This window comes from Aythya ferina, assembly GCF_964211825.1.
Source record: "Aythya ferina genome assembly, chromosome: 3".
Classification (NCBI taxonomy): Eukaryota; Metazoa; Chordata; class Aves; order Anseriformes; family Anatidae; genus Aythya; species Aythya ferina.
Genome location: NC_140298.1, coordinates 43,874,000 through 43,946,088, shown reverse-complemented (window position 1 = coordinate 43,946,088; position 72,089 = coordinate 43,874,000).

The following is a 72,089-nucleotide window of genomic DNA, read 5'->3' as shown; positions in this document are numbered from 1 at the left end:
GAGTCCTCACACAGTTTTATGTCGTGGAGCCTTTGGTGTCTTTGTGACTGTGGCATTTGTTGCAGCTAAAGGATAAGGAACTGCCCAGTGGGAGCAATGCTGGGGATGAGTTTTCTGTTGTTGCCTTTGCCTGAAGCATTTAGCGGGAGGCACTGTGGGAGGTGGGATGTCAGATGTGATTTGATCTGGCACAGGTTTTACTGATATAAATTCTCTTGGCTGTTGCCTTTCAGAGGCTACACCAGCAAAAACATAAAGCAAAATAAAGATCAGAGGCAACTCTACTTGCACATCCTTAGCAGTAAAGAGAGAATATCTTCACTATCCTTTGTCTGCGAGGTTAATCATACAGGACTGTCATCCTTTCTAACTACCTATGAATTTTAACTAGTGTTGTCTGGTGGAATATGATTCAAAGGAGAACATTTCATGTTGCCCTACCTGGAGGTGCTTGTGGCTTTGTCCTCTACATGGTGCAACTCCCTGCTTTCTGGCAACATGGCAACAGGATGGGTTGTGCCTCAGATATACATAACACACAGATTAGCCCATAGTGCCAGACCCATGCCTCACCGGCACAAATTTTTAGTGTTTCTCAGGTGTAAATTCATTTTACAACATATTTCCTCCAGTGGGAGACTCAGACTAGGCTAATTCTCAATTAACATTAAAAAAAAAAAAAAAAAAAAAAAATCAGCAAGAAAAAAAAACTCAGTGTCTTTGAAGTGAAGGATGCTATTCAAGTAACTTACCATAGAGAGTTAATGGTTACAGTGCAGTGGGTGGAAGTAAAGCCACTGCAGGTGTGTTTCTTAATGAGGTGCTAATTGGGCAGGTGCACATAAATAGGGGGACAGGGAGGGCTCCCAGCTATGGGGCCAAAGAGGATTCTGTGCTGGGGAGGGCATTGCTGCAGCTGGAAGAAAGATTTATTTGTTTGATCTGTGACATTATCTGTGTGTAATCAGCAGAACAGGAGGTTGTTGGTGCTGGTAATAAGGAGAGGGCTGTGTACTGGAGGAGTGATGTGGGTAATGAAGGCTTGAAGAGATAAGATGGGAGGGCAGGGGATGGGACTGCTGCTTGCATGCTTGCTCGGGAATAGAGCTGAGTTATTTGTAGGGATACTAGGAGAAAAAAAAAGTGAGGCTTAAAGGAGAAGTTGTCTGAGTGTTAGAAGGTGCTTTGGGGATGTGCAGTGGCAACTTTGTTGACAGGGATAGTTCTGAGCTCATTGAATCAGCTATCTTTGTCTACCAACTGCCACTGCACACGTTTTGCCTGAAAAGAAAAAGTACATATGATAAAAGAAATACAGAGGAAAATAAGGTGTACTTATAAAACATAAAAAGAGAGAACAGAGTGATGTTCTCCCTGGAGCTTGCAGGTAATCGGTACTCTCTTCCATTTCCAGAGAAGGTGAGCCCTCATAGTAACCTCTGTTCAGCCATGTACTTCTTGAGTTTTCTCTCTGCTTAGGGAAGAACAGAGAGATATTATTCACTTAGCTTCTGGAGTACCTATATTAACAGGTTACAAGCATGAACAGTATACAGCACAAAGATTTTCTGTGCTTACGTACTAAAGCCATCCCCTTCCCATCCACTATTTCTTGCTAGAAGGCTCACTGGTGGACTCTGGTGGCTTTTTTTTTTTTTTTTTTTTTTTTCATTTTGGCTTAAAAAGCAATTTGTAATTAGCTTTCTTCTACCATGCTCCCTCCCTGCCAAAACAAACTTGTCAATAAAAGTCTGGTGTTTAGATGCAAAAAAGATGTACATTTAATTAAATGTGAAGCTGGTTTGTGAGAAAGGAACGTATGGAGAAGCCACTAAAGAGTGTCACGCAGAGTGTAAAGAGCTGGAAGCAAATGTTTGAAAAAAAGGAACAGCGTGGATATTACGACCTCAAGCCGCAAACATTGCAGCAGGGAAGCAAATGGTAGAGCCAGCAGTTTCTGGGTACTTGGGGAAAAAAAAAAAAAAAAAAATCTGCCAGTCACACTGAATTAAGGCCTGAGAAAAAAAACATCATGAGACTTGAGAGAGCTGTGTTTGCAATGTATGTGTAGAGAAGCAGATCTGGTGGGCGACTGTGCATGCTATGAGAGGACTCCATTTCCACATCTTCACCAGCTCTGCTAAACAAACATACGTTCTTGTTAAACATTTCTCCTGAGATGACAACTATTGACAATACATCTTCTTGAAGCATATGACAGCTATCAAACAGAAATAGCTGGTGGTTTACAAAGTTTCCATTATTCTCTAATTGCTGAAGGAGCTGAAGGGTGTGACTGGCAGCCTGACATTGGGAATGCTTTAGCAGTTACTGTTTTCACAGTGAGTTTCTGCACAAAATTTGTCAAGTGCAGAAGTTGTGCTCTGACATCAGAAGTGTTGATTCAAGGGAAGCATCAGTTTGGAGCCTTCTGTTCAACAGCAGTCTGAGAGGATACACACTCTTTAGGAAAAACGTGTGCGTCAGCAGTGATCCACTGCTATAAAAACTTATGCTGGGAGTCAATTCATTCGAGCTTGTTGGGTGTTTCATGCGCTTCTCATCTCATGTTACTGAAGACAGACAACGCTGACTGAGGAGAAGAAAAGATTTCTCTACAATCTTCAAATGTGCAAACAACACGAGGCTCTAGTTTGATCTCTGTGTGAAGGATGCTGTTGTTGTGAAACACTTGCATGCTGTCCAAGAGCTGCTATGACATGCTGTTGCATTAAGCTGAAATCAGCACAATATGCACACAACAATGAGGATAATAAAGTTTATTTTCTTACATTGGGAGAATCATATAAAACTTCCGAAAAGTGATGAAGCTTAATATCCTCCTTGAAAATGAGGGAAATTATAAAACAGTTGTTAAAAATTCATTTTTTACTGTTTGTTAATGGACATATTCCAAGCATCAAATACAAAAGAGTAGACACTGCATTAATCTGCAGGTGAAACACCTTAGCAAAACTGCAGTTGATAGTGTGTGAAAATAAGCTTCCCTGATGCTGAGACAAACTTGTTTTCCAAGGAAAGTAGAGTGCAAAGAGAGGGATTGGAATTATTTCCTTTGGTGGCATTTGTTAAAAATGCACCTATTAGAACCAAGAAACAAAAAAAGGAGTTCCGAATCCTACATAACAATTCAGGTATTTCAATATCAGACATAGGGTTCCAGTTCTAACTGGCAAAATACTGTGGGGGACAGGGAATGCATGGACAATCATTGCCTGAAAACAGACACACAGCACTCCAATGATTTTGGGGTCAAGAGAAGAACTAGGACTTCTCAATAGTGTTTTGGACCTTCGAAGGTATTTCACTTCACCAAAACCATTACTGGCACCTGGGAAAATTGTCCCAGACAAAGTAGTCCAACACTGTTCAGTGATCACAAGGTTGTGATTGTAGTTGATCATTCTGATTCTTGGACTATGCGAGTTACAAGAAGCATTACTTTTCTGCAAACATTTAGTTAACTTTTTTTTTTTTTTTTTTTAATTATTCTCAACTATCTGAGCTAATGTAAAGTCATGGAAAAGCTTGCTTCTTGTTTCTTTTCAGGCTGCAGATGAGAGCTGAAGATAAACAGCCTTCAAATTGCCTCTTGCTAAACACAAACAAATACAGGAAGACAGACAAATATCAGCAGCATATGCATGAAAGTTGTTTAATAAATGGTGGTGTATATATAATATGTCATAGATGGCTGTCTCAACACCATTTCCACCTCCCCTGCCATGCCAACTTTGGCTGTCAGTCTTCAATAAATTTGTTAACAACTGCCACCATTCCTACCTGGTGCTTTCTTAACCAGGAGGAAAATAAGCATCTTGTGGTAAACAGCCAAACAAACAAGCAAACAAACAAACGAAAAAATCAGACTTCCTATTTGTATCTAGGTATCTTATGCAGAGAATGACAGGAGTAGGTGGCTGGAAGGAGCCAAGGTGTCTAGCCATGCTGCTCCTGCTGCACTGAGACCATGGTTTTGCCCAACTCAGTGCTTAAACACCCACGAGGAGGATTTTGATCTCACAAGCTAATCTGCTCCAATGTTGTAAGTAGTGAATATACCAAGACAAGCAGTCTATAGTACCTTTCTAATTATTATGTTTTCCCTATGCTTTAGTTATATCTCCTTTGTCCCTTCATAAAGCAGCTATTCTTGGCCTGCGCTCAGTGGAGATGCGGATTAACAGGCCATATTTCTCATTAAAGCAGCATCCTTTTGTGTACCGGGAGGTTCTGCATGTCGTGTGTTTTACTCTTCCTCCTCCCTGCCAAGGCAGATCCCGTCTGCCAGCCTCTCCCTGTAGTCCTTCCTGCTTTCTGAACTTCAGATTTTTGGGATTCAGAGCCTAAAGCCAGGCTCGCTGCCCCAGGTGAAACTTCAGGGCCATTTGAAACAATCGTTCTCAATGGCTGTCACAGAACAGGCACATTCACCAGCTGAATGAACAGTTCAGTGAACAGTTTTCACTTTCTGTGAAAAAAAAAAAATATCTGAAAGGCAACATTGCACTGCTTGCTCAGCTTGAAGTGCACCACGGCCACCACATCTTTTCAGCAGTGTCACTGTTCAGCTAGTCTGTGCACTGTTTTTTTTTTTTTTTTTTCCTTTTCTATTTACAACCAAAAACACAGCAAGAGAAAGGCTATCACGGGGGATCTGCTTTTTAATTGTGTGAGTCCTAGCACAAATGGGCTCTCACCTCCTCTCAATCCCCACAGTGAGGGATTCACACTCTGATTTGCGGGGACATCAGTCCCCCAGGCAATGTCCTCCAGGACCTGGTGTTAACCATGAATTAAGGGCTGCCTTTTGGGAGGAGATGTGTGGGCTGCATACCTGGCTTCATGGTTCATGGTACCTGATGATGTTCAACGTCAGAGAAGCTGTAGCTGAAATGCTAATCTCATGGCCAGTTTCAGTCAGAAAGTGATTACAGATAACGTTACATCTCTTGTCGAGTTTGTTATTTTTCAGAGCTGTTAACATTTCCCTGCAAAATGAATCCCAGACCACAAATGGTGCTTGAGGTGTCAGTATCAACCACCAGCTTGGGATTCACCTGCTTCCTTCAGGAGACTGCTCAACAGCTTGTGCTCTTTTTTAAGGAGTTATTTATTTCCAGAAACAGCACAAATATTTTCTATGCTTGTCTTCAGGAGTTGGGCATCGTGTGGTCCCTGAATTCCTGTCACTAATGAGGCACTCTTAACTAACGCAGTTCCTCAGGGAATGTCAGTGTCTAGTCCGAGATGTGGTGTTTATCCTCTCAGATTGACTTGCACCCAAACAACCAGGCAAACACTGCGTTAAAGTGGCAAAATTATTCTAAAAGAGAGTCTATTTCACTGGATATCAAACTAAAACAGAATAGGTTTTTTATGTCATTCATTACCAAAGGTGTTAGTGCCCACTTGCAGCAAAAGGAACAGAGAAATCTTTCTTCACTTTCTGCACAACCATAGCATAAAACTATTTTGCTTATTTAACACCCTGTTTTCCACAAGTTTCAGGCACAAGCATCAGGATTGTTGCCTTCTTCATTCCTGCCTAAATCAGAATAAGATGTCTTGCTTGGCTTGATAGCAGTTGTGGTGTTGCTACCACTCCAGAGCACCCATGGGAGGAATTGGCATCAAAGTCCTGACAGCAGCCAAGGTAAGATGCAAGGAGCACAGCCACATGCTGTTGGCCTGTCACTGAGGTGGTACCAAGCACCCTGGGCAGCAGCACCTGCCCCAGAGCAAATCCTGCAGCACTGAGCAGCCAGAAGATGCTGATGTGTCAACTCAGGACCTCATCCCTTTTACAGACCTTGAACACAACGTCTAGGAAACAGCAGCTTACAGGTATAGACAGACAAGGGTCAACGGTGGGCCAGGTTCTCCTCCCTGCCTCCCCACCTCTGCCTCCACCTAAAAACCTTGTTGAATAATGTTACGGCATGAGGCTGGGGGCCAGGGGAGGAATAGCTCCTCAGGGTCTCTAGCAGCCCTTGGTGTGGCAGTTTTTATAATGAAATTAGTTGATGCTAAAAAGCAAACAAAAAAGCCAAAAATATGTCTCTCTTTCAGAATTTCGTAATTAAAACCTTAAACATTAAGAGCACAAGATTTGCCAAACACGGGTCTCAGATTTAGTAGTTTTTGTTCATGGTCTTCAGAGTTAAATGCCTGGAATCTGGTAATCTTGCATTATGAACTAATTTTAAAGACTGTATTATAAAATTAGTTTCAAATCCCTTCATTCCATTTAAAAACATAAATATATATAATGTCATTTTAGACCAAAAATTGAGCAAAGCATCAGCAGGAGATGTAGTCTGATTACTGTGCATGTTTAAAAGGAAATGCTGTGCATGTTTAAAAGAAAAATACACTTAAACGCTGTGACATTCGGTTTTTAAGAAACCCAATTTAATTATATTTTCCCTAATTAAGGATTTCATTATAAGGGATCACATGATTTAATTATATCAATACCCTAAAGACCTGATTGTGAACATAAAATGTGGATTAAAAAGATGCCTCATCACTTAATTACCTGCTAGATTGGAACAGATCCATGTTGTAGGTCAAAAGGGACATAAAATGCAGGCTTCTGCCTCCCTCTTTGTTGTGTGTGAAGGGCTCTGTGCACGGGGAGAGTGAGGGGGGAAGAGCTCTTGTGCATGTAATGGGAGTGATAATTACCTGTGAACAGCTTTATAAGCATATATTGAGAAATTCAACATAGATTTATTTATTTATTTATTTAAAGGTTTTGGTACGCTGGTAGTAGAGGTGAGCTGCGTTGTCCATCCAGCAGCCTGGTGAACGCCTGCGTATCTCTTCTTCCCAATACACAAGCTCTTGTACTTTCAAAAGGAAGATGTCAAGCAGTGGGAAACCTTCGGCTGGGGGTGCAGCTCCTCCCAAAGTGAGCAGATGGGTACCCAGCACCGCCACGTGTAGCAGGGGCTGGGGCTGTCTCTCTGAGAGCCTCCAGCACCAGACCCCTGCGGTGGCCACATGTCTGGAGACTCCCAGCCTCCAAACAGCTTGAGCCAGAGCGGGGGAAAGAGGAGAGGAAATCTTCTGGGACATCAGTGCAAAGCTGGTTGCTGCAATAAATTTTAACCTGCTCAAGCTTTGCTTTCCACACTTTCCTCCCTTTCCTACCCTCTAAACAGCTTTTTCCCTTTCCAACTTCCTTCCATATCCCTTACAAGCTCCTATCTTGTAAAATTAGAAATCTGACCTTTCCACATGATGATCCCACACTACAGAGCATCATCACTCAGCAAGAAAAGATCTTGTGGAGGCTAGGTGCAGGTTTGTCAGTGCCTAGGGCAGCGTTGCGTGAAGCGGGCTGAGCTTGTGGAAAATCACCATAACAAAGATCGCCATAACTTTTTGAAGGAACCGAAGGGATGAAGCATATCCACATCAGGTTTGTTTTTTCCTCTTCCTGTCCCAAAAGCCAGCTTTGCCCTTACCCAGACCCTGTCCTGATGTGGAAAATGGCTCCTGAAGGAAATATTGCACAGCCACTGGGAGGGAGGGTCTGGGAAGAGGCGCTCTGTTTTCTAGGGAATAAACCCCCAGGCACATGAGGGTGGGTGCTCCCTTAAGAAAGAGGACAGCCTTCAAAGTGTCCCTTTGCTTTCTGGGGAATGCCTGGTGGCATCCTCAGACATCACCCTGCTGTGTCCCTGCCTGGCATAAGCTAGGAGAACAATTCCTGAGAGCAGCTTGTGGAGCAAAGCTACGTGAGATCGAGGTCTCCTGGCTGTAAGGCAATTCCTTAAAAAGTACTGCTGAAAGGTGATACATCCCAGATAATTTCTATGGCCTTACCAAGGGCACCAAGTGGAGCTGGAGGGTTTGTGAAGCTGCGAGTTTTTTAGGGCTCTTCCCAACAAACCTAGACAAATCATCATGTATCACCCTGTTCCTCCTGCCCTGGAGTCATGAACACCCCATCCCTCCTGCCCTGGGGGCATGGCTACCCCATCCCTCCTGCTCCAGCACAACGAGAGCAAGGAGGCGGCTTTGTGCCTGCTGTGCACAATGGGGCAGTGTGCCTGAGTGATGTGAAGCAAGGGAATACACTTGACTGCTAAATTAACATCTGCAAGTGGCACAGTGCTATGGGATGAAGACCCATTCCTTTTACTTTGATTTGATCTTATTTTTCTAAGCAGGGAAATGCCCCAGTGACAGAATCACTGCAGATGGCATCACAAAGCCCCGGCTGGCACCAGCTGAGTTGGCACAGTAAGATTATCATGTTCGAGTTTGTGTCTGTCTTTTCTTTTTTCCCTGCTTTGCTGTGCTAATAACATTTCTGTTACCACATAAGCTTCAGTCAGCTCTCAAAAGGAGAGATACCAACATAAAAAGTAAATTTCATAATCACTGGCAAAAAAAAAAAAAAAAAAAAAAAAAACAGATTGCAGAAAAAAACTAAGTGGTGCTAGTCTATTTTTTGTTCTTATTCTTTCTGTTTCCCTTCCAATCTCTCTCTCTCACACTCAGGCTTAAATAGGGGCTGGAATTGAAGTCGTGGGGTCTCCAGGGCAGTACTGCAGAGCAGCACTGCTTAATGGGGCAGCTGCTGGAGAGAGCCCAGCACATGTTTCCTTTGCAGTTTTCATCTTCATACTTCACAAGGCCCAGGGACTGATTGATGGAATTCTTTTTTCTTTCTTTTTTTTAAACATAGCTTTCTCGAGGCCTAGAGCCTGCTTCTCTCAGCCACACTGAACATATGTCCACATATTCCCTTGGGCAGTATTTAAATGTGTGCATCCATGTGGCTGTATTTGTTTAGTGTGTGCTCCCACTGATCTAATGGGACCTTTCCCATGACCCATTGCTTCCCTAAGTTTGCCACTTGCTGCTGTCAGGCGAGAGAGGCTTTAACTTGGATGGCTGTAGCTGTAAATGAATGGGATTTTTTTTTTTTTTTTCCCCTTTCAGTCCTTTCGACTGAACCCTCTTGCTGATGGATCATCTAACACAGTTCGGTTGAGAACCCTTCCTCGTGCTGTTAAAAAAACAGCCAAACCTAAACAGACCCCATCTGTTATAATCCCGTGTCGATTTTTGTGAATGCAAAATTGGTAGGGCTTCTCTCTGCTTGTTAATATACCATCCTCTGAGAGCAACACTCTCTCCTTGCAAATGCCCAGTGAGATGTACGTTGTATAATGTATGTCGTTTGCTACAGTGGTAGCTCTGACACTGAACTTTTTGGTAAGAGGGAAAGCAGTGGCTATGCATGGTGATGACTTCTCTTTGAGGAGGCACTGTGTGATTTTGCATGGCATTTAGTTTTCCCAAGGTAAACAGCTCAGGGAGCCCAGAAACAGAATAAAGCAGAATAAAAGCAGTTTAGGTGTGTCTCTAAAGACATTTCTAGCATATACAATCTGCTCAAATAATACCAATATGGCTCAGAAGATGAGATTCAAAGCACACTATTTACATTTCCAATTAATGCAGTTTCATGGAGGGACCTGATCATATCATACCTTCTCTCTGTCTTCCTTTTGCAGCTAAAGGCTTGAAGAATCCCACAAGACACAGGTAAAAGAGGTGTTTGAATGGGTATAGGAACCATGGCTGGCTTGATGTAGTTCACAAGGGGAAAAGCTATACAAATATTCCTTAATCAGCATATGCACACACTTGATGCTGTGCCAGGAAATACCATAGTAAATGTAAATATATATATGCAGGGTAAAATAAAAAATATCCTAAAGTTCTTGATTAAGAATCGGTCTCTCCTGTGCACACCGATGCAGTGAGACCATCCCTGCCCCAGTGAGCATCAGTGAAAGTGTGGTGGGCTGAGAGCTGAGGCCAGCTGCCCTCATAGCATCGCCAAGCTGTGCGTGGGACATTTCTCCTCCTCCCTTCTGGCAAATGCCTTCAGCCTTGTACCGTGCCACCTCCCCCTGATGCCACACTGTGCCAAGTCGTGCTCAAGGTGGGGCTGACAGCAAACCTTCCATTCCTGTGTCCTGGGCAAAGGTTTGGACTCCCTCGTGGAGCCCCTCTGCATGGATCATGCTGGCAGCCAGGAAGAGCATATGGGAGTTCACTTTGGAAATCCAAATGTCAGCTGCAAACCTAGGTTCAGCTATCTGTTTTAAATTGACATAGGCTGAGGATGAAATTGCTGAAGAACAGGAATGAATATACAAAATACAGAGTGTTTGTAAAACTGTATTTTCAATCAAGTAAAGGACAACTATGCTAGGAATATCAGTAGGACACGTGTTATGGACTGAGAAACAACACAAGAGAACTCAGTCATCCTGAGACTAAACTGACTTTTCATTAGAGAATTATTTACTAAACAAGGGGACAGCCGCTGTAGTCCCACACACGGGACTGACTTCCCAGGGCTGACTTTCCAGCACTGCCTTGTATCTCTTCCCTCCTTCAGCCTCCTCTCATGTTTCTCCTTGGAGCTCAGAGAAATGACAGTCTGGCCAAAAAAAGGTGATGTGAGAGAATGCTGAAAGTTGAAGTGAGCAAAACCTTTGCCCAAAGACCATAGAAAGTAATGACAGTTCCTCTCTGGAGCAGGTATCAGAACCTTGAAGACCCTTGGCCTCTAGCTGTGTATTCGTTACTTGTCCTCCTTGCTCCAGTTTCCTCTTCATCATCATGGGATGGTTCATCAGGATGTCCCCTGCTTGGGGCCCCAGCACTTTTGGGTTACCATCATGGTGCCACTGTTGTAGTTCACCGAATCCTGAGGCTCCCAGACCCACAAAGCTCGTGTTAGAGCACAACCTGCACATAGAGCAGTGATAACACACACATACGCAGTTCCTAAAGGTTCTCCCCAAAGCTCTCGCTCAGTCCTCCCCCATGTGGATCAATCCTCACCAGTGTGACAGTGTGGTCATGATGCCTCCCACGGGAAGGTTTTAAACAGTTTTGCACAGCAAGCCACCACTGAGCAAATGCTGAACACAGATGCTACATCCAAGATGCTTTTAATATTTAGGATGATAAACACAATTAAAATATTGTAACATCCATTTCTAACATACTTCTATATTTTTAAGGTCACATCCTGTTTTTTATTTTTGTGTTTCTCTCTCCTTACTGGTGGCAAAAATTCAGAGGAAACACATTCACTGCCAAAAGCATGAGTAACAAAAGCCATCAGGTTACCTCTGGGCTGAAAAATTACAACATGTTATTATACATATGGTAAGTCCCGCCATGTGATCTTTTCTTGGGATATTAATCATCGGTGTTTGTGTCACTCTCAAGAGGAAGCTTAAGGTGAGGGAAAAGCTTATTTACCCCTTTCAAGGAAATACTTATTTTCAAGATGATTTTTAACATTATTTTATTTAACCTACTGAACAGTGCACTTGCTGGAAAATAATCTGGGAATGAGTGACCAGTGCAGCATCCTGATTTCGCTAGAGTTTTTGGGGACTTTTTTTTATTGATTATTTTCATTTCTAGGTTAAGGGCCTCAAGAGCATGGCAGGCACTGTTGTATGCACCAGGTACCCATCACCAGCCATCTGCACCACTGCCTTTGAGTATTTAAGGATGGTTGGAGGCACCAGTTTGTACACACACTTTGAGACTGACAGAAAACTCCAGAGGCATGTACCAAATACATATGATGTAGACATTTAATATTGGTGGAGCATGAGGATCTTTCCCAATACTCTAGTACCACTCTAGTCCATCAAGATTTATTTTACAAAAGTCAGAATTAATGATGTAAAATGTTTCTGGGCTACTCCTTTGACAACCTGTGAATCAATCTGGGCTTCTCACTGCAGTAGACACTGCTGAACATCCTTACAACGGAAAGCAGTTCTGTTTTTTACCTTCACATAAAGATGGCATCTGGCTTTTTACCAAAACAGTTTGCTTCCTAGTAACATAAGTTGGTGAAAATACGATGAAAGAAAGTTACAAATTTTGATAAGGTACATTCTCAATCACTTGCATCATGAAGAAGAAAATGTGGTAGCTACTTTTCGTGATTGAACTAATGTTGCTCATCTTTGCACTAAAGTACTTTGGGTGCCTTTTAGCTTGTTAAACAAACAGCACTGTTAGAATGAAACACTACAATACACACCAGGCATACAGTAATGCTGGGGGTGCTGAGGTATTCCTCACAGATGAGGAACTGGCCTTGCAATGGGACCCTGCATCCCAGGCCCTGCATCACCAGCTGTTATTCACCAGGGATATCCTGGTCTAACTTCCCCTGTGGTGTCTTTGTCTTTCACACAGAGCATGCTTACTCTAATATATATATATATATATTTTAGTATCACATGTCAATCATTTATTTTTGCACATCTTTACCAATCCATTAAATATGTGTTTCAATCCTTGGCTATCCTGCATGCATTTCATTCAGACACTCAAATTCATCCAGACCAAGTATATTTTCCTGTGCTGATGACCTGAAATCTGTTCTGTGCAAGAGGACACAACTGGGATGTGGAAGCATGGCAATACATCAGTGCTGCCAGACTATACATCAGTTTCTGGTGGGGGCTTCTATAAGTTTACCAGGTGTATTTCCTGTGATCACTTTTGTGCAGTGATCATTTTTGTGCAAGATCAGAACATTTTTTAGGCATTTATTCTGATACTGAGTGAAATTCCTCATTCCTTGAGTCTGTTTCTTTCTGGTCCATCTCAGGAATAGGATGTCCTTTGCCAGTAGCTGCTCTGACCCCACCATTTACCTCCCACAGCCACCTCCCTCCTCTCTGCTGAGATTACCAGTCATTTTGGCAGCTTTGATTTTTCTTCTCAGTTTTACCCCTTGTGCCTGTCTATACTGGGATTCAAGTTACTCTGGAGCAGGATGAGATCCAAAAGTCAATCTCACATTCTGGTTTCATCAGAAATTGGCTTGATAAGAGTTCTGAAGTGCTTACGGCCCTAATGTGAGCCGTAGTAGAGGACTACAGATGCTACTATTGTCATCTTCTGTCCTTTTATAATGAAATGGCCATGTCCCTTTGTAATGGGTTATTTTGGTGTGTTCTTGCAATGTGACATATAAGCTATAAGAGGAGTGCTGAACATAGAGCAAGCAAAATAATTTCTCCCCACTTGAAGGTCTCAGCTGGAGTGCTGTGTCCAGCTTGGGGCACCATGCTGCAAGAGATGTGTGGACCAATTGGAAATGGTCCAGGGAAAAGTGATGAGAGAGCTCAAAAATATAACCTATGGGGAAAAGCTGAAAAGACTGAGGTTGTTTAGAATAAAGACAGGACTAAGAGGAGACCAATAACATAAATTCAGCTATGTAAGTGGTTGCTGCAAAGAGGAAGGAAATAAACTCTTCTCTATATCGATGGTGGATGGGACAAGAAAAATGGGCTGCAGTGGAGAACTGCAGATGGGTGCAGCGTTGGCTTTCTGATTAGGTGGAGCAGCAGGCTGAATCTGTGCAAGATGATCTGAGAAGTGGAGAAAGAGGGAAATCCAGAGCTCAGATTGTCCCTCCCCAGTGCAGTCCACACCTGTAAAAGTAACGTGTTCGAGAGCAGAACAGAGAAGGAGCCTGAGGCTGGAAGGAATGATGACAATCAGGCCAGCTGTGGGGAGAAACAAAATGTTTGTTTGGACAATTTGCATCTGTTGCTTTTCTTAACCGGATAAGAGAGTACACTATGTAATATACACACACCAGCCTCACTTACCGACAGAGACTTAAAATATTTATATCATAGACAAACAATGCCAAGGAACTCCCCTACAAATGCAGTGATTTAATAAACACAGTACTGCAATGTAGCATTTATCTTTATTATATATAATCAGCTGTTGCTTTTACTTGGGTAGAAGCAATGTCAAACTGAGCCAAGGTAAGACGAGAGGGTTGGAAGGTTCCCATTTCCCCATTCCCAGACATACGCACCTTTTTGGCATTTGCGAGCACATATGGGACTTAAGACTGTGTGAGGCACAGCTCAGCACATCCTGCTGCATGAGTCCATGAAGCAACTGGCAAGCCCAGAGACCTAATGTGCTCTCCCCTAGCAGACAGTTTCCTTCCTGTGCCTTCAGCAGGCAGTAAGTATAAGTATCTTCCATACCTCCACTGATAAAGCATATATGTATTTATCTAGGATAAAGATGCACATTTTTTCCCAAGCAATGGTCTTACTGAAAACACGGGTTACCTCTTATGTGAAGATCTTTATTCTGGACACTTGGCACCAGGCCTCAGACAAACCCAACTCAGTGCTAGCAATTCAGCTGTTATCAGTACAACAGTGAAGAAAATAGTGAAGGTGTGACTTTAAAGGCACTCTCTAATTCAATGCTAATACTATATAAATCATTTAGGGAATGATTGGCAGAACAAACTATCTCAGGTGCTTTTTCTCCTTCAAGAAAACACTGTTAGTACTTGCATGCACACATGAAAAAAGAGCAAACGAGAGCTGAAGTAATGGGTATTTGTCAAAGGTACTCATAATCTTTATAAAGCTAGGCATTTTTTTAATTTGTTTCTGAATGTGATCTAGTCTGAAGCTTTATCTTTTTCTCTAGCAACACATTTCTTCTACATTCATGTAAAATAGGGAATTGCCCCCAAAAGCACTTCTTTAACAAACCACAGTTTTTAAATAAAGCTTTGCTTCCAAGGAAAGAACTTCAGAAATTGTTCCAAAGTCAGAGTGGAAGCTGGCCCATTCTGCTCAGACTTGTGAAAACATGATGCCAGCAGCTCAGAGAGTGGTGTGAACAATTTTTGTACAGTTTGAAGATGCAAATGGATATAAATGCACAAATATTACACTGAAGGAAAACTTACTCCCCAGTCAGTGTGATGCCAGAACTGTGTCCCTTAGCAGATTCTTTTCCACATGACTTTATCTCAGCTCACAATAACCCCAGTGGCCCCTCCCCACCAGGTTTCTGACATGTCCAGACCCACCCCACTTGAGCCTTATATTGATCTACCCAAATAACACTGGCCTACATGCCCATAGTGCTTTTCTAGACAGGGTTATTTCCCTCCCCACCTCCTTCTGACTGAATGTTTATTTAGAAAACAACTTGTTTCATGTCAAAGCAGGGATAAAGTTGCCTAAGATGGACATCACTAGAAAAAGCATCTGCTAAATAATGCTGAACGCTTCGTGAGTATAGGCGCCAGTGTAATCTGATCACAAATTAACTTAATTGAAAGCAGAATAACCTCCTCCTGAAGATATGTTTACTTGCTCTTACCTGATCTCTTGGGAAAGTACCTGGCTGTGGTGTCTCCCAGTGCCAAGACAATGAGATCCCTGGAGTGAAGGAAGGAATATTTTGAACAGTACGTGGATAACCTGAAGTTACAAAACAGTCATGTGTAGGTGAAGTTCTCAAGGATACCACTAACAGGTGCTGTCACTGGCTCCCAGATGACAGGATTCTCATCTGGCAGTGAGAGGTAGATGGACAAAGGTGACCAGTGGTGTTTCCACTAGCATCTAATGATATTCTGTTACAGTGCATATATACCTGTGAGATTTTGACATGCAAAATATCAAACATGACAAATGCTGTCATCTGACTGTGGAGGTGGTGTGGCCATGGGATAGGAAATATGTCCTAAGTAAAACCAGTGGCAAAGTGTCAGGATGGGCTATCTTCCACCATGCAGGATGTAGTGTATGCCCAAATTCCTTCCTTGTTACACGCAGTGACAAGAACAAGAGTGTACTGCATGTGGCACCCTGGATGGGGGGTCAGTGCAGTCTCCTCTGGCTAAGGATGCATTTGAGATGCTCCTCAGTGAGGCTGCTTGCTGTAACATGAAAGCGTTATCAGAAAGATAAAGGATAGTAGTCATCTGTGTGGCAAACCTACAGCACAAAGCCTCCTGCAACACCCAGGTGCTGTTCAGCAGCAGAGAAGGTACAGAAGGGCCTGTTCAAGGATTTCTCCTTCTTTCCCAGCATCCTGCAAAATCCCTCCTAATTTCTGCCTGATGCTCAAAGGGGTTTGGGACATCTCCTGCTATACGACAACAGGGAAGACAGAAAGGGGTCCTTTTCTCTACTAGGTTTAAGAGCAGAGCTGGGTCCCTCACCCCTGGCTACCCTAGCAAAGCAAGCAGGGACACCAGATGGGAAAGGCTTACTGGTAGGGTGGCTGAGGAGCACCTCCATGACCACCACCCTCCGTCATGGGAATGATACAGGGAGTCAGTAGGACAACCCTGGGGGCATGTCCTCACTGAAAAGGGGCTGTCAGTCCCCACTAGCAGCCATCGGTACCCAGTTCCTCCACTGCCCGGTCAGGTGGGCATAATTGCCTAAGAGACACTGCTGTACTTGTGCCACAAGGGTGAACATGCAGTGAGAAGGGCCATTGCTTAATGGAGCATTTGCTCCATAAAGGAGGTCACATCAAGGCCTGGACACTGTAAAGGTCCTCCAGGATGCTGGGGTATTCCTGAAGACTAAGAAGCAAGTCACCTTCTGTCCAGCTTTATGCCTACAGGCATTGAAATGATAGTGCAACAGTGGGGCTGCAGCTCCTAGAACTGAAGTTTTGATTATAGATATCAAAGACACCTAGAATACGGCATGGAGAAGTGAGTGCTGCCAGAGAACTGTGGGATAGAGGAAAAGGATGTGAGGCAACCAGGGGTGCAACCTAAGCAGAGACAGTGTCCCAAAGCTTGGTGCCCCCAAGGCACATTCACATCATGGTGGAGCAGAGGCTGGCAATTACCCCCAGAAAAATATTCATCTGCTGCTTCGTGTTTTCACTACAAGTCCATTGTCATGTCTCAGCAAAATGTGGGCTGTGCCTCATCAAGGCAGAAATGTGTTTCTTCCTCCTTTCCTATTTTGATGTATTTCACTTCCATATAATCTCCAGAGGGATCATTTAGCCTGTTCAAACACCTTATTAAGGAAGGAGGGCATTGTTCTTTGAGCCTTTGCGCAGTACTGGAATGTGTCCCTTCCTGAGAGCCCCGTGCATGGCCAGGCCTTGATAAAGCAGCGCCTGCTTTTCTCTCATTGTTTCACATTGCCTTCGCCTTTCTTTTTCTAGCTCCATTTATCCGAATACTAATTTCTGTTTATAACAAGAAGCGGTTCCCGCACCTCCCCTTTGTCGCTTAATTGAAGGGAAACTGAGCAACAGGTGGATCTCAGGAAATATCATTAGTCCCTTTTGATTGTTTTTGGCACTTCTTTGAAAGAAAAGTTCGGCTCAATGCAACTGGCTATTTGCTGTTTCCAGGCTAATTGCTGCAGGACTCAAATGAGGAGCACATTCAAACATGTCTAATTTAAAGAAGGTGAGCTCTTCATCTGACTTCAGTGGAATTATTCAAAGACTCAGATTTACATGTGTGCTTAAGGACTTTGATGACGCTGAGCCATATATCCAAAGCCATAAAGGAAAATGAATCCCTTGAGTAGCACAGAAATACAGTTCATGTACAGAAACACAGCCAGCCATAAACTAGCATGTTCATGTTTATGTAAGGACTTCCTTTTAACCTACTCTTTTGTTCAGAGAGAATAGAAACAATGTGGAAGGACAAAAGTGTTGTTGTGTGTTTTGTTTTGAGAGGTGCTTGTAAAGGAAGCCTGCAACTGGAAAAGAAAAGCTAACCTGGGAGACTGCTACATTGGCTCCTTGGCTAGCAAATCTGAGAAGTCCCCAAGAAGGGGGAGAGATGCTAAAGAAAACAAGCGTGATCCTTCAGCATGTGGTTTTATCCCAGTAATTCCCAGTAGGACTGAAAAGGCAGAAGCTCATACTGTGTTCCTTCTATCATTTTGTAGACAACAGTCTGATTTTTGCTATTTTTAAAACTAGAACCCCAGGGGAATATTGCACCATTGAAAATCAGCCAAATGCATTAAAGAAGCTCTCCACCTGTTACAAGAATGCAGGCAAAGGGCTGGATGATGGCAGCTCCCAGTTAATGGTCAGCAGTCAGGATATTCCTTACATGTGATATACAGCAATTACAGACCAGCTGAAAATCCAATCTTGGGATGTGTTTTATAGTTCAGGGCTTGAATAACTAGGTAAATCAGATGAAGAGAGGTGGGAGTATCTTTTTTAATTTCAAGGGTGGAACAATAGAGACACAAAACCTGAGAAGGTCCTCTAAATTTTACTTGTCTAGTGATACTGAGCTCTCACCATTGTCATCTGAAATTTAGACTCGTCTTGTTCCTCTCTGCTGAGAAACTGCTTTGAAACTGCTCAGCACAGAAATTCTCTGACATGCAATGTGTCTCATGCTGTTTGGAGCAGGAGTAATCACAGGGCGTTGACAACAGCAGGGCAAGAGGTGGTACAGCAAAAACACACACACACTCAACTACAAAAGCTAGGAAAGCCAAGGATAAGGAAATCATGACTAAACAAGCAGTTCTTCCCTTGACATGGCTACAGGGGTGGGAAGTAGAAAAGCCCTGACTTTTCAGAGATGTCTTTATGGGTTTATAATTGTAAATACCCCCTTTTTAAAGGATGTATTTAGGAAGCAAAACTGTTCCCTTTTCATGAATGATCTGTTTTACAGGGCTTAAAAATATGTCAAGGTTTGCTGCAGTAAATCCTCCTCATGCTGTAACTGAGTAATGTAAGCAACTTGGGTTGCCGTTTAAACAATTCCCAGTGTGTGGCATGGCCAGTGCAGTTTGAAATGCCTCTGTCTATCTAAACAGAAACAGATGTTTGAACAGCAGAGCTGTGCATAAGTCATTCTTCAAACAGTAGATTAAAACATCTGTCAGGGCCATTGGATGGGACCCGACGAGCAGCAGCAATATCAGCTGGGCCTGCCAGTCACGTCTGCCTCTCCCTGGAGGTGGAAGGGAAAGGATGGGGGTGTTTCTTCTGGTCTGAGCATCTCACAGCCTATTATTTTGCCTTATTTCTACAGTCATGCAAGTTATTAAGGACCTGGCTGTATAGACTTGTGGATTAACACCTCTCTCAGCCCTGCCTCCTGCAACTGGGGTATTTTTCTAGATTTCCACTGTCCCTGTTAATGCCTGTTTCTGCTACTGCTGGCAGTCTGTAAGAAAGCTGTGAAGTGTTGGGGACGTGCCAGGTTACAGCATTTTGCAGTTATTTCCATCTGTCCTTCATGTTTCAGCATTTGACCAGTTCATCAGCATTGCAACCAAATTCTTCAGGCCTCATTGGGTCAAAAATATGACAGCCGACTAATCTTCTGCCACTTGTCTGCAGGAACTGTGCCACAGGCAGGGCATTCATTTCCAGCTAAGCAAGAGTCCAAACCAAACCCTTGGATTAACACCTCTTTCGCACAAACCCCCACCCCAAAATGTGAGCCAAGAAACAGAGTCAAGAAATGGTTCCATTTTTTTTGGTGAATCAAGTTAAAGCTCTGGATCCAAACAGCCCCTGAAGGATGACCATTTTAAGTCTGAGTCTGAAATCTGAGCCTTGACACCATCCTGTGTTTCCAGGTCAGATTTATTCTCGCTTCTACTTTCAATGTCCAGCAGAATAAACCAGAACAGCCCTTCCCTCCAGACTGCTTATTTTGGGGTGGAGCTGCTATGGTTGCTTTCCCAGCCTGCTCCTCTTCCAAGCATGCTCCTGCCCTGTGCTTCAGGGACTGGTCTGCCATGTTCCAGGCAGACCCTTTGCCACCACAGAGGGACTGATGCTGGGGCTCTCTGTGAAGCTTGTGAAGCTCTCTTTTCCTTAGAGACGGGTCGTGCTCTTGTCTTGTTTGTCCCCCAGTGTCCATTAATTGTAGGCTGTAGCGGCAGCAGATTACCTCACAACAGCCTGGCAGATGTGCTCTCGCTGAACAAATAAACTCATTTATACGGCTGTAATGACTGTTGCTTCTGTGCTCTCATCATGAAAACTCCAGCCTATCTACAGCAGTTTATAAACAAAGCTGCTTTGCCTTTATGGAAAAGCAATTTGTGGCTGAGGAGCCTCAGCAGCGACTCGTGCCAAATAGAGCTCAGGCCATTTCTCGGGGAACAGGTGTCTGCATCATTAAAGCCACCACCCCCCTTGGCATTAATTGCTGTCCCTGTTGGCACACTAAGAAAAGAGACGGGGGTTTGTCTGGGCCATGGGGACTTTCTTTCCCGCTCCCTTCTCAAGGTAGTCCTGCTTGTGGTGGTGCTGCCATGGTTGAGTGACTACCTGCCTTGGCCACTGCTTGCCTGGTGCGTGTCCTACAGGCCCTGCTCCTCAGCTGCTTGGGCAGGGAGCACTGGAGAAATGTGGCCAGCACAGGCTGGTGAACAAACAGCATTCATGGGGGGGGGGGGGGGGGGGGGCAGGGGGAAAGAAGGAAACTGTTTATTAGGCAAAGCAAGTTCATTAACTTCCCCCTTCCCCTCTCTATTTATTTTAGCTGTCCCCTTACTTCCCTCTCTTCTCTTTTGTTTCTACCCTTTCTTCCTTCCGTGTTACATTATTATTGCCAAAAGGAAAGAAAGCTTCACCCTTCTTGCAGCTTTAGAGCGATAAACTATGACTAAAAAACACATTGTGTTTTTTACAAAAGGTAGCAAAGCACAGAATCACGAAATGGTTGAGGTTGGCAGGGACCTCTGAAGGCTATCTGGTCCAAATCCCTGCTCCAAATCAGGAGTTCCAAATCCCTGTTCAAAGCCACCTCCACAGCACAGAAGTGCTTCCTGATGTTCAGAGGGTCCCTTCTGTGGTCCAGTTTGTGCACAATGACTCTCATCCTGTCACTGGGCACCACTGAAAATGCCTGGCTCTGTCCTCTTTTCACCCTTCTTTCAGGGATTTATACACATTGATAAGATTCCTCCGACCCTCCTCTTCCCTACGTTGACCAGCCCCAGCTCTCTCAGCCCTTCCCTATAGGAGATATACTCCATTCCCTTCTTCAGTATGCCTATGTCTCTCTTCACTGGGGAGCCCATTGCACAGGCATGCAATCTTCAGTTGTCCCACATCTTACGTCAGCCCTTGACATGCTGCTGAGCAAAACACCCAGTTGGGTGGGCTTCTTTCTCATCTGTTAATCACCCTTAACTGTCTGAGGTGAGACATCCCTCTCTGCCTGTCCCCCTAACCGGGGACTGTACTCCACCTCTGCAGCCCTGCGAGCCAGCTGCACATTGCCACGAGCACCGAGGTAGGTGGAAAGCTGGAATTTAGTGGCCCATCTTCCCTGCAGACAGTCGTGGTGGTTAGCCCCACACACATCAGCCTGCCGTGGTTGCAGCGACTTGCCTCTGCTCCCTGTGGTAAGCTGGGAACATATTGATAGCATTTAGGGAGGTTAGGTTATATCCACACTACAAAGTAAACAGGCTGCGAGTGATGCTTTAATTTAGAACCAAAGAAGGGGTGACTGGCTTAGTTAAATGCACTGGTAACCTTGAGGTGGGGGGAAATAGGGGTGGGGTTCAGTACAGATGGGAGCTGGGTTAAAATAGACCAGGTTTCATCTTGAAACAAAGATCTGCTCCAAGAGAAGGCATTGCTCTCTGAGCAGGGTTGGTCTCAGATCCACATTAAACCTGAGAAAGAAATGAGCAGGACAATGCTGCTCCAACAGCTAGGAGCTCTTGGGGAAGTAGCCATGAAAACACAAGAGTACCAGAGATGCTGTCTGGGGCTGAAACAAGGAAAGCCATCCCCAGCAGCTGTGGGCGAGCCATCCAGATTGCACTACCCACATCCTGACGGCCGCTGCCAGGTCACTAGCAGGGCTGTGCCATTTATCTACCCCTCTATGTGGTGGCTGATCAGTGCAAGGATGGCCAGCAGGCTCTGCCCTATGCACTGGCATGGGGCACAAGCTCACCACCTCCTCCCTGCCCTCACCCACGGGCTGATGGCAAGTACTTTTGCAGCTGTCTAAACCATCAGGAATAATTGCTTCCCTTTCCGTGTGGCTCCTTTCCAACACTGGGCAACAGCAGCAGGGTGAGCACTGCCTCTGTCTTGCAGCAAACCCAGCACGGGCCCTGCTTGCCAGTTCTTCATGTTTGCTCTGAGGCACAGAGAAAGAAGAGTCAGGGACTCAAATGATATTTAGGGACAACCCCAGCAAGTGATATTTTGCCTTCCATTACCTCTGCTGTTTTTACTCTCTGCAGAGTTAATTACAAACCATTTTAATTGTTCTCTCACTTGATAACTTCCTAATCTCTGTGGGCCTTTCTGCACAGCAGGCTGTAAGGTTGTATTTTATCACTTCTCCTTCCATTAACCTCACCACGTAAGTCTGTGGTCTGTTTCCTCCCACTCTTCCCAGAACCTTAACAATTAAATTGATTAAAGCTGACTTCAGCAACGACTCCATTGAGGGCCTCCCCTCTGCTGCCCACCAGCCATGACGGCTGTCACACCACTGGGTCACTAGCATCAACTCCCCCCCCGCACCTTCCCTCCCATCACAGCACCACACAAGGCAAAAAAACTTCCAGCAACACATGAACAGGCAGGGAAATGAGGGAGAGGTACAAAAAATCACTCTTAGGAATGTGCTCACTGCCTGGAAAAAAAAAAAAAAAAAAAAAAGAAAAAAAAAAGAAAAAGGAAAAAAAAAAAAAAAAGAAAAACAAAACCCCTGGCAACCTGCAAGAAATTATAAAATCACCCTGTGTCTGACAGGAATTCAATCTTGGATGCCTTCCTAGAGACTACTGACTGGCATTTCCCTGTTACCTCTGCCTTTCTGACCAGACTGTTGGGTGTAGTATTAACGGTAGCTGCCTCTTTGGCCACTGTTGCTGGATGCAGCATAGAGGTGAGAGGGAAAGTGCTTAGATCCTTCTCTTCCCCTTCCTGGGCTGTACTTGGGTTAAACAGCATGCAGATAGCACTAGCAAGACATAGATGAGCTGGAAGCCCTGCAAACACATAGTGAGAGAGTTCACTCTACTTCCAGCAGTGAACACTATTTGCTAGATTTAAGAAAGATTACTGTTTCTTTATGAAAGCAGATAATGCAGTGTTCTCTGATGGCATCTTCAAACACAACTCCGAATCACTGCTCTTTGCTCTGGACTGTCCCAGTAGCTCACTGACTGGGCTCCATGTTTCAACTTGAATGTAGTTGCATACACTGAGCTTGATTTTAACTTCCACCAAAAATCCTTCCCCTGAAATCTCAATCCACTACAGCATTGCTTCTTTCAGTAAATGTTTGTGCAACAGAAGCTACAGATCTTATACAGAAATTAATGAGTGAAAAATTTTCACTCTGGAGAACTCTTTAGGCATTCATACTAAATGATAGTAATGAGCCCTTCCAGTTGTCTTGTGTGTGAGCCTGAAAACATTTTGCTGGTTAACAGTTGTATATGCACATAGCCTGCAGTAGTGTGCTGATGCTCCTTTTTTTTTTTTTTTTTTTTTTAAGTTAGTATGTTACTTTAATCCAAATTTTTCAGTCAAGTAAGTAATTTAAATGGGTACATGGCCTTAGGACATGTCAGATCTAAACTGTCCCACACTTTCAGAAAATCTGGAACCAGATCTCAACCTCATTAGTCATCATGATAATTGTAAAGGATAAAAAACAGACCACTGACTTAATCATTCCTGAAAGTTGTAACTATGTTTGGATCTTGAACTCTGACTGGTATTTTCAACAGTGTTATATGGCTTGTTTTTCAGACAGCCATTTTTCAACATTTCTGAAAATCAGGCCTGAAATCAGACACCAATTTGACACATAGACACAATGCACCCCGAGCCACCCATGCTTTTTGAGAATCTTGATTTCCACTTAATTCTCAAAACATCAGAGAAGAAGCATTTAATAACCTCCTTAGAAATAGTACTCAACATAACAACAACAATTATTTTCTTTAATGTCAACTGTATTTTTAGAGAGATACTTGTTTTTTCTAGGATTTCAAACTGTTGAAGAAAACAGCTATATGAGTTGGTAAATCACCAAGACCTTCAAAGTCTCAGAAAGCCATTGAATTAGTTTACACATCTTTTCTTCCATCCTAAAAAAATGCACAGGGATCAGTTGCCTGTCAGCTTGTACCTAACTTCTATATCATCCCAAGTAGCCAAATCCATTATACTCTAGACTACCTTTGTGTTTTCACACCTGGGAGTCAGTTTCCCAGTCTGGGTGCCACACCAAGACCACCTAATGACTCTTTTGTGGTTGAGCTTTGAGAGCTAGCTGTCCTTCTTGGTCATGTTTCATTTGAAATGTGCACTCTGCACAGCTGGAGGTGGCCAAGACCCCAGGGCACACTGAACAGAAGGGCTAAATGGGACAATAAGGATTGTAACCTACTCATATGCCTAGTCAATCCAGAGGAATTGCATGTCATGGATTAATTCAAAAAGTGTTTGCGGGTATTTTTGACGTCACTGAATTTTTTGTTTGTCTCTGATGACAGCTTCAGTAACCATAGAGATGAACATTTCAATTTGCAGTTCTTGTTACTGTTCCAGACTGGGCCATGCTTTATACCAATATTGGTGCAGTTACTGGAAAGGCTACTTCTGGAAGCAGTGTAAACCGTTTTCTACCTTGCTGAACTTAGCATCACCATGTGAACTAGAAACTCTTACAAAAAGAAAGCTATAAAAGGTCCAAAGTGACCTTTAGCTTATGAGTTACCATTCCTGTAAGATGAAAGCTTCATATCATACTTACCTGCTGATATCTGGTCCCGCTTTCCTAATTTCATGTTTAAAACTGTAATTTTCACCCCATCTTCAGGCCCAGTTTTTATGCCTCTGTTCTGATTGAGAAGGATCTAATATTGCTCCTATTAAAAGGATGAAAGTGGGTGAAAAAATAAAACCCAGGGGAACTGCTGGAATTAAGGACATAGATCTGATGTGAAGGTCTCCAAGATTTCTTCCTACCTAGAAAGTTGACCATCAGCCACGCTTTTCTCATTCAGCTTGGAGTAAGTGATAATTATGGTTGTTCTGCATTCCAGAGGAGCTTATTAATCTGCTGCGTGCAGCAGCTCACAGCTGAAACTACTGTCTGACATCCTGAACTTCCAGCTGTTTAAATTTTCTATGCAGCCTTTTTGCCAGCTTATGATTGAATGACAGAAATGTCAGCACAGTGCTAGCAGTCATGGCAGCCACCTTGAGCTCTGGCAGGAATACTTAAGGGAAAGAGTCTGGAAAAAATGTCTCCAAAAATGTACCTTTGTGAAATTGTTTTCTGGGAAAACAGTCTATTTTGGGCTGACTGGCCAACATAAATGTCAAGGAGTAAATATTCCTTGTGGTGAATATCTAGCCAAGAGTATTTTTGTACTTTCAACTTTTTTTCATGGATCGTATTTATTTTTTCTGGCCACCTCTATTAAAAAGTAGTGGTATAAGTCCAGAATAACTTTGCTGGTGTCTACTGAGCTACACAGATTTAAAACTTACATAGCAAAATTGGCATGGTTCAAGAGTTGAATAGCACAGCCCTAACATGGTGAGATTGCACAGCTCTCTTCAGCCTCCAGGAATGAATAATTTACACCAACAGTGACTTTTCATTTCAAGTCTACTGGGTGCAAAGTCAGTCCTGGCTCCTGACTTCACTACCTATCTTCGTCCATAGCCTGCAAAAACAGTTGCATTAATGTAGTATTATTCCTCACATCCCTGGTTGGCCATTTGAAGGGTGTTCAACGCTGCTCTCACCAGGATTCAGAGGCTCCCATTTGGTGATTGCTGTCCACATTGTGGTGTGTCCCTGCAGAGGTATCTCCAGTTTAGTGTCTGCTTAAGTGGCCCAATTCCTTTCCAGTCTGCAGACAATTTTGAGGGCAGCAGTTTCCCTTTAGCAAAGGGGCAAGAACAAGCTTGTTCGGTACCTGCTTATTTTCCTAGTTTGTGACCATGGAGGAAGAGAAGGAGGCAGAACAGGGTTGCCTTCCCTTGTCATTTGTCATATTAAACTTTACTTGTCTTCGAGCATTATGCACCAGCATTATTTCCTTTCTTTATGTTTCACATGTGACGACTTTTACATGTGTCCAGTTGTGACTTGATGCCTTTGTAGGTATTCTATGACGCACAAAAGCCAAAAGGGGAAAGAAAAAACCCCACCCACTATCAGAGTGTCTATTGAACTTTGTTTTCCAATTACCTAACAAATTGCTGACTAAGGACAGGATAGGGCGGTGGAAATACAAGACCTAAATGCACTGTACATTCCTCATCTGTAATGACCAGAAAAAGTGGGTGTTTGTTGGTGGTTTTAGCCAATTTGCAATTTATCTTGGTTTTAACCCAAGCAGGCTTGAAACCAAGACAAACATTCTTTGATGTAATCTAATTGTGACTAAGACCGTTTGCATAAAGGTTTTAGAGCTAGGATAGGAAGAGGAAAAAGACCTTGAAAGCATTCCAGTGGAAAAGTCATGTGCACTAGTACTTTGGTTGAATCAATGGCGTCCAACAGCCCATTGTTTTAGTTGTGGCTTAAATTAATACCTGACAGCAGAGGAATTAAAGCCCTGCTGAAGTCATGTATTCACTTATTCTTGTTCTTTCCAATCATGTTTGTGCAATGATAGCCTCAGGTGAAGAACTAATAGGAAAAAATGCACTTTCCCTGCTCTCTTTCCCACTCTGTTCCAAAAATGTATTAATAATCTAACTCAAAAACAGGTCCCAAATACTTTAGCCAAACCAGGCTAAGCTCACAAATTAATGAAACTACACGTTGTTGGAGAGGCTGGAGAACAAGTCTGGAGAGTGCCATAAGAGGTCCTGAAGTACTGCAATGCAGGTAGAAGCAGTGCTTACTTTTCCTCCTTACACAGAGCTGTGAGTCTCACCCTTGTGAGGCTACCCCAAAAGCAGAGTTAATGACCCCAACCAGGCTGTATGCAGCAGGAACATCATGTTTGGATTCTGATTCTCCTTTCCTGTGTAACCCATCATCTCTGAATTACACCAACACCATTTAAAAAAAAAAAAAAAAAGTCTGACCAAAGGATTTGAATTTTTTGTGTCACAAAATTGGGAACATGTAACCCATTTGCTTCTAATAACCCATTATGGTTTATTTCCCAGTCTTTCAAACACAGATTCCTCCAAATTCCAACTGGGGACTGTGGAAGTATGGTATGATAAGCAATCTGTATACTAGGTACTGTAATACAGCTTTCAAAGTAGTCTAAAAATTTACCAGCCCAGGCAAAATATCTGCTCATTTGACCTTTATGTTTAATGATAATGAAAACATCCACTGATATTTTGCCCTCCCTGACAAAATACCCTCTCTTCCTGGGCTGTGCTTGAGTCATAATTTGCAAGACAGCACGTGTGATTTCCTAGGAAAGCATTCATATGTGCCTGTTATTGCTTTCTCCTTGCAAAATTAAAGGCTTGGAAAATCAAAATTTTAAGACTTTAAAACTCATCCACATTGTTTAGAGGTGCTGGGCCACACTGTAAGGAACACATGTTATTCTGGTTACAGGACAGAAATGTTTCTTAATTAGATTGCATTTTGCATTTCCTTGTACAGCAAGAGATTTGAGTGTTGGACGATGCCTAAGTATCCCTTATCTTTTTTCAGTACCCTAAATAAACTCTTTTTTTTTTTTTTTTTTTTTAATTTCAATCAAAAACTCATTCTCTTTGCTTTCTCCATGAAGACCTATAAACAGATGAATTACTTCCCTTGGTATTGGCTTGTTAACCAGATGGCAGCATGAGGAGGTGTGTAAAAGGATATTGGGATCTCCACATTCTTAGTTCTTGTGTCATTGTGAAATAAGCCCATAACTGGCTCAGTGATTAGTTCAGGAGGATTTCTCTGAAGATCAGTGGATGGTTAATATATACACTGCATCGTCTAGGTCAACTGAAGTGACAACTGAGAGATAGTATGCTAACAGAACAGAAAATTACAACCCAAAAGAAATACAACACTAGTTAAATCCAAAGGATTTTCTAGGTGCTACTTTCTTGTAACATTCTCAGCAACTTCTGAAAAGCTGCTAGTTTTTGGAATAATGCCTCCATAGATTAATGCCGCTGATTAATAAGAGCTATTATTTATGGTGAAAATCACACAACTGCTGGGTCTAAAGGCTTCTTTTGGGCTGAAAGCTTTCTGTACAGAAAGTTGTTGTTGGGAAACAAGGGACTGGTGTGTTACTGTAAAGGATAGGTTGTAAAAGGGATGCTTAAAAGGGGCCCAATATGGTTTGGATTGCAGCCAAGGTCTTGCATAACAGGATGCCTCATAAAAGAAAGGCTTAGAGGGGTATGGTTAAAAGACAGACGTTTCTTTTGAGCAAAGATGTGCCAATGGGAGGATCACTGACAAATCTTTTTTCACTATTATGTGTACATATAATTAAAAAATGTTGGTGTTTGCAGCCATTCCCAGATGATGTTGATTTGTTTAGAGAATCACGGTTAAAAAAAAATAAATAAATAGACTAAGATATACCAAACGCAGTTCAGCCAGGGATATTTTTTTGTGCCCAGATTTTAATGTCCTTCAAGGAGCAGAAGTAGGAATGTCCCCCAAGCCTTGTGGTCAGGAGCACTGCATTCAAAGCTAGACATGGCTATTAATCTGGGTAACTGCCTTGCAAAGGCTCATGGTAGGATGATATCCAGTCCTGGGTAGTCTGACAGCCATTTAACAGGCAAGCCAGGGAACTGTTAGATTGGTTACAGAGACTTCACTGTAAGCTAGAGAAAATGATCATTCTAATGACAATAGAGAGAAACTTTTAACTTCAGCTTAATTGTCAGACAAATATTTGCATTAATCTGTTCTACATTTAGAATCCATTAATTGTATGCTAGAGTAAGGTGTGTAAGAACAGCATTTTGGCTTCTTTCCATTTCTACAGGCAACGCTTGGTGTTGGTCCCCAGAAACCACCCAAGTCAAGTGTGACAAGTTTGTTTTCCCTACTGCTAAAATGCTGAGTACAAAAAGACAGTCAGCCATGGCCCTCTGTCAAGATTCCTGCTCCCAGAGTCTTAGAAGCAGACCAAAAGGGTGAGTCTCCTGGGATTTCACTTGGATCACAAATAAATGCCTCTAGAGCTACTGCTACTAAAAAGATGATGACTTTAAAGAAGAAATAAAATAAAATGTGCAGCTGGGGACAGACAGATGTGCTTAAGCAGAGCAACACCAGCAACAGATGTACCTATGGTCGGCTCCTGGACAGTGCTCCCACAGCTGTTTGCCTGTGCATCTGTGGGAAGTATCCATCCCAATAACTCTCCGTCCCTCACGCTACCGAGCATGGTCTTACATTTTTCTTGGAGGAGCAAGTTGAGAGCTCATTAACAGTTGTGTTTACTTCACCTCTCTGTGGAGAAATCAGCTGTGAGGCTAAGAAAAAATTTCCATAGACATTCAAAGTTCATACTTGGCATGGTTCTGCATGTGCGTGTAGCACCAAGACAGCAAAGACCCTCCCAGGACAATTTCTCTCTCAGTTACAGTGTATTAAATCTAAATCCAAAGTAGAAATTCTACTTTCAGTGTCCTGCTCCATATTTTCTGTCAAGAATGAGAGAATTAGGTTGTCATGGCCAAAGACTTTTCCTCATTTCCCAGTGTCTTGTTGGGAGGTGAAAATGTAATTTTAATTTTGCAGTAGCTCACTTTTTGCATATGTGCTATGGATTGTATCAAAGGAGAAGAAAGATGGGGCCACATCTTTAGACAGAAATTTGCTGAGGTATTGCAAAGAAGCAGGGAGAAGTCAGGTTGGTTATTGCCCTCCAGTACTCATTTGATGCTGCAGTTCTGGTTCTGGAAGCAGAAAAGGTTCCTCTGAGCTCCAAGAAGCAACAAGAGCCCTTTGGTAGATTAGATCAATACTTAACATGTATCAAAAAAACCCTCTTCATATTCTGGGCTTCCAAGAATAACACGAACCCAGTATTGTCACTGCTCTCCTACGTAATACAAGATTTTTTGTTTGTTTGTTTGTTTGTTTTCAGTTGTGTAAATGCTTATATCTAAGTAATTATACCACAGAATGCAAAACACTCTTTCTTTATAGAACAGTATTCCAAAATGGTGAGCTCCCATGCTATAGCTTGATTGAATATTTTTGTCTGTTTGTATATTTTTTGTTGGTTTGTTTGTTAGTGAATAGCCAATGCTGTGATTAACTGCTTGATGAAATAACAACTTGTGTAGGACAGAAAGGATTTATCAGGCCTCTTATATGGGAAGGAAAAAGCACACAAACTGAGCCGTCAGATCTGACAGAAAGACAGAGTGAGATAGCCTCCGATAAGTATTTTCAGACCTAGCTATGAGTCCTCTTCAGCTAGACATCTGAACATAGATCTCAACCAGGCCTGGATCCACACACTGTAATTATCCACCTTTGTACACTGCAATTATACCACCTTTAATATATTGGACCCTGAAGCTAAATTTACAGATGTCTCATTTCATTGACTGCAATAGGTTCTAATTCCAGATTTAAAAAAAAAAAATAAAAAAATAGCAGAAGTGGAACTTGTGATAAGTAATGAGAGGGGAAGAGGGGAAGGAGATCCACATTGAAGTTTATGTTGGTGGAATCCGAGATTAAAATGTTACCAGCCAATATATCTGCCAATATTTTGATGTAGGCATGCTATTGCATACTTCTGGTTTCATGCCAACAGAGGCATTAAAAATAAAACAAAATCAAGACTTGCCCCAATACTACATGTAACTAAAATTCTGGCATTGCTATATACTTCTTTTTTTGCTATGTATGTATATATTTGTGTATAGCTTGGAAAGTAACCATAGCATATTCTAGCAGGAGTCAGACAGGTCAATCTCTGTGAATTCAAGATAAAGCTGCATGCCTTGAAAAAAAAGCTAGGTCTGGAGACCAGGCTTGAGATAAACAGCCATCTGAAAGATAATAGATTTGCCTGACATTGTTGTGTCCAGTAAATCATAACAAAACTTCAGAATACTGGAGAAAGGCCAGGAATTGGTGACTTACATTATTGTTTTATTATCACATTTTGGAAAGGTAAAACTAATAGTGTTGTTTACTTTAATTAATATTAACTAATTCTTAACTCATGGCTGCCCAAAATCCTCCTGCTTCAAAACACATCCTCACTTTTCAGCTATGCTATTTAAAAGGTTTGCCAGCCACATCAGAGGAAAAAGTTGCTTGGGAAGAGGGGAAATATCATTTTGGAGGACAAAGTGCACCTGCTCAGACTGTGTTTCAAACTCATTCCTCTTTGCGCTTTTCCTGTAATGGAGGGATTCCTGCAGAAGCTTTTTGCCTTGTTAAAGATGAATATAAGTAACACTGCAAGGAAAAGTAAAAAGGCAACTATTTTCACAGCCATGTTTCAGAGCTTTTTCTATTGTTGAGCTATATTTCCCAATGTGCACATGGTGAACACATGAAAAGTCTGCAGCAGGTGATGTGTAGTGGGGAGCACATGTGCAGAACTGCAATACAAGCTCAGATGAAACAGAAAACAGAGACGTGGACCAAGCTAAAGGCCTCTGGCTGATTACTTTTGCTGCCAAATTGCTCTCACAATTCAATCCCTTCGAGAGGTAATGCCATAAAAAGGGAACCAAGGCATCTCAGTGGGGTTTGTGGACATCCCACCACAGCCAGGTACCTACCCTGAAGGAATCAGACTGTCTGCATAGCGCAGATCAGGATACCAGTGAGCAGGGGTCTCCTTGGTGATACCTCTGCATTCCTGGCCAGGTTACCCTCCATGGTTAAATATACCTTCCCTGCAGCAAACCTCAAAGAAAATTCTTCTCTTGAATCTGTTGCATAATGGCAAAGGGAAGAGTGACTAATTCTCAAGTGCTGATATTAGTATGGTGGGGTTTGTATCTAAACTCCTAATGAGCAGACTGTAAATATTTGCTTAGAGCTTCTTGCTCTGCAAGGCTAGACAAAACTCTCCACAAACCACTTTGTTTTTAACCATACTTTTGTTCTGATATCTTGTTTTAAAACATTTTCATCAAAGAGTTACTAGAGGTTTGAAGGATGCTGCTGTGTTAGTCCACAGGATCAAATTCAAAGGTGGCCTGTGAGTTAACTCCCTACAGCTCAGATCTCACCAGAACTGCTAACAGCTGCTCTCTCTGTGCAGGAGGAGGTAGACTCTACAACATCTCTGCAAATAGGCAGAGCTGAACCCTGTCCGCCACCCTTGCTGACAGGGTATGAACCAGTATGGACCTGGACCCTGTTAGGGTTCTATGAAGACCTAGCTAGTTCTGCCTGTTTTATCACCAAGCTCACACCAAATCAAGCCTTTTAGAAGGCTCTCATTCTACTCCCATTTTGCTGTAATTCTCCCTCTCATTTTGAGTCTTCTGTACTTCTGCTTCTTCTGCTTTTGACTTGAAGAAAGAGCACCAAAATGCCAGGAAAAACAAAAAGGCTATTCTCACAAAATTTCAAAGCTAACAGCAATGTTTTGGGAATTTTGCAGGGAAGCTTTTACTTAAGCCTCACAGTTAGAAAAGACTGAGTGTAATTTATGCAAATTAAATGAAATAAATGTATTTTTGTCAGCTTAATCCTGAAGAAAAAAAAAAAAAAAAGTAAAAAAAGTATGTTTCTTCTGATAAAACTTCAGAGTAGTATTACCTGGCTTTTCAATAAACACTGACTCTGTGCTACTTTCCTTACTTCTTTGGAAACTTGACCCTTTTCAAGGCAATTCCTTTACCTGGAAAATTTTACTAAGGGCAGACCTCAGAAGAGCCTTAGAGATCTCAGACCAGATACAGCAAATGTACCTGGCTCTCTGTAGCATATACACAGGACAGCACCAAACCTCATACTTTTAGTCTGAAAGTACTTGAACACATAATTACATCAACAAAGTGCTGTATAGTTGGGGGGTTATGTGCCCAGAGCCTAAATGCAGCACTTCAGAGTCAGTTGTGTACTCCTGTTGAACACCTCTTCAAACAAGCCTTGTACTGCCATCATCTTACGGGGTCCCTAACGAGAACCAAAAACTGCTGCACAGTGTAATTAGGTGCATTGACAAGGAGGAGATAATATAGCTGTGTTCAAAGAGTATACCTTAGCCTGAGCTGGAGAGAGGGTCACAGTTCAGTACAAGAACCAGAAAGTAGTATTGTTCTCACAGCCTCAACAATAAGACAAAAGCAAGCTCTCTGGTACTTTGGACCAGACTTCCCTTTGGAGTTAATTGGTACAGCCAATGACTCAAGGGGAGCTAAAGTGATTTACACAGCTGAGCAGTTGGCCTATTATGCTAAATTAGCATTATACTCCAGATGTAAGTGGACAAAAGGGCATGCCTGAGAAAAGCAGTCTCTCCTCTGGACTGCTGCAGGCTGGAAAGACTGAAGGTTGCATAGGCTAAAATGCCCCAACCATGGTCACGGTGATGAACCCAACAGCATCTGATAGGACCGAAAGCCCTAGGGCAATAGAGGCGAACCGTAGCATCACATGCAGGTAGACACTCGTGACAGATTTGACTATAGCTTTACTGAAACAGTGTCGGGTTAGTGGTGACTTAGCCACATGCTGTTATTTGCATTGCTAATAGCAAACAACACCGATGATTTCATCATCTGTCTGCACAAAAAATGAGTCCTCTGTAAGCAGCAATGTTCCGTTAGCAAGTTCTCATTGAAATGTACTATTTGCTGGCTCTTAAAATGAAAAATCGGGCCTTTATCAAGGAAGGTAAGGAGTAGGTGATCTACCGAAATCTTACTTTATGTTTTGGAGTAAAAATAAGTTAAGTCATTTGGGCTTCACAGACACTGACTCAAACAATCCCACTTTTAAGGGATTTCAGTCTTCTACTTTCCAGGCAAAGAATCAATGTTAGACATGCAGGTGTTTATGTTGTACCATTACAGACAAAGATTGGAGTGTGTAACCTGATGCAATTCAAAGTTTTAGGAATAAAGATTAGCACTTAGCACTTAAGTCCTTCACAACATACTGATTAGGTAGCACTGAAATTCTGTAACTGTTTATTACATACAGAAATTATCATGGCAGTAATGATATGATAGAAGGAGACCCTATTTGCTGTGAAGCAGTAGCACAGCACTGGCCCATAAGGATCTTCCAAACATTTCAATGGAAATATAACAGTTCAGTAAAAAGGACACTACCCAAGCTCTCAGTGTCTTCTTTAACTTTGAGTTCTCTCTTGTATGTTTGGCTGACTGCAAGATAAACTTTTCAGTCCTCATTCTCCAAATCTGTACTTCATGCAGATGATTTAAAATAGAAGTGTTCCTGTGAAGTGCCGAGAGTGATTCAAGCTAATCTCCTTTCCTGTAATGGAAAATTAGGACATGGATAATGACAGTAATTTAATTTAGAAATTCAGGTACTTTCATCTGCTGATGCAGTACCTTTTTGTTGGCAAAAAATAACAGGCATGGAGGTGTGCTAAGGAGAGCAATTCCGTAGCTTCAGCTTTTCCGTGTTTGATATGATTAGTGATATGAGAGAAGCGATGAGAGACAGGTTAAGGCATTGTTAGATGGTCTCTAACATGATTGCTCAGAAATGAGATGCAGGTATAACCTAAACTCTTCCAGAGGTCAAGCACTCCTCACTGGGCCACATTTTGGATCACACCCTATATAGCAAGATTTCTGATTGTCCCAGGAGGACACTCCTGCACATTGGAAAATTAATATGTTGGAGTTCAGATCCCCGTTGCAGAACTGGGATAGTTTTCATCCCAGGGATTTGCTCTCAAACAAGGCACTTGCTGAAAGGATCATGTTAGTTTGCAGAGAGATTAAAAGATGCACCAGTTTAACACCAGGGCAGAACTTGGCCATTCTAATCAGAAATAGAAAAAAACAAAAACAAAACAAAACAAAACAAAACAAAAACAAAACAAACCAAACAAAAAACAAACAAACAAACAAAAAAAAAAACACTGATCTGACCACTTTCTTGCAAAAACATCAGGAGAGAAAATGTCCCATTTTCAGATGAAGTTTAGAAAAAGATGAGAAGTCAGTGAGGCCAAGTAAAAGATACAATAGATAGTGCTAGATTCTGTTTCCAGCTGGCTGGTTGCAGGAAGAGACATGATGGGGGAGGCTGAGCAGCAAGGCAGATATCTGTATAACCTCCAGCATCAGATCATAGGAATGACCATGCTAGATGAGGACAGAAGTCTGTTCTCCATCCTATAGTGACCTGCACCTTCAATAGTTGCAGATGTAGAGGCACTACCTTTTGCATTCAAGCTCCCAGATGTGAATATATCCCTACAAGAACAACAGGGGATCTTTCAAAAATGCCTGGTGGAGTCAAGGAGGGACTTGGGCAGTCCTGTGCTCCTAAACTGTCTGATTAGGCTAAAAAACCAGCTGCCTCCTCAGCTCCAACCGGGAGTTAGAAGGTCTACACCGACTCTGCATCTTTTATTTTCCCGGGTCCATTGTCTGGAGTAAGTTAACAATTGACTCAATTCCGAATGCCCTGGATGTTTTTGTTGATGCAAGTCATTGTGACACAGGTTTTGGTGTTAGAGTGATTACTGAAGACAGAGTGCTTCCATGCCAGGCATGCTTACTGGTGCCTGGGCAATGCTGGACTTGAGAATCAATTAGTCAGTGATGTGTCCTGAATTACAATTATATTCAGTGACTAATTGTGTGTGCTGTGGTCATCCTTCCTCTCCTTTAACGTGTTCCTGCTAATTAAGGATGCCAAGAAGATCTCTGTCAACCTATTAGGTAGATGCAGGTGGGAAAGAAAGCAGTTGTGGTGAGTTGAAGGGAGAGGGAGTCAGAAGAGTTTGTAGTACAGCTAATTTTTATCATTTGTTTAATCTGTTACTAAGGCTCATTTGTCAAACTGGGGCTGCTGTTCCTACTCCCCCTTCTCTTGTTCACAGTAATGAACAGCCTGGGAAAAAATTATCCCCTTTCCAAAGGATCAGCAAAGAGGAAGAGTTGATGATAACGGTCCTGGGAAGTGAGGCAGTTGTGCATGGATCACTTCCCAGGACACAAAGGCTGTCTGCATACGCTGCACCCAGGAAATGAGGTTAATCAACACCTGCTCACAAGGACAGAGAAAAGAGCCTTCTTCACAGTCATAGTGACACTGGGACCTCTGCTACTTGTTTCCTGAGCCAAGTGGCAAGGCACAATACCCAAGTGATGCAGCAGATGACTGTGTCCGCAAGACTTTGTTGGTGGAGAGCTGCTTCTTCAAGGCACGGAAACTTGGGCTGTGCATTGTTCAATGCAAAACTGTCTTGTTAGCTGGCCAAGAGACAGAGATGAGGCAAAGTGACAACATCACATAAAAGTTGAAGAGAAAATTTTCATGGTAGAAAATTCAAGTGGTGGGGAATGTGCTCCATGGGGGCTAATACCTTCTGTGCTCTGCCAGCGATAAGTGGTTTGTGGGACTTCTTGGTGGGAAAATGAATGAACTTTTCAGCTGTAAGACTGATGGTAAAGTAAATGGTGGTGCATGAGATGTTTGAGGCTTGGTAGTTTGTCAAGTTTGTGGCAGCTTTGGAAAAAGCTAGAAAATAGCCTTATGAATTAAGTTCTATTTTCTCACTTTGGGATCTAATTTTATGAGTACAGCAGGCAGGTCTATCCTTTTGGAAGGAATGGAGTGGCATTGTCTGCAGCTGATTGAGGGATGTATCACTTAAATCTCAACAGAAAAACTAATTTTAAATGATCTTTCATATTCACCTGGTGTGATTTCACTGTAGACAGTAAAAGTTGTCACTGTTTTCTTTATATAAAACAAACAAATGTGTGTGATTAAGGATCTTTTGCCTTGACAGGAAAATAATCAAGTCAGGAAAAAGAACATTCATCAATGTGACATCCCTGAGAGAAAATAATCTTCAAAGAGTAAGTTGTGTTAGTCTGCCAGTCAAGGGATCAGAGCTCTCCTGTGGTCCTACAAACCCTTGTAAATAGCAGTAAGGTGTTCAGTTTAATAATTAGTAGCAGCTTAATTAACAAAAGATTAGTCATTTAGCGGTCGGAATGTGTGTCTGTCTTCATGATAATAAAATGTGCTTGCAATGGCTTGCCTCTTTATTTATATGAAATATGGGGTGTTTTTCTTTAGAAAATAGGGATGCATTGACTATTAAAAACATAAAAAGAGACTTTCTGAACACTTTACTCCAGACCTGTGGTATCAAAAGTGGGACCAAGGTTACTGTACATGTACATTCTGTAGCACTGGCTAAACTCTTGGTTCCCTGAATTTCCAGGAAAGAAACCTGGCTGAGATGTAATGTGCCATCTTTCTTGCTTTGCTTTTTACCAGTGGTCTTTGGAGTCTTTGTTGACATAAAACAGGATACAAGGAGACAGGAGATGTCATTCACAGGAATATCATTCTGACATGGAAGTGATCCCAGGCCTCACCACTTAGTGACAACAACAGGCAAACCTCTTATTACCTTTCAGGAAATGTTTAAACCCTGTCTTAAATGTACTCTGGTATTGTGCTTGTGTTTCTTCTATTGGAAAGGTCCTTCCTTCTCTCATTGTTTGTATCATTGGCAACCTACTTCTACTTTTCCTATTTTTTTTTTCATGGCCAGTTAGCACTTGTTTGTACATGTGCCAAAGTTACCTTTAAGTTTAAATAGTTCTTTTCCCCTCCCTCAGGTTTACTGCTTCATGATGTATTTACAGCCAGCACTTCCATCCCCTCTCAGCCATTGCTCTGCCAAACAAAAATAGCTGATTTCTTCTGCTCTTTTGTAAAATGAATTTTTCATAAGGACACAGAATTACAGAATAATAGTCATAGATAATTGCTGGCTCTTGCAGCCAGTGCTAGCCACGGAGTCTTGTTGTGCTAAAATGGAAGGTATAACACACTTCAGCTCATGACCAAGGCTAGCATGTTCAAATACAGAGGCCTAAGTCTTTATCTCTGGTCAGGATTATTTGTAAATGGTCTCTTATACTAATGTGATGAGCACTTCAACCGCCCATTGACTTCAATGTCTAAGTACATTTCCTATTGCCTAAGGTCTTGAAATGATAAACATTAGCACCAACATAGGACAATGCTGCCCTAATTGTCAGCATTTTCTAGTGTATTTCATTATATCTACATTATATGTTCACAAGCAACCACATCTCACTAGAGCTTCTATAGTTCCTGACACCCAACTGGAATTTAAAAAGGAAAAAAAAAAAGTTATTTCCATCTCCATATATATTAACCTGAATCAAAGAGAAGATTCCCCTGTGTCAGAGGAAGTTGGAGGTAGGCACAGGAAGTGGTAAGTCAGGGAATGAGAACTCCATAGTCTGCCAGTGATCTTGGCCTATGCAGTTTGAAATCAGAACAAGAAAACTAGAAAAGTAGTCAAAATGTTTTTGTAGGTGGTTGCTGTTTAAGAGGTGTGGTGATGAGGTTATGTTTAAGATTGCTTTTTCCCTTTTGTCTCTGTGCCTAGATCCAGATAAAACCAGTGAACATTCTGGATATGTTTTGGAAGGTACAGTTTATTCTTTCTTTATTTTTGTGGAGCTGTAGACTAAAGGGACAGGAAACGTCCCTCTTTCATGTCCCATTTATCATTTTGGTTTTCAGCATTTTCAGTAGTTGGCATTGGATTGGCAGTTCCCTTGGAAAGAAATAACCTTTGTTTAATTTTGTCTGGAAATGGACTGCTGCAGTCCCAGATTATGATTCATAAATCTTCCCCTCTATAAATAATACAAGTGTGCGATGTCCTAGCTCTTTGCTTTTGGCTTCTTAACTTCCTTCCTGTCAGTATCTTCCCCTAATTCTTTCTTCCTTTTTACTAATTTGTGATGAGCAAGATCAGAATGGGCCTGCCCTTTGCTTGTTGAAATATTCCAGCTCCAGTTTCTTCAATCTTCTTTTATATTTTGGATTAATTTATCATGATAATGAAAACTCTTAGAAATAATCCATACTTATTGATTTAGATTTACCATGGATGCTCTGCATTGAGTGCTATGAGCACTGGCCTTAGTCTATTAATCCTAGCTTCTCCAATTAAATGGACAAAACTGTAAAATATATATATATCATTAATTTATTATAGGTTTTATGTTTTTAGGTTTTCTTTCAAGTGGCTTCTCCAATTTCAGAGAATTCAACAACAACAAAAAAACAAACAAACAAACAAAAAAAAAAACACAGGCATTTCAATAAAAATTTCAAGAGATAGCAAGTCATTGAAATGGGATTAAGAATTAGGTAGCAATTTATTTCACATAACTCTATAACTTTTCTAAGGTCTGACCCTTTATTTACTTTGGGTGCTACATTTTAAGATTTAAAATGCCTCTTCATGGCACAGACTTCCAATATCCAAGGTTCTTCCTGCAAAAATCCTTTCTATCTCCACTGGGGTTAAATCCTCCAAGACTTGTGAGGAACAAAGAAGCTGAACTTGTATCTTTCTCTTATTCAACTGTGCCCATAGAGCATAGCAGTAGGAAATGTTACTATAAGGAAACAAACAGGACATACTCTATTCCAAAACCATAGGATGGAGTTCCCTGGGATCTGTGCTCCCATCATGTTGGGCACACTTTAGACCACTTTGTGCCTGTTCACTCTACTCCTCCCTCTGTCTGCTTGGTTTGTTTCCTCTTAACCAAATATTTATCTGTGTCATCCCTAGGATCTTATGGCACAAATAAACCCCGCTGAGAACAGTCCCAAGGATGGAAAGGGTTGCTTTATCTGTATTCTACCTCTAGGCTATCATCAAAATGCCACTGAAGCACATCCAGGTCTTTGTGGATCCTGTTTCCTGCAGGAAAAACCCAAAAACCAGGTCCAGAGAAGGGCGACGAAGCTGGTGAGGGGCCTGGAGAACAAGTCCTACAAGGAGTGGCTGAGGGAGCTGGGCTTGTTCAGCCTGGAGAAAAGGAGGCTCAGGGGTGACCTTATCGCTCTCTATAGGTACCTCAAGGGAGGCTGTAGCGAGGTGGGGGTTGGTCTGTTCTCCCACGTGCCTGGTGACAGGACGAGGGGGAATGGGCTAAAGTTGCGCCAGGGGAGTTTTAGGTTAGATGTTAGGAAGAACTTCTTTACCGAAAGGGTTGTTAGGCACTGGAACAGGCTGCCCAGGGAAGTGGTGGAGTCACCATCCCTGTAAGTCTTTAAAAGACATTTAGACGTAGAGCTTAGGGATATGGTTTAGTGGGGATTGTTAGCGTTAGGTAGAGGTTGGACTCGATGATCTTGAGGTCTCTTCCAACCTAGAAATTCTGTGATTCTGTGATTCTGTGAAAATATTGCTGTCCCTGGTCTTTTTTTGTCGCAGAAAGATTGGTCCCACTTTGTGTGTACAGGTCCCACTTTGTGTGTACATGCACACACTGGAGTCGTAACATGGAGGTTAGCAGGTTTCCCTGGAGCCTTTGAGCATCCTGAAGTAAAAGGAGAAGGGCAGAGGATATTAAGGAGAGGAAATAAAAGCAGCAAATGAGTAATAATACTCTATAGAATCAGGTGCAAATCTGCTCATTATGGTTCTGAACTCGGGCAACATGCCAGAGCCCAAGATAGAGCTCATATAGAGCCCTGGGAGTTTAACCACCAAAAATATGGCCATCAGTACATGATACAGTTACTGCCTCTCCCACAGGCCAACTTAAATGATACATATTTAATGTGATGATTTGTTCAGGGGTTGGGGACCCAAAGAGAAACGAGAGGCCCAGAACACCAAGTGAGCTGGGGAGGCACTCAGATTTGATTTCAGACATTAGCAACACTTGGAGTGACAGGCATGTGATGAAAGAGAAAATTTAACCCTGCCTTGCATGTTGGATTATTGCAGCACTGATGGGAAAAAATGTCCCATTTTCATGGCTTTAGACAGTAGTACCGAAAAACCTTTCCTGCTCTCTGCTTGAAATGCCTGACTGATTTTTAAAAGCCTGCATGGAAATGAATAATTTTTATAGTTCTTTAACTTTTGCCTTCACAGCATGTACGTATGGGTACCCAGCTGTACCCTGCCTTCCTCTCACAGCTACAAGCACAGCCCTGCACATCACCTAACATCAAATCCTTGTTCATGCCCTGACCCCAGCCACTTGTGCTCGGCTGCAGAGAGCAAAGAGCTGGGGCAGACCAACCCCTGCTGAGCACTTCTTAGCACTGTGAGTAAACGGAGAAGACTCCTGCATCTGGTTGGGTCGGGTAACCAAAAGGCCTCATGAGAGACTAGAGCTATTTGATCTTCAGTGCTGGGGTAAGGACATTATAGAGGGAAAGATGAAAAAATTTATCTGTGGGCTTCTCTAGATGAAATACAGACAGTCATCATATTCATGGTAACTGGAAATAGGCAAAAAAATCTATTTCTTTCATATCTCTCTCTTCATATATCTGTGAAGGAAATTAAGAGTTATAATGCCAACACAGCAGATAAGAGATGCCAAAGTGTTTATCCATGGTTGGATTTCATCAACTAGCATACTTAGTTGAACCTTGATGCAGCAGAGACCTTAACCACGTGTAACTTTAAACCTATTTATTATCTCAGTGATATTATTTAGGTGCTCCCAATGTACCAAGGAAGCAGAAACACTTTACTGCTTCAGAGATAAATGGCATGGCACATTTTGAATCGTGGACATGGGGCTCAGCTTCTATGTAATACCATCAACTTTGCTGCCTATTGCTGCCTTGTTAGCTTAAAAATTAAACCTTGGACTGCTTTTCACAGTGAAGAAAGGCTTAATTTTGCCAGTATCAGGTAACAATAGGAACTTGGTACAGGTTCATTGTATGTTTCAGAAGTTTATGAACCCAGGTTGATTTAGGGTGCAAACTTACATCAAGCAAGACTTTTCCAGCCTAAATGATTCTATGATTCTATGAAAACTTTATCCTTGTGGCTAAGCTTTGCCCTTATTTGCTGTTAAAAAAATAAATAAAATTTAAAAAAAAAAAAAAAAAGTAATTTTAGGAGGAGCAAGAATCTTCAGGAAAGGGATTTTAGAAGTCTACATGACAGGTTTCTAAACACATATATATTTACAAACTTTCACAAAGTTTGCTCTGCTGTAATTTTATAAATGTGTCTTTCATTTTAGAGGTAATTATGTGCAGAGGAATTTAAACCTCACTTACTTGACAAAATGTAAATGGAAAGACTGTGTTCCTAATGTGAAAGTTAAAGCCACAATAAGAGGCCCTGGAATGAGGTAGGAGGATATCCATAAGCGGTCCCAAAAACAGAGTAGATCTGGGAGTGCTCTGTCAAAGAATTATTCATTTTGAGACCAGAAACTTCACAAGCTTCAGTTGTGTTGGTGTTTCATATAAACAACTGAATGCTCACCCAGAAATTTTAAACTATTTCTCTCAGAGAATGTCTTTGCCATTCATGGGACAATGGAAAGAATAAAATGCAAGTTAATACACAAGAAATTCATTATAAGAAGGAAAACAGGTGTCTGTGTTGCCCCAGCCTAGCAGGGATTCTCAGTCAATTTGTTTAGAAATATGCCTGCTGATAATTTAAGATTTAACATACCCAGCCTGAACTCATTCCCCAAATGCCCTACTTTTTGGAAACTCAGGAGTGTGCACTTATGCAGAAGAGGAAGCAGATTCACAGCTGTACATGGTTTTCAATCAGATTTTAATGTTTCATGTGTCACTCTGAAGTCTACTTTTAAAACTATTTTGTCCCCATTTGCTCACCCTTTGACCCATGGAGAGGTTTGACTCATGAATCCTTACTCCCTACAGTGCATTTCCTGGCAGAAGAAATTGAGTGTCAGGTCTTACGGGCCCACGGTAGCTCTGTTCAAATGAAACAAAAATCCAGCCATGAGATACATTGGAAGCAGGTCAAGCTTTTAATCTTAGCAGCAAGCAGAGGGCCGAGTAGAGCATCTATAAGTCATTAAATCTTCAATTTTCTGCCTCTCCTTGAGGCTTCCCCTCATTCCCCTTGGGACTGCCAGGCAAATCAGACTCACTTCAAATGCTTCATACAGTTGGAGTAGAAAAACTGCTGCAAAAAAAAAGGGAACAAAAACCTGGAATTAATCCTCCCATGGACAGCCTAGTAAAGCTTGCAGAGAGCCATACCTCTCATTGCAAGTAGACAGTAGTCCTGTACATGTATCAGAAGGCAAAAACTCTTTTTTCATTGCCACGGAAAAGATCAAGAGAAAGCCACCACCTGTACTAGTGTCACAAATGTGGTACTACCCCTGTGTGTAATGCCTCCTGAAGCAGACACGACTTCTCCCCACAATGTCTGCACATCACTTCCATGGTGGTGGTAATTCACAAAGACATTTCCCAGTGCCTTTGAAGCCTCTTGAGCACTGTCATCAATACAGCCGTCCAGTAGGCAGCTAAATGCCCCTGAACATCCTGCATAGTTACTCTTGCTTTGCAGACTACACAAAGATCTCTTCCACCTGTTGCATTAGTTAGTTTCGGTATAAGAAGCAGTCATGGAGGGAGAGTAACCCACATATGATGGCCTTCGAGACTCTGTTGCTCTGCCCTGACCTTCCAGACCAAGCCTCTTTACACTCTCAGCCAGCCTCTGCTTCTACTCCTCAGCAGTCCCTCACAGTCGTATCCAGGTGCATGGAGAAGGAACTGAGACCCCAGAGAAGAGGGGAGAAGGGTGAAGGCATTGTGTCCTTCTCTTGCCTCTACGCCATAAGGAGGAACATGCTGTACCTGGCAGCAGCTCTTAATCAGAGAGGGTCCAAGCAAAGCCTCCTGCAGAGACTGCGTGATGCTTGGTCAGACATGTGCAAGTGACTCACTGCATGTATTCTACTGTTAGGTTTGTGTGCTAACAAGTTATATAAAGCCCTGCCACACAACCTGAAGCACTACTGTGAACCTTCAGTGTCAGTCTGGGCTGCCTTTGCCTTTTTCCTGCTTTGTTTTATTGCCTGCAACTGCAGGAGTTTGATAGCTGAGGCACCTTGCAGGTATGTCTATCCCTGATGGCAGAGACACTGTTCTACAAGGCAGGGGTCAGACACATTTTCATCTCCCTTTTCACATCCAACATGAGAAGGACAGCAGTTTGCCCATTCTGCTGGGATATATTGCTAACTTGTGCTATTCCAAGCAGTCATTCTTCTCACTAGTTGCATTATTTTTTCTTTTTTCTCCTGCAGTTAATGCTGGAGCAGCACCCCAATGGTCTGTGATTAAAACCAAACCTCTTGGTTTGTGGAGTGTGTACATAGTAAGGAGAGACTGCTCTGCTACTGTGCAGCAGATTTGTCTGTGGAAAAAAAAAAAAAAAGAAAAAGAAAAAAAAAAGGACTTTTTGACCATTTATCTCTGTATTTCATGTGAGAACTCAATGGTTTTGCCTCCTGAGCTCTTTTCTTTCTCTAGGATCTCCTCTTTCCCTTGCTGCTTCTCAGGAGACACCATCTTTGCTTCTGACTTTTGAGCTTGTTGTTAACTTGGCTTTTATTCCCCTTTTTTTTTCTCTGCCTTCTATACCCAGGTGACTTCAGTCACACCTTGGACTGCAGAAGCAACCCTGTCTTGACCAACTTACCTCTCTGTCTTGGTTTCTCCTTTTGCATTCTTCTTAATATTCCTGCCTGTCCCTTCATGCTTCCATCTGGCTATGTGCAGCCAGAATGACAGGCATTGAACATTTTCCTTTGCAATGCTCCCCTTACCTCTTTCACAGTTTTTAACTTTGATGTCATCTCCATATGCATCCCCACTGCCAGATTCAATTCTTTTCTCTCCTCCCTTTTCATCACTCTGGCTTGTTTCTCTCAAATGTTATTTTCTTCCTTTCCAACACTTTCTTTGTTTTTCTTCCCGTGCTTTCTGCTAAGTCCCTTGCCCAGACATTGATTAACTCTCACTTTGCTCTTTGCCATTTTCTCCTGTCCACCCCAGAAGGACTCCACACAGGCTGTCTCTTACAACACTATCTCTCCCTTCTCAAACACATCACTCCCCATGTGAATCCCTGGCCACTCTCACTGGCATCCCAGGGTAAGGTCAGGTCTCTTTTGTCTTTCTCTTTGAAGCTCTACACAGCTCCCTTCTAGCCACCTTCCTTGATTTTGCCTTGTCTCATTCCTTGTCCCATCTGAATACCTCAGAGCTGGTCTCTCTTGTCTCTCCTCATTTGCATTACACTTTTTTATATCTGATATACTTAAGGCATCTGAAAATTTGTGTGGTCAAATTTCTGTTTGGATATTCAGCTTGGAAGCATACTTTCACAAAAAAAATCTTGTATCACTATTTGTTCATATTGCTTCAGGAGAGAGGGACCCTTTCACATGGTTAGATTTCCATTTCACACCTCTGTTGTGCTGCTGATAACTCGTCAGGGAAAGACTGCTGTGCTTCCTGTCCCCTCACTCCAGATGCTAGGACAGCCATCTCCACTGCCCTCCCAGGGAAAGGGGCCCCACTCTGCTGCAGTTAACGATTGCTGTTTTTTTAATGGTAAATACCATTCAGCTAAACCAGAAGCCTGAGGAAAAGCAATTTTAGGTTCACTTCCTAGATAAGAAAGAAAATTCCTTCCTGTTACTGATTCCATAAAGGAGAGCGAACCAACCTGCAGAGTCTGATAAAGTCAGCCCTCTATTTCAGCTCTGGCTGTGGGCTATGTTAGCACAGAAGACAGGCAGCTCACCAGGAATTAATGCAAGAGAAGAAAGAAAATGATTTGGCTCTCCCACTCCCCTGAGGGGAGCTGTCTTTATTTTCCAACACCGAGGCTGCAATGATACTGTTGATGATGGCCCTGCAGTGACTGTAATTCATAACTTGCTGCGTATGTCACTTGGGAGAAAGAGCTCCTGTGAGTTCAGATTTTCCTGACCAGCCCAGATGGCTTTTTTGCCACTCACCAGTGTTCCTGGAGCGACAGTGTCTGTTTGGGGAAGAACTCTGGGGACCCTGGCTGATGCCTCCACTGGCATCGCTGTGCTCACCCTGGGTTGGGAGTGTGGCGATGTTGCTCCCTAAGCACCCACCTGGGTCCCCATGGGTCTCACACCATTTGTGGTTTAGGCAAGCATGTGCTATGCTCCCTTTCTGTCACCGATGCTTGTGGCAGTGTTTGTTTTTCTTCGCTTTGAGCTTAATAATTGGCAGACCCCGGTGTGGCAGCTGGGCACGCTCATCGTGCACGGCGGGCAGCAAGGGGGATGCTGCTGAGCAGCGGTGCGCTGCTGTCAGGGTGATGGCTTGCTTGAAAGGCGGTGACAAGTGGTACAAGGGTGGGAAATGTGTTTTCCAGACACTCAGCCTTAACCACTTCCCCTCCTTTCCCTTTCAGATTTTCTTCCTATCTCGCTCATAGGTGCAGCCACGTCCATCAGCATCGCACACACAAATACAGCAAGCGCCTTTGTTTGCCAGCGTGGACTAACCCTCCGGCCATTTATTCTGAAAGATGAAGGGAAAATGTTCCCACGTATGGGTTTTGCAGGAAATGGGAAGTAGGTGACAGCGACCAGGGCCATGACCTGGCAGACCTCTCTGTCTCATGTAACTCGATCTGGTGGCGGGTGGGGGAAAACAGGGAAGAGAAGTCTGGCCCTGAAACTGCAAATCATGGCCTGTGATGACAAGAGGGGGCCTAATAAAACTCAGCACCCTTCACTTTTAAATGAAATGAGTGGGGAGGGGGAGTGGGGAAAGGATAATTTATTGCCTAAAGATATCTCAGGGTATCGCTTTCCTAGAAATGCCTTTCACTGGCCTGTAGAGCTTCAGTGATGGAAAATGTGAATACAGCTTGGAGCAGTTAAGGTCTTTATTTGAATTAATTATAACAGCTATAACAACAAGATTGTGGAGGATGGGGGCAAGAAGGTCTTGCATTATCCCCATCTTGTCTCACTGCTTCATCCTCTGAGTGCTGCCTTCCTGAAGGACAGCAGTTGTGCTGGAAAGGGCAGGCTGGGGTGTCTGGGTGGCTGAGGTGCCATGGATGCTCCTGCAGGGATGAAGACCCACTACACACACTCATTTGGCTGGCTTGGGTGCAAAATCCCCCACTGGTCTGGCACACCAGGATGTGACAGGGCTCAGAGGAGGCTTCTAGCTCCTTTTTGGACGAGTCATTCGGTCACTCCTGTTTTCATTGTTTCATTTTGTTGGATTTTGGTTTATGTACAGTATTTTCAAACAAAAACAAACCAACAGCAATAGAAAAACTTTGGAAGCTTGAGGAATTCTGCTGCTGTAAGCACTCAGAGGCTGACATCTCTCTGCAACCATGAAAATGGGCTGCGAGCAACAAAAACAGAAGCCCCCAAACACGATCCAGCACAAACTTCTTTCTGGTTGGGCTGCAATTGGATGTCTTTCCCAAAGGATTTTGATAGCTCTCCTTCTGGACCCAGAATTTACTTCTAATTAAATTAAATAGAAGGGAAGAATGAAAGGAAAATTAATTAAGAGTGTTTTTTGTTTGTTTGATCTTATTAAATGGTTAAGCTCAAATTTTATTGAATCTTTAGGCAGAGATTCTGGTTTGTTTAATCTATCTGTCTGATTATTATTATATTTCTGGTAGGGTGAACACCAAAGAATAAATGAAAGATAATGAAATAAACAGAGCCAAGTGCGGCTGTGCCCTAGAGCCATCCGGTCTCAATATACAAGTGCATGTTTCATCTCTCCCAAGCAGAGATTTCAGGGCTCAGCTGGCACCAATAAAGAGGCATCACACCAGGGGGGAGAGCTGTGGCTCTGCTGCACAGGGCTTGCCCCAGCACCCTGCACAGGGTGAGGGAGGAGATCTGCATCTTTGCAGAGCCTCTACCTCCCAGATGTAAGACGCCTAAACCTGCTCATTGCGTTCCAACAAGCTGGAACTGCAGAACTTTTCACACGCCTCAGTAATAAAAGCTGGCTGGTTTCAGGGCTGTGCTGGAGGCATTTGGCACAGCCGGTTGGGCCAGCTGTGAAAAGCTCAACTGGTTCACAGAGCACCTGTTAAAATCTGCCCCCAGCCAGCCCAACCATTCGCTGCCACTGCTGCATCCCCTGCCACACACCTGGCCTGTGGCTGTCCTCCTCCTCCTCCTCCTCCTTCTCTTCCTCCTCCTCCTCACTCCCCTCAGCACCAGCCCTTCCCCATCATTATGTGACCCAGTGCCCCCAGGCAGCCCTCATGTAGTAGATAACCAAATATACATCTTGCAGTCTCATGGAGGTAGGAAAGTTGCTGCTCCTCCCCTCACCCATCCTGATGTGACAATTTAAAACTTGTGCTTTCTGTGTCCAGCAGCTTCTGCACCTTGGGAAGCCCAGGGAAAGGGAAGGTCAAGGTGTCTACCCTGACACGCTGGTCCCCACGGCACCGCTCCCTGCCAGGGCTTCCCTCTGCACCCAAAGACATTCACAAAGCAAACTACCCCTGCTTCACCTGCATGGCTGTTTGAAGCATCTTCACACCATGCCTAAGGACATCCCGATCTTCAGCATGGTTTACTGTGCATGGTTTAGCCAAGGTAAAGCTCTGTGGGCATTTCCTTCAAATCCAGAATGAGCTGAGGACTTCCACACTTCAGCTGACATTGTAGTAGATTTTTTTCTCTACCCCTAATTTAGACCTTACGACCTTCTGTGCTATTGCAGCCTGAGCAGAATAGATACCTTCTTTCAGCTTTGTATATGTTCATTCTTAATAAATCTTCTTCTCCTCCACTAAATTTCTGGGAAACAGCAGAAGAATATTACATGCATTTTACAAATGGAAAATGGGATGTCAGCTGGTCTGAAATAGCCTTGATCCAGTGCTGTATTTACTGTATTAAGTTTCCCAGCCTCTGTTTCTACTCAGATGAAAAGCAAAATAATTTTAGCTAAAACCCACTCTCACTTCTGATATCCTCCTGACACCAGAAATAAAGAATAGAGGCACAGCTCCATCTACTATTCTGCTTACCAACAGAGACTACTCAGGGTTAGCAAAATCATATAAACACCAAAATAGACAGAGAAAGGGAAGCAACAAGGCTAAAGAATATTTTTCCAGCACACCAAGAGGTAAAAGGGAATATAGATCTGACCTGATGAACGAATGTATATTCATTTATTGAAAGGCCCAGGGTGGGATCCACTCTGGAAGGGTGCCCAGGAAAGACCAGAGTTTTCATAGTGGGAATAGCCCTTGCTGTGATGCACTTGCTGAGAGAAAATGTGCCAGTGTAGCAATCACTGAGTGAATGAAGAGAGGCTTGTGTTCTCAGAGGTTAAGCACCCAAGTGTGATGTTTCCAACAGGGCTTTACTGAATCATTCAAAGATCTCTTAATTCTGTGAGTTTGTACCAGAAATCACATGAGCCCAAGCTGTCTTACAGGATCATCAGCACATCCTGATTCTGCTCAGGACTTAAAAAATACCTGGAGAACAACCTCTCACACAAAACTTTTGTTTTCCACTTCTGGCCATAATCCCAGAGGAGAGAAGCCACCTTACAAAAAGTAAACCAGGCCAAAAGTAAAAGTCCTTGTCAGGTTGGGTTGGTGCTGGTCAACTGGGTTGATGCTGTTGAACAGGGTAGTATTTCTGTAAGAGAACTCTCTATTACATACTGTACTAATACAAAACTTCTATAAGAATGGGAAGGATTATTCCTGTCAGGTGTACTCCTAGCATTAACATTTAGTGTTGAACTGCTCTTTGGGAGTGGTGTATTACCCTACACATTGCACAGGAGAACATATTCTCCCTGCCCTCCTGGATATTCATAAACTGCACTGGAAATGCCGGAGCTGTTCAGAAACGCAGTGCACCTGCCGATCTGTTCAAGAGGTGGTATTCACGTGCTGCCAGGGTGGAGTTAACATCTGTTTAAACATTAACCCGGGGCTCAGTTCCATCCTTTTACAATGTGTAACATGCTGTGAGTAAATGATAAACTGCTCTGGGTGCAGCCCTGGTTGCCAAGTACTTAGCTCGTGTTTCACGTTATGCTGTTCGGGGCAAAATCAAATAACTGTCACAGGTAAGTAGAAAAGATGCTACATATTGATTGATTACTTACTCAGAAAGAGAAAAGGAGATGAAGATTACACTGGAAAACATGCTGCCCAGTTCAGTATTTTCTACACTTTTAAGACAACAGCAAAAAATGACAAAGCAGAAACAGGAGAAAATGACCTGCCACTGTGGGACAGAGCTCATAAGGGACTGCCTCTCATTCTTCCAATCATGCCAGCATTTCTCCTCCTCTTCCTCCCCCCTGCTTGCCCTTCAGCTTCCAGTGCAAGGCGTTACAAACCTGGGCACAGAGCCTGGAGCTGCCAGCAGCTGGGGCCAGCCAGCGCAAGTGCCCTGCTTGCAGCCCAGACACTACATCTCTCTGTAAATTCATCACAGGCTGAAGTCACCGCCTGGCCTCCCCGAGAGTCCAGCAGAGGATTGTGCAATCATCCACATCCACCACCCAAGGTGAGAGGGGAGGGCGTCCCCTTCCTCTGCAGCATCCGGCATCACCTCCGCTCGGCGGCAGGATGCTGGCTGAGGTGGACATGGCCATGCAGCCAGCCACACGCCCTCCACAGAGCTAAAACTGCAGAGGCAGCCCGCTGTGACCTCTAGCTGGGCTTGCCCTTTCTATGTGCACACACATGCCATGCTTTACCAATACCATTCAGATTCCCCTGCCCCCAAGAAGTCCAGTCTTTGGATAATTTCTTCCTTTGTCTGCTTCCTGCAGGTCTCTGTGTGAATTTGTTGCCGTCACCTCCCATGAGTTGACCCTTGGTATTCAGAGGCTTTAGGATGCCAAGTTGTGCACAAGGCTTCAAAGCTGAAGAAGATAACGTATAGTTCAGCACAGCTGACAGGTGCTTGCTTTCTGGCCTCAATTTGAGATGATTTCATCATTTTTTAACCCATAGAGGTTTTACACAATTATTATGGTTCTTCCTTCTTTTTCATGCATGCATTTTCAGCTGTCCTCTCCCACCCCGGCTTCTCCCTCCACCTCACACCCGCAGACACTGCAGGCTTCCTGCAGCACTTTTATAATCTGCCAGAAAGGAAGTGACCTGCTTACATGTCCAGCTCAGCAAGCTGCCTCAGCAATGCTTTTCCTCCCTCCCTGCTGCAGCACAACGTCCTATGCCCCTCTGTGCATCTGAAGCAGGGTGGCTATGGGCTGCACCGTACTTCACTCTGCTGACAGCTGCCCTCCTGCACTCATGATAGCTCTGCTGCAGTGCCTGCATCACCAGCTTCAGACAGAAGCGGCAGGATAAGGTTATAACTCTGTTATTTAATATTATTGTTATTTTAATCAGAGTGAACTGCTCACAGTAGATTGCTCGCTGAAAATAACTCATTAATCATGGGAGTCGCCTGCGGGAGGAGCCGCCCAGAGCCCTGATCCGGCAGCGCTTACGCAGCAGGATGCCCCTGTTATCAGTGAGGAAATCCATGCGCCTGGGTCTACGTACACAAGTGTCCTCACTAGTTCCTGAAGGCAGCAAAAAGAGAAAGTCCTACCCAGCCTAGCTCAACACTACTGGTAACTGCTGCAGTGAGGTGGTCCTTTCTGTTTCTGCCCTGCAAAATAACGAGGCGGTCAATTTGCTCTCATTGAGACTCAAGCTGACCCTGCCACAGTCCCCCCAAAAAATTCATTTTTTCCCCTTTGATCTCTTTTTTTTTTCAAATGTCTTAGGTATATAAATACCTGTAAACTGTACTCCCGGATCATTCTGGTTCCATGTGAAGCCCAAACTGCAATTCCACAACTAAGATTTTAGGAGATTTCTTGCCACCATCCTCATATCACGGATGTTAGCAAAATAAGAGCCGATCATTCTGTCTGTTCCTCTGATTGATGTACATTTATATATCCAAGACCAGTCTAGGTCTAACCACTTCACAAGTTAGCAAGGACATCACTTGGGAAGATGGCCTAATAAAGTAACAATAAGATGGTTGTGCTTTCTGGATTTGTACCTAAGTTTTCCCCTGTTAAATTTTATTTCCACTCACTCATCAGCCTGCAATCAGGAACAAGATAAGAAAGAGGACGTTGTTCTGGAAGTGCATTAAATATCTCACTCCCAAGCACAGTAGAGGAATATGAATGGGCACGTTTATGAAATCAAGCATGGAAGTCTCTACTCAAGAACTATTGATTTAACCCAAGCCTGGATTTAGTCAGACAGGGTCCTCCTGGGTTAACAGGTTCTGCAGGAAATTGCTGGGGAGAGGATGCCGGAGCACGGCTGTTTCCCTGGCATGGTTGTGTGGGCTCGCTGCCATCTGTCCCCCACATCTGGGCACAGAGGTGCCCCCACATCTGGCCAGAATGTGGGATGCCATTCCCTGGCTGATAGAAATTTCACCTCCCCACTGCCAGATGTGAGGCCTGAACTCAAAATTGCAATGCAAACAAACCTGTTTAGTGAAAGTACCTGGTGAGCTTTCCAGTCCTAGTGGGATTGGAGCACTGTCCTGTTCACCAACCTTTCTGACCATACTAGCTTTTCATCTGAATGCAGGGGAAGAAGAAGGGAGACCATTAGGGCCGTGAGGCAGGGGATGGAAGTGCTCATCTTGGGCTGTGGGTCCAGTCGGTCACCATGGAGAAAGGCCTGCCCTGTGCCCCCTGCCCCATGCCTTTCCCAAGGCCCTTCCCATGCCACCCTGGCCTGCTTACCTCCAGCTTATTTAAAGTCCTTGAGGACAAAGGCTTTATCATCTGTAATAAGGCCAGGTTTATTGTTCTTTCTCAGTTCTACATTACAATTTTCTCTGACCCCTTGGCAGCCACACTCAATTCCCTAGAGGTCCTTGCACGTTATATTGGAAACTTACAAGCCAGCATCATTTTTGTGGATTTTTTTTTTCTTTTAACCAAGGTAGATGCTAGTTACTAGCTACAGACATCACTATAGTCCTCTGTAAATCCCATCAGTCTATCATTTCAAGCTGTAATGCCCCTCTAGTTAATCCAGACTGATACTGATTTTTCAGCATGAAGGCTGTTTTACATGGTAACAAATAATGTTTTTACTTCTGATGATTAAATCCACTTACTGTTCAACTCAGATGTTCTTTTCAAGGGCCTTTTCTTCCATCACTAGTTTTTCATTTTCTTAGCATACGCATCCTATCATTGATTGAGCTCAGTGGAAATGGAAGATGCTAACTGACCCAGAGAACAAAGTCCTTTTTTGGTTTGCAGATGGTTTTTCATTATTGTTCTTCTCATGAAAAAGACTACAATTATCTTTTGAGTTTCTCAGTCAGAAAATATATCTTGTCCACTTCTTTTAGTGCCATCTAGAATGTGAGATCATGTAATCTGTATGTTCGAGCCAAAGGAAAGCCCATTGCACAGCAGACTGAGAAACTCAAAAGATATCCTACATTTTTACATTTTTATTTAATTGATAATTAATTGATTATCAATTAATTGATTAATTAATTATCTGCACCTTTTCAGAAGTGTAACGTGATTGGTCTCTAATTCCTAAATCTTCTTTTTTTCCCCCCTCTTTTTACAATCAGTTTTTCAATATACCTATCTGATTCATACCTCTTTCATACCTCTTTCATACCTCTTTCATACCTGTCCAATTCAGGTGCTCACAGACAACTACAAGTGGCCCTGAGTTTACTTCAGACAATACCTTAAAGACTGTAAGATAAAGTGCAGCAGCACCGGATAATTTAAAAATCTTAATTTACCAATATATTATCTGATCTCTTTCTTCACTAATTCAAGCTTAAAATTGTGTTCATAACCAGCAATACCTCCTTTATGAAAACTGTTTTCCTACAGATCTGTTTCTCATGGTTGTTTAAAACTGATGGCTAGGAAGATATCAGCTGCACACCAACTTCTCCAGTGCTCAAGGACAGGTTAAAGCCTTTCTCCCAATCCCACTCACCTTCATGGCTTCTATGAAGTCTGCTGAATGCTGAGCTCATACTGCAGCTTTTCTCTCCATCAAATCACTTAAAGGAGTCAGATACTGGGTGCCCCCCTGGGCTGTACTGTGTTCTGAAACATTGATGAATTTTACTGTCACAGTCATCTTTGTTATCTTCATCTCTCCACTAAATTTTGTTCCAGTAGAGCAGCAGTAACTTGTGCCCAAATTACCATGGGACACACACATATTTGTACACACACACAAGCACATTTACAAATGCATGAATGTATATAAATATCTGCAGAAAACAATTGCGATTTTTGTTGTTGTTTTCACAGGATTTCAGATCAGGAATGACTAAAAACATTTTGCATTTTTTAACCACTTGTGCTTATTTATTAGTTTTTTGTGTTCATTATACTTGCTTAGTATGTATCATTATTTTTTACTTGGAGACAGGGTGTTCCCCAGCAGACAGAGAAATGCTGCCACGAAATTTCAACAGACCCACCTGCAGCTGCACAGTGCTTTCACCAAGTGAGCTCATTTCCCTCGTGGCAGCGCAGAGATGGTTTGAGTACATCAGCAGAAGGTGCAACTAACAGGACTGGCATTGCTGTCACCCAGGGGACGACGCTAGTCTTTCCATACAGAGCAGGAATGTCAATTTCATGTGACCATGAAATATTTTTCATATTTATTTCATATCAATATTTTATTGCACTTCCCATCTTGACCCCAGGAGAGAAGAGAGCAGAGCAAAACCTTTGCCCTCATCTTGTTCACTTGCACAGTAAAAATATGTGGACAGAGGGGTCTGCCTTCCTCACCATACCCCAGGTACCATTTAGGTTGAGCACTGCTGAGGAAGGAGACTTTTATTTTTCTGCTCAGCAGAGCAAAACCAGGGCACAAACTAGCTCTCTGCAAGCAGAGACAGGCACTGAATTCATTGGATAATCTGCTGCAAATTATTTGCCCAGCTCTATTAATTAATGTTTGTGAAGCACTTGGAGGGTTAAATGCCCTTGAGCTGTCATTCACCTAAGCTTTGCCCCCAGACTGACATCAATGAAAAATCCTTAATGGTGTTGGTAGCAGCAGCAGCAGCACTGAATTTTCAAACTCTCCTGAGGCAAGAAAAACATGATTTTCCCCTTCATTTTATGGTCTGTTGAATCTTCTGTTTTTCTTGTTGTATAGGAGGAATAATGTTCATGGCCTTGGAGTATTCTTGTGGTTTTCTAAATGCCTCAGCTTTAATTTGGCATCTTCCACAAAAAAAAAATTATTGCCTCGTATACTCCTTTGCTGTGAATGTTGTCCCATCCCCAATTCAACAGAGGGGTCCTCACATCTAACAATGGGCCTGCAGAGCTGCCTCTCAGCTGGTGAGGAGCCCTGCCTTGTGCCTTGGCAGGCAGGGATCGCACAAGAAGACAGACCCTGATCGCGGGGAGAGGTCAGCCCAGACCTTTAGCATTGGTCTGAGTTCAACACACCCATCTCAGAAAATAAATAAGAAAACATAATAAACACATGCACAGGCTGTCTATTAACAAGTCCAAACCCCAACATGTAGGAATAATCTTTGTGAATAAGTGCTCTCCCCAGTGAAAGGCGCCGCAGGGCGAGCAGCAGGGATGGGAGTTGTTATGTCTGGTGGTGCCTGCTCTCGGGCTGGGGCTGAGAAGACACTCCTGGAGCCGGGTCTTCATGTCTGAACCTCTCTAAGGGCTGGGGTTTGGGTTCCCAGCCGTCCAAAAGGAATGTGCTTGAATCGTACAAAGAAATAAAAAAGTATCCGGACTCTTCCAGCTTGTGCCTGTTACCCTAATGGACTGAGATTCAGATCCCTGAATTCAATTTCCTTCTGCAGAAATTACATTTTGCAGTTTCAGGGTTTATGCAACCCTCATCTAAAAGGAGAAAGGATTAGCTTCTGTCTCATCCACTCAAATAACGTCAGTTCAGATGGAGAAAGAAGGCAGACAGTACAGACATCCCCAATAAGTCTACTCTTGCTACCCACTCCCCTCTCCCTCCACCCCTTGCAGTTGCCTTGTGGGTTGTCACAGCACCTATGGTCAGGGGAGCACATGAACTGCAACTTTAGGGTGCTCTGCAGCTGAGGGGAAACACAGAGCAGAGTCACAGCGGCCCTTTTCTCCTTGCACAGCTGCTGCATAAGTGTTGTAGAGTGTCCTACTGACATTGTTATTTCTTCTGCAGTAGCACATGGGAACTGTGGCTGTTAGGATACCACACATCATGCCAGTGCTTCTAGTTTGCAATCAAAATGCTTAAAACACACAATGGAAGAAAATAAATCCTACGGGACTGAGCGAGGAACAACCTATCTAAGGTACTCTCATGTGGTAGAAGCAGAACTGCAACCTTGAAGTCCTAAGACCTGTTAAGAGTAACACCTTGCAGCTCCATAGCCCTAATGAAGCCCATGACATCCGTCCATGCATGAAGCCCATGCTTCAGCCCATTTGTATGGTCCAAAACCCGCAGGGATATCCACAGTGTCATACAACTCTTCATGTAAGGACTTTGCCCCAAAAATCTGGTCTGCAATATTTTCATGGCAGAGCCAAACTATGGCGCTGAACTAAATGGTAGCTTGAATCCATGACCAAGTCTTCAGGAAGACAGGGAACAGCTGCCAGCAGTCTTCTGCCATATGGCACCACAATGTGTAATACAGGTCACTAATTTATCCATATCAGTCCAGGTACATACCTGACTATATTGCATTTTTGGTAGCTTAGCTCATTTTCTCATTAAACATCTGAAATTAAGGGAAACACACAACATTTCATAAGTGTTTAGCATTAGGCAATCCTGGTCAAGGATAGTGAAGAGGAATAAATTAGAAGACTATTTCCAGACTGGGATCAGGTCAGATGACAATCAGCTCCCTTCCTTTGCCTGACCTGCAAATTCCCCACCCCACCAACAGCTCTTGCTGTGGCTAGCAGTGTCCTTCACATGTTGCTGAGCAATGTGAAACGACAGGGGAAAGACTTCCTGCGGAGGACTTGATCTCCATTTCCAGGTGCAGTGCCCAGCAGCAAGGATGTCAGGCACGCCATGCCTCGCCTTTCCTAAGCTCCCCCGCCCATGGTCACTGCTGCCAAACTCCATGCACTCATCGGACATGTGAAGGGAAAGCCGGCCTCTCCCTTACCCCCAACAACACGGACACTGCCTGCAGCACGATGCTGTACCTGTGTTGTTGGGAACTGGTTTTGAGTGAAGGGCATTGTCAAGTTTCCCAGGACAGGGGAGAGCAGCACCATAGAATCACAGATTCACAGAATCATTAGGGTTGGAAAAGACCTCCAAGATCATCTGGTCCAGCCATCACCCTACCACCAATGTCACCCACTAAACCATGTCCCTAAGCACCAGGTCCAACCTTTCCTTGAACACTCCCAGGGACGGTGACTCCACCACCTCCCTGGGCAACCCATTCCAATACCTGACCGCTCTTTCTGAGAAGAAATGTCTCCTCATTTCCAAACTAACCTCTCTTGGCACAACTTGAGGCCATTTCCTCTAGTCCTATCACCTGTGAGAAGAGGCCAACCTCCAGCTCCCCACAATTTTCTTTCAGGAAATTGTGTGTGGGTCTGTGGTTGCAGTCACCTCATATAATTGGTCAAGGAATGGCTGGAGAGCATTCATCTTGGTGGGCCAGGCCACGTATTGCTATTCCTCTTCATGTATTTGCTAGGGTGAAGATGGGTTACATCTGATGGGAAACCCTATTAAACAAGACATGGCCTGTTCTCCAGAGACAGATGACCAGTGTGGAGATAAAAAAGGACAATTTTATACAAAATATAGACAGGTTTTCTATCATGAAGTGGCGCCTTTTTTTGTTGCAATGCCCTTACAGATGTAGCACATGCAGCGTCTTCCTGGCCAACAAACCCTCAGTAAGCTCTATTTGACAAAAAGCCTGGGGGGAACAGGGATATTTTTCTCTTTGGGGATATCAAGATTGAGTAACTGTACTGGTTAAAAACCTGCTGGGGGAATTTCTATCTCCATGCAGAGCCTGTGCTTTACAGAATACTCAGCTGAGCCCTCTTCTGCCTCAAGAGCAACAGGTTCAACCCAGCACTAGGGGCTGCTCTGAGCCTGCACCCAGGTCTGACCTAAGAGGTATCATAAAATGTGTGGTGCATCCACATGCCATGTATTTGCTTTGTGTTGTGACTCAGGATGCTTATCAGAAGCAGCTGTTGCCAGATGGCTTGTGTTACCACCATGGAGCACTGCAGAGAGTTATTTCTCTCTGGCATATTCTCCATCCAAATGTCCAAAGCTGAACATGGACCTCTCCAGCATGCACAGGCTACCAGGGTGTCCTCACAGCCCTTTGATGGGAGTGGCAGATGAGGGCACACCAGGACTATGTCTCAGAAGCTGATGTAATTACTCTGCTTCATGGAGTTTCATTTGTAGTGCCTGAAAAGTATTCCTTCCATTAACCACCTCCTTTGAAGTTCTATCCTCCAGCATGTTCTTTATGCTGCAGCCTTATGTGGTCAGAAATGTGTGTTCCCAGAAGGTCTAACACAATCTCCCTTTAACCCAGGAATATTCTCACTTGGGCACCATGAGCCTGAACAGGCTGGCCAGCAGCTCCAGCCTTCCTCTTTCCTGAGTAAATATGGCTAAGAGAGAAAGAGCTGTCTAAATCTCCTTCTGCTCCTCTCATTTGCACACAAGGCTGCTGACTGAGCGTGTGCATGTGTGCATGTTTGTTCGAGGAGGGGATCAGTTAATTAGGTGGTGATGGGAGTGAGGACACTCTCAAGGCCCTGGGTCTGCCCCCTACCAGATTCTACTGGCATTTTCTGAACATTTCTATTAGCTCAGTGGGCACAGCTTGTATGCAAATAAATACAATAATGCTCAGTAATTGTTTGGTATGATGGGAGCTTGGGATTTTTTTTTTTATTTTTTTTTCCCCAAGCATTGTTTCTATTTGTCATTACAGCTCACTTTCTAATCTGTCTTTGTTGGAGGTTTGTCTTTTTTGACATTGTCATTTGCATGTAGGCAGAGCTCTCTTCTCTGGCCTGAAGAGGCATTTAAGGCCAACTGTTTTTTATATTTTTTTTCTTTTTTCTTCTCAGAGAAGACAACCAGAAAAGACAGGAAAAAGTGTTTGGTAAGAAAGACAAACATATAATTAGCATAAATAAATACAGTATTATTTGATGGTTTTCATGCATGTTACTGTTTCGACTGCTCACGAATTGTTTCACCCAGATTGTAAAATATTCATATTTATATGTTACTCAGAAAGAGATGCGATGCCCTGGAGAGGCTAATTCTTGGTTTGCAGATTGTTTACAAGCTGTCAATTGCAATTTGAATATATTTGTAATTCATAAGGTTGATAAATAACATAAATCATGTGGCATAATTTCTGCTCCTGAGCTGCAGTACATCCCTGTATAAGTAACACCAAGGTAGGCAAGCATTTGTCTCTCCATCTGCCTCTCAAATCACACATTTAATAGAGCAAGCAAACATAATGCCCAAGAGTACCTCTGGGATCTCATAACAGTGTTCTGCCCCGCCTGACTCCCTGGAAAGCTCTGATCCCAAAGTGTTGTTTGTAGCCACCTTTTGCTCAGTCCTGTCTCAGTTTCAACTCACACATGAACAGGACAAGTATTCTGGATGTCTTCTCTATATGGCACCTAGCGCACCATGGGACAGCCAGCCAGAAAGGAACAAGAGGAAACTTATTCCACAGCAGCTTCAAATTTAACACAGGAGCGGATGGCTGGGAAGTTGGGTCTAGCGGAGCGGGGGAAGGGGTTGGTTTGTATCCCAGACACATGAGGGTGGTTCTGTTCTTTGAAGGGATGATTTATGCAGTTATCAACACAAAGCAATTTGCAAATTGCATTTTACAATAAAAATGCCAAATTCAGCATTTATTTCTGGCTCCTTTTTTTTTTTTTTTTTTTTCCTTCATATTTAAAATGAACTTTTTTAAGTACTTTCATAAAGAAAGAGAGAATCTTTGAATATTCCCTAGGTGTTGAGGTTATTATTTCAAACTATATAGTTACTTTTCATTTTGATTCTCATTTGTGCCAAATTTGCTTGATAAAATTGAACCCAATAATGACAAGCATCTACACTATAATGTCCTTTCATTTCATCTCCTGGTGGAAACAAAATCCTATTTCCTGTTCTTCTCCTAAAACCATGAATATTACATTGCATTGACTATGTGCATGAATAGGTGCAGCTACTCAAAGTGTCATGAATCAATATTTTCAAATTGACATTTTTCTCTACCTTTATAATAGCTTGAAGAGACTCTGTCCTTACAGCTAGATTCTTTTTCCAAACTTTGAATCCCAGTCTATTTCCTGTATTTCATCCTTATCCTTTATTGTCCTTTGCACTATTAAAAAAAAAAAAAAAAAAAAAAAAAAAAAAAAAAAAAAAAAAACAACTATATATTCCATCTATGGCAGTCTCATTTATATTTGCAACTTGTCAAGTTTACTTGATTGTCCCCTCAGTTTGCCTGACCTTTTCTGCTAGATGGCATTTTTCAAAACCTGTGATGATTCTCCTTGCCTTTTTCTAAACTATCTTTAGAGGGTTCACATCTTTCTTGAAGTCCAGTCCACAAAACTTGACTCTGTACCAGTCAGGACCTAGATAGATACTGGATACATAGGAAGTGTGTCTCAGATGTGATACTCATCTATTTCCTATAAATTTATCTTTTGTTACACAAGTGTGATATAACAGAATCATTTTTGCTTGCAGTATACTGTACACCATCTATTGCTATGCAGATGTTGTCTAATGAATTGTCTCTGAGCTTGTATTTTTGCAGATGAGTTTTTTCAAATAACAATCACTTCTCTTTGTGTTTACTGAGCTGCATCTATTTTTTTTTTCCAGATTATTTTACCAATTACATAGGGATACTGATCAATTGCATTGCTAGGGTAACTGTGTGAATCGTAAGAATTTTTGTTGCTGTCATTAATCACTCCTGGTTGGGCTCCCTGGCCTATACATGGTCTTGGACATCAATCAGGTAAGATACATTGATGGATATTTACCAGCTAGTCGGTTAAGCATTGTGAAAATCTCCTATAACCCAGACAGTGCTAGAGAGCAGAAATAATGTCCTAGCTCGTTGTACTGCAAGCAGAGAGCAGGGGAGCTATTGAAGTCCTACTCTTCCTTTGATTTAGCAGCTCCAAGGCTTCCCTCTCTTTGTGTGTTTTTACATTTGGTGGCAGTTGTGCCCCCTGAAACCACCTTTACTCAGGGTTCTGTTGGGGAGGGTTAAGGGAGGCTGCCAGTGCTCAGGGCAGTTGTGATCTGAGGGTGATCAAGACACCCTCCCTGAGTCTAAAAGGTGGGATGGCATACAGCAAAGACAACAGATGGCAAGGCTGTCTGGGCTGATGGCAGAGTAGCAGAAATGGGCTAAGCAAATCTTGAAGCTGACAAACTCTGTAAAACCAGAGATACTGCTGTCATAGGGAGAATTATTTATTGCTGTTTGTGGTGCCAAATCACTTGCTTTAATAATTTTTCTGTGTGGAAACAAAATATTTTAAGGAAAATTAACCAGTTTGATACAATATCGCCATGTAGACCATCCACAAGTCTTTCCCACTCTCATTATGTGAAGTTCTTCTTTGAACTGTGTCAACCCACCATTAGCATTTGCCATGTGTACAAAGTCAATTGTTACCCTGAGGAACGGGACGGATGATGACATGCTTAGATAGTAATGCTTTAAATTAAGATTCCTGAATATGCCTCTGATGTACGGAGGTTAATTAAGAAGCTATTGTGAGCTGAATTAATACCATTTGCTTATTGAAAACATAAGTCATGAGAATTAACAACAAAGTCATAAATATATTTCCCTAAGGGCCAGATCCTTCAGCTCTTACTCATTTGATCAATCTTTACTCATATGAGTAGTCCCACTGAATTAATTGAGACTACATTTATGAGTTCATTTATCTGCGTAATTGGGGATTTGCACGGTTTGGTCCCACCAACTTAGTGCTAATCTAAAATGAATATGTTTTTAATGATAAATTGCTATTTAGATGGACTATAATGATTGTTCATATCCAAACCTTGTTTTAATAAGATTAATTGAGCCTGCCAAGTAAATACATGCAGTTCATTATTAATAATCAAGTGACAGAGAACCAAGAATTACCAATTAAAAGCAGAATCCTGACATAGACAAAAAGCAAGTGAGAGATTTCATTAGTTTCTTTAACAATACATACATTTTCTCTGATATCTGAACGGAAAGCTGGTATATTTTCACCACTGAACTAAGTGCCACAATCCCCAAGTTAGTTCTGACTGAGTTTTCTCCAGAACCAAAAGCAGGAAAGCTGCCTGGGTGAGAGGGAGGGATGCTTAGCCAGGAGGGCAACAAGCCAGCTTGTCCTGCTGTTGCAAGCCAAGATGCTCATACTATGTGCTACTGCAATGTTATCTAAATTCACAGCCATGTAAAAATATCAGCTCCCACTATGCTTGGTCAAGGACGTCCTTCTGCTCTTCTGCAACACTCTTATGTTGTAGGTAAGCCTAAGAGTCTGAACTCACCCATAGCACGTGCTGGCAGCAATGAAGATTTGTACAGTATCTGTGGTAGCTGTGAACACAAAATAGCGTGAAAAGAGATGTCATTCCCTCCCCTGTGAACTCAGCTGCGTATGAGATAAAACCACCTTTCGTGGTCATAAGGCAAGGACTGGTGACTCCAAAAACAGAATAATTGTGGCAGAATCTGATCCTTAAAAGTGCCATGAAACCTCTCTAGCTGGGGTCAGACACAACACAGCTGTAGCTGTACCTCTAGTTGCACCAAAGCTTGTCTTCAGTGGAGACATTTTTGATTAGAATAATTAGTGGCAGTTTCCTTTTCCATACTTCAGGATCTGGAGGAAGTTGTAGATCAACTATTTGTACTGCTTCTCACAATAACTAGGAGGTTTGGGGTTGTTTTTTTCTTTGTTTGTTTGTTTTCTTGTCTGGCTACCTGTGTCTTACACCTTACACTCCCTTGACACTGTACTACTTTTCATTGCAAAGAACTGCCCAAGGACATGGAGGGAAAGGTTGTCCTTATGCCATTTCTTCCAAACTAGAAGGAAGCACCACAAAGAGTGTTTCCAGAGACTCTCCCTCCTTCAGGACTTCCAGCTTGGGGTGGGGTTTTTTGGAAGATCAAGGAGCTCAAAGTCAAAACAATGTCTCATTTAAAGACCAGAGAAACCAAAGCAAATTGACCTCAAACCTTTAGTAATTTAATGATTGGAAAATTATATTAATGCACACTTTGATGTTTGATTTTCCATGTTGGGAAAACAAAGTTAATTTATCACTACACATTTTAATTCTCTGACTTCCTCTAAATTCCTCAGAGCTGTCTCAGCCACCTAAGGGATACCAACTCAACAATAAGTAAAAGCTAAAAAATTCCTGCCTTGATTTATAAGCCTCCGTGCTGAAAAAGAAGGTTGTATTTTGGGAGAAACTGCTTGTTACTGGGCCTTTTGTGACATTTATTTTGCCATTCCCAGTAGTTACTTACATTGTAAACACTTTCTTTCCCTCTCCTACTTCAAAGGTATGCACTAAAAGCAACAATTTAATACAGCAAATTGAATAACAATAATAAAGGCTTATTAACTGTCTTGGGGAGCTCTATTATCCTCCAGGATTTGGTATGTAGCTTAAAGAGCATTATTTTTTATTTATTTATTTTTTACTGCAGTCAGCTGTCACACATGAAAAGCTGGAGCTCTACAAAACGTGGGTCCTCCCCGGTGCCATCGCAGCCTCTCCCTCGGTCTCCATGGCCACTCGCAGGGAAGCAGAAGGAGGAGAGGGGCCGCAGGCCTCACTCAGCGTGTGTGTGGTCCCAGGCTGTCCCTGACAATGAAGCCTGTGGAGCCGGCAGTGTTCAGTGCGCAGGCAGGGGAGGGGGCACGGGGTGGGGGGGTGGGGGGGATGCAGGCTTGTTGGCAAGGGTCTCTCCTGCTTTTAACGGGTTAGAGGCAAGTGAAGGACTGGGCAGGAGGCAATGGTATCAGGAGGTGGATAAAAAGCATGGGAGGAGAATACCGAGGCAAAGAGGCTGTGGAGGCTGTTTATGAGGAAAAATGTCCTGCAACAAGACGGGCTATAAACATTGGCATTTGCATTCATCTGGGAGTTAAGAGCTAAGCAAAGGGTCTACCAGAGAATCTGGCCTGTTGTGAAATGCTGCAGGAGCTGGGGCATTCCTCTGGTAACTCTGGGGCCTTTACAGGGTTTCCTGGGGTTCACACCTCCTGCTGCCAGCTGAGAAGGTGGACATTAATGGCAGCAGTTAACACTTCAGATCACCAGGTCACACTGCCTTTGCTCCCCCTTCTAGCCCCTTCACAGTGAGTAAACATAGAGGGCCGTAGACTGGAAATGTGTCTTCTGGTACTTCCGCAACACAAACAGTGCGGTAATGGAAAAACAGTCTGTTTATCCTCAGAGTGTTAGCAGATGGCAGCTCCTTCCCACTGCCTCTCACTGCTGCAAGCTGCAATGGTCCCTGAGGCCATCACCAGAGACAGACCTTCTCCAAAGCCCGTTGGTGGGGCGTGCGGGGGGCACAAACAAAAGTAAACTCCACACGCTCTTCTGAGGGGCTTGTGCAGGAGCATGGAAACAGGTGCACTCAGATAACATGTAGGAGCATCTACTCCAGCTGTAGTACTGCACATACATGGCATGCCTCTGAAAAAAAAAAAAAAAAAAAAAAAAAAAAAAAAAAAAGGATCAGTTTGGGCCTCCTCTACAATAAGCCAGTAGCCCACATGGCCTTGTCCTAGCCCACAAGGCAAAGGGAAAAAGGAAGGGCTCATTCACAGCATTTTATGTTGTGAGGGTGGGAGATGTGCAATTAGAGAACTATGACATCAGGAAGACTGCTGCCCTGCTGACAGCCTTGACACCCAAATATCCACAGGGTCACTCACTGACTGCTTCTTGTTCTTTGACACAAAAATCTGAACGTTTAGGCAGGACTTCAGGGAACTCACAGCTAGGTGAGAGGTGCAGCTGCACATTCAGAACACCACGCTGTGCTCTGCCATCATGAGAAAGACTCACATCACCTCACTTCAGACATCCCACCTTCCTCCATAAGTCACTCCTTTTACAGTCAAAGGAGAGAAACATGCATTTCTAAGGAGTGACTCATCTGACATATTTTAGACACTTCCTCCAGGAGGAGGTGAGTTGCACTGCAGCACCTGCAGTGTCTAGGGTGGTGCCTGGTTGTGTTGCAGACAATACAGCTCTGCACACTTTTCCAGATGAATCCTAGTTGTCTTAAATCAGGCATCAAAACACTGGATATTTCAGAAAGGTTCATCTCGGATTTTTGTGCTCCTTGTTTCCCCAGCTGTGCTGCTGTGCAGAGAAGGTCATCAGTATTTGTGGGCACTACAGCTTGCAACAGCAGTGCACAGAAGGGAGTTAATTTCAACATATTGAAACCAAAGTTTGGGTATCATAAATAAAATAAAACCTAGGGGTGTATGATGAGCACTGAACATAAGAATACCAGCTAGCCTCCATTTGCTGTCATGTCTTCAGGACCAGACACAGGCAGCATGCATGGGATGGGATGGGATGGGATGGGGAACTGGAGGTACAGTTACTTGTATGTGTCAGGGAGTGAGTGTGTACTCTGTGCAGGGGTATGGGCTTTTGGATCAGTATGATCTGATGGCAGCCTGGAAACACAGGGTCACCTGAATTCTTTTGGCTTCCCTTCCCTCTTCTCCCCCTGTAACCCCACTGCTGCCGAAGCCACAAAAGCCACTCAGACAGTTGTGCCTTGTTGTTGTGTGGATGTTGTGTGGATGGCACTGTTTTAGCAGATAAAGCTAATTTAGACTTCTGCTTTGAGCATGCCCAAAGACATACACACCTGAAAAGTACCTGAAAACTTAAAATATTGAGCAACTTGCTACCTGCTGCAAAGGACCTGCAGCTCCTTCCCAGAATATCTCACTGATGCTCATCACCACCAGCAGCAAGATGAGAAGAAAGGCTGTGTCACTGGCCTCACGGAGCATGGGAATAGGGCACCAGTAGAGACATGGCTCCAGATACTCCTCACATTTTTGTTTCACCCACGAGGACTTGGCTTTGCATCCTTTGCTCCTCTCTCTGACTGCAGTTGGGATGGGCACAGCCTTCAGTCCTCTTACATGGCCTTAGTACTGTTGTTTAGCGATATCACGGAAAGAATGAATGAATAAATGAAACAAGTGCCAAGCCCACCTGTGTGGTTTACTTAATCCTGACATGCCTCAACAGAACGTGGGGACTGCGTCTTACTCAAGAGGAAGTGATGGTTCCTGCAAACCATGCATAATTCTTCAGGGGGGTTATTTACTTCTCGCTGTCAAAGTTGCAATTACTCATTCAGACTACCACAGAGATGTATCATTCCGCTGTAATGCAGGTATGCAAGTTCCTCTTTGCCACTTGGAGGGGCATCCTGCCCTGCTCTTGCCTCCCAACAGCATATCTGACTGTGCTGCAGTGAGTCTGTGGCTGTTCTCTGTCTCAACACCCTGTCACAGGAAAGCAGTCTAAGATCCCTTGTAGGCATATTTTAGATGTACAATACTGATATGCTTCATAAAACATATCAGTACATTTCAAAAGTTATTTCCAAAGCTAAGGCTAAGCCCTCAAGTTAAACAATATGAGGGAGTGGAAAGCATCCCACATGCCAAACAAGCATCAGCACACATCTGAAAACCACTGAAGGAAATGGGCAGCAGCCGCTAACACAAAAGGAGCTGTTTTTTCCCCTCTCCTGTCTTTCATCCCAGTGGTTGTGAAACCACTAGCTCCAGCAGGAAACAGAAGGGTGAATTCATGTCATAGGATGTAATGGAAGGTAGGGGGTTGGAGGGACGGATGCCATTTCTGTGGCGTTCAGATTCACTCTGAGTTGTGCTGCATTCATGTGGAGCTGTTGTACCAGCCTGATTACCAGTATATGGTAACAGCTGAAAATCCCTTATAGGTCTCTCATATCCTAAGGTAATTCCTTGAGTGGTTTGGAGAACATCAGAAAAGTAAAACCTGCCTTCTGTTCACCTGGTATGCACACCCTGGTGACCATCAACTATCTAGTTACAAATGATGGGTCTTGGCAGCCCCATTACTTCACAGTTACAGTCTTTAATCTCACTTCCAAAGCAGAGTGCTAGGGGAAGATCACAAAGGATTTATTGAGCTTCCTGGCCCCAGAAGGGATGTGTGAAGGCATGGCAGGTCTCAGCTTGCAATGCAAAAGCTCACAGCTGCAGACTTGTGGCATTTAACCTGCTTTACCACAGTGAGGCTCCCACTGAGAGGCTGCTGTACCCAGATGCTGGTGTCCTTTATGCCTATCTCCTTAACTGCAAACCTCTCACAAATGCCAGCTGCAGGAGCTTCAACATCATCCTTCATAAGTTTTTCAGCTTGTCTGTCACAGTATGGTGCAGCTGAAGCATCAGCCTCATTGCTGGCACTAACTGGGTCATTTATTCCACTACATCAGTTTGTTCAGCTGAGAATAGGATACAGTATACGGAAGGCAGGGGATCCTGTGTTTCCTTGCTAACCTTCCAAAGTCATGTCAAACATTAGAGGAGACAGAAAGCAGCAGAAACAGCACACTCTGTAGGGGTCCCTTGGGGTGATAGAGACATAAACTGACATAAGGAACATAATTAATTCAAATCAATCAAAATGTTTGCATGAATTGGTCCTTTTTTTTTTTTTTTTTTCTGTGAATGACAAGAGCAAACTAGAAATCTGTCAGCAGTTCTCCATGCCCTAAAATCCTAGGAAAATCTCTTGCTCAGACCAAGAGGCAAGTGGTTGTAAAAGATACAGGAATGGTTCCTAAGTAAGAGATTGCTCTAGTCACTTTGCAGAAGCTTATGTGGATGAAGCCTACAGACTAATTTCACACAGAATCACACAAAATACATGAGGAGGGAGTGAACCTCTGGAGATCATCTTGTCCAACTCCTTGATCAAAACAGGGGCAGACTTGGCAGGTTGCCCATGAATGTACCCAGTCAGGTTTTGAATATCTCCAAGGACAGAGACTCCACAGATTGTATGGGTAACCTGTGCTAGTGTTTGAGCATACTATCTATATTTTTTTTTCTTACATTTAAATACGGTTTTCTGTGCTTCAGTTTGCGATCACGGCCACTCGTCCTCTCACTGGACACCAATGAAAATGACCTGGCTCTATCTTTACTCCAGGCCATCAGGTATCTACATGTACACATATTTATGAGATCTTCCTTGAGCCTTTTTTTCTCCAGGCTGAGCAGATCCAGCCCTCTCAGCCTGTCCTCACAGGAGAGATGCTTCATTTCCTTGATCATCTTTGTGGATCTTCATCGTGTCTATTCCAGTATGCCCATGTATTTCTTGTGCTGGGGAGTCCAGAAATGGATTCAGGAACCTTGCCCAGACACCATGACATTTCAAAGATAATCAAGATTGGCTTAGCAATGACACTGGTATCTTCCTTTTGCTGCTGACGTATCTGCAGAAGCCTGCCCTTTTCATCCCTCACATGGGATGGACTTTGGCTTTTCTAACCTCATTCATACACTCTCAGATTGTGTCTCTTTATACCTTCTACCTTTTGCACTCTTCCTTTTAGTGTCCGTTTTTTCAGGAGCTCCTTGTTCATGCAGGCCTCCTGCCCCATTTGCTTGATTTCCTGCAAATTCGTGTAAATAATTCCTGAGCCTGAAGGAGATAATCCTTGAAAACGAACCAGCCTTCCTGGAACCCTCTTCTCTCCAGGGATGTTTCCCATGGGATTCTTCAAAGCTGATCTCTGAAGAGACCAAAATCTGTTCTGCTGAAGCCCAGTGTGGTGATCCTGTTTTTCGTCCTTCTCCCTCCCCTCAGGATTCTGAATTCCATCATCTCACGGTTACTGTAGCCAGGGCTGCCCCAAACCTTCACATTCTTATCCAGTTCTTCCTTATTTTTAAAGAAGAGGTCCACCTCCCCTTGTCAGCTCCTCAATCATTTGTTGCAGGAAGTTGTCAGCAAGACACTCCAGAAACCTCATGGACTGCAGTGCCCTGCTGTTTTGTCATCTCAGCAGCTTTGGGGTACATAATTATGTTGGCAGCCATGGAGAAAAACTGTTGTAAGAACACCTGGAAAAAAAAAAATAAATTGGTCAGCTAAGATGAAATGCTTCCAAACTTTTAAAGAAACCTGATGAACTGACACTGAATTATGGGTAATTGTGTTAAAGAGATCTTGAACTACAAAAAGAATTTGCAATGGGAGTCAGATCTGGTTTTAAAGGAAAAGAAAGAGTAAAGTAATGAGGCTGGTGATAATCTTAAAGCACTGTTTATTTTAACTGTCACTGAAATGCTATGGATTATGATGAGAATGTTGAAAGGACTGGGATCTGAAACCTTCAGCACTATAAGAGACTGGAATTTAAGCATGAGTGCATTCACTAGATTAAGGGCCTTGACACTGACAAAAACTGGGGAAGTAAAATAAGTGTTGCATGTTTCTTAAGTGTTAATCAATTCTTAGCACTTCTGAGAATTAAAAGAACACAGTAATTCTCCTTTTACAGTTTAATCCCTCTTTCTTCATATCTAAGGGAAGGAGGTAAGGAAGTTAAGTGACTCGCCAGAACAGGTATTAGCATGTAAGAATTGCTGGCACTTTATTCAAGGCTCATCCCAGATCATGCTCTTCTCTGAGTAGGTTTCCAGAAATCCAATTATACTTGGCAGAGGTGATAGCTTTAAAATCTAACTACAACAGGAGGAATGCAGTGGAGGGGATGTATTATGTTGGGCCATTTGATGACTTGCCTCATAAAATTAGCCAGAAAAGCTGGCTAAAACTTAACCTATATAAAAACACCAAAAGATAGGAATTGGCTATAAATGAATTAAAAAGCAGGTACTCAGAAATGATGATGTCCTGAGCTGGGAGTGGTTCCAGCAGGGTACCACTGGGACTGGATGAGATAAACTGCACATTATGTCTGCAGATTATATTCAAATTGTGGTGAGCAAACACCACTGGGGAGGGAGGGAGAAGGGATGTAAACCAAAGGAGTTGGAAATATGTGAAATGCATAACAGAAATTAATCTAAATTGTGTTAAATACAGGCTGAACATTCAGAAAAAGCAGTTATTGAAGGGATACAAAAAGCAGAAACATCACTAAGACCTAGTAAGTACTTAATAAAAATATCAAATAGTAAAACAATTATGCTTCCTGTCTAGCATGTGTAAGGCACTGGTGACTCTCATCTTCACACTGTAAATTCAAAGGAGGGAGGAATAATCCATACTGGTACAAGAAGGATTGATGTTACAAAACTGAGTGAAATAAAACATTTGTGATGGGAATCAGATTAAATGCCCTTACATCAGATCCTGTGCCAGTGCTAAAATATTTGTCATGGGCTTGGTGGAAACCACTGAGGAAAAGTGTACTTAAGCTTGTATGGATGGACACGGAATGTTTGTTATGTGGTTAAGTATACTTTATATATTTCTGTTCTATCGGCTGCAGTGGGAGAGAAACTCAATCCTCACTATCAAAGAGAAGATGGATGTGCCACAAAGCAAATGATTTTATGACCGTCTAGACAGTGGCCATCAGGACAAATTATTGCTGGAAAATGAAGGGCATCCTCTGAAAACTACTGAGGGGAACAGGCTGCCATGACAGCTGTGAATTGCAGCCACCTCTGTGGAAGCCATCATCCCCCAAGGAGGGAGCAGCCTGAAGGTCAGAGGTAGGTTCTCCTTTCCCAGGAAACCCCAGCCTCAGCTCGCGGCACAGCAGAGTTCATCATCCATATGTTGTCTTCACTCAAAGAGGGCTGGCATGGCTAGGGGGAGCTGTGGGCATATCCACCTGCCATGGACAGCAATTGAAGACCCCAGTGCTGGCTGGAGAAGGCATTGCAAAGAAGGAAGGTAAGTACATTCACACCAAAGCCTCTGCGTCTGGAACACAACGGGTTCTGGAGCCAAAATGTAGACCGGTGGATGGAACTGGAGCAAATCATTCATGAATCTAGTCCAAGAGATGGCCAGCAAAGCAATTTTCAAAGTATATATTAAAAGCAGCCATAAAACAGCATTACAACCTCTGTGAACCTGCAATCTATCTCTTTTTCCCATCTGCCTTTCCAACAGCATTCTTCTTCCCATTCCCCTTCCAAAATGAACAGTGCTCAGAATGCTATTTGTGTTGTTTACATTTATCTGTAGAATTAAATCATATGCTAGTTTCCTTTTCCCAAACCTTCATCCAACAGCAAAGGACAGCAAAAGCAGAATTTGATATCCCTGAGATAGGCATATGTGCCTATGTGTCTGGTGCCTTTCATCAGACAAATGACCAAACACAGAAGCTCATCAACCCAAGGTGATTAACAGAATTTATTTAATTCTAAAAGTTTATAATTATCAGAAATCCTAGTGAGTAAATTGCACTTACTTTGCAGTAGCAGAAATATGGCTATGAATGTACACTTCCTTGCTTCAGTGTCAGACACTGTAATTGGCAAAAGAGTGGAAAAATGAACTGCCTGCAGCAACAATGCAAACCACTGAATACAGGTAAAGGCATTTTAAAGAACAGAAGAATAAATCTGAGGAGTTGCAGAGGTAGGTGGTTTATCTAGCAATAATGTGGCTGTGAAAGAAGATGTTTTATTCCAAGGCACTGCTGGAGGATCTGCAGGATCTACCCTGCCATGAACTTCTCTTAGTCACGCATAAAAATCTTGTGGTCTTCACTGACCCACTCCAGACATCCAGTTTTAAAGCATTAGTATCAGACCATCTCTTGAGCATGATTGCACGAGGAGAAAATATGCCCAAGAGAGACCAAGAAAGTGGCAGAAAGCAGAACTCAGTATTTCAATGGCATGTTAGATTTCACACTGGCATTTTGTACATCCCTACCAAATGAGGGATCTGGTTTGAGCCACACAAGACTCTACTCCAAAAGGCTCATACTGGAGTCATTAACCAGCTCTCAGACTTGCTTGAGCTCTAATT